The sequence below is a fragment of the Chenopodium quinoa genome, unplaced genomic scaffold (genome assembly GCF_001683475.1).
Source record: "Chenopodium quinoa cultivar QQ74 unplaced genomic scaffold, ASM168347v1, whole genome shotgun sequence".
Classification (NCBI taxonomy): Eukaryota; Viridiplantae; Streptophyta; class Magnoliopsida; order Caryophyllales; family Amaranthaceae; genus Chenopodium; species Chenopodium quinoa.
The window spans coordinates 642,877-714,965 of record NW_018745080.1 but is presented as its reverse complement, the minus strand read 5'-3'; the positions used below and the strand labels follow the sequence as shown (position 1 = coordinate 714,965).

General features: G+C 34.8%; 5 protein-coding genes and 1 non-coding gene across 8 annotated transcripts; 5 read left to right on the top strand and 1 right to left on the bottom strand.

The window, feature by feature from the left end:
* Positions 1-12,935: 12,935 nt before the first annotated feature.
* On the top strand, positions 12,936-15,345 carry LOC110709558. Its single transcript, XM_021887776.1, has 3 exons — positions 12,936-13,121; positions 13,765-14,280; positions 14,551-15,345. Exons 1-3 carry the CDS (start codon positions 12,936-12,938, stop codon positions 15,343-15,345), a joined length of 1,497 nt encoding a protein of 498 aa, XP_021743468.1.
* Positions 15,346-22,195: 6,850 nt separating this feature from the next.
* LOC110709652 (RNA-binding protein 38-like) lies at positions 22,196-29,511 on the bottom strand. The gene is made up of 6 exons (XM_021887868.1): positions 28,803-29,511; positions 28,479-28,602; positions 28,044-28,155; positions 25,664-25,691; positions 24,820-25,201; positions 22,196-22,524 (listed from the first exon to the last, which is right to left on the bottom strand). Exons 1-6 carry the CDS (start codon positions 28,995-28,997, stop codon positions 22,448-22,450), a joined length of 918 nt encoding a protein of 305 aa, XP_021743560.1. The 5' UTR covers positions 28,998-29,511; the 3' UTR covers positions 22,196-22,447.
* Positions 29,512-40,796: 11,285 nt separating this feature from the next.
* On the top strand, positions 40,797-49,410 carry LOC110709650 (putative pentatricopeptide repeat-containing protein At3g15200). Of its 3 annotated transcripts, none has more exons than XM_021887865.1 (2): positions 40,797-40,970; positions 47,314-49,410. In XM_021887865.1, exon 2 carries the CDS (start codon positions 47,530-47,532, stop codon positions 49,147-49,149), a length of 1,620 nt encoding a protein of 539 aa, XP_021743557.1. In that variant the 5' UTR covers positions 40,797-40,970; positions 47,314-47,529; the 3' UTR covers positions 49,150-49,410. The 3 variants fall into 3 exon arrangements, with proteins under 3 accessions (XP_021743557.1, XP_021743558.1, XP_021743556.1); XM_021887866.1 differs by lacking the exon at positions 40,797-40,970 and adding an exon at positions 41,922-43,896 and having other exon boundaries at positions 47,429-49,410; XM_021887864.1 differs by lacking the exon at positions 40,797-40,970 and adding an exon at positions 41,922-43,896.
* A 10,252-nt stretch (positions 49,411-59,662) lies between these two features.
* On the top strand, positions 59,663-65,637 carry LOC110709649 (dnaJ homolog subfamily C member 2-like). The gene is made up of 2 exons (XM_021887863.1): positions 59,663-59,964; positions 63,222-65,637. The coding sequence occupies exon 2, from the start codon at positions 63,318-63,320 to the stop codon at positions 65,325-65,327; it is 2,010 nt and encodes a 669-aa protein (XP_021743555.1). The 5' UTR covers positions 59,663-59,964; positions 63,222-63,317; the 3' UTR covers positions 65,328-65,637.
* Positions 65,638-67,497: 1,860 nt separating this feature from the next.
* TRNAT-AGU lies at positions 67,498-67,571 on the top strand. The gene has a single exon. It is a non-coding gene; the product is annotated as a tRNA-Thr (tRNA).
* A 2,011-nt stretch (positions 67,572-69,582) lies between these two features.
* LOC110709556 lies at positions 69,583-70,890 on the top strand. The gene is made up of 2 exons (XM_021887775.1): positions 69,583-69,791; positions 69,843-70,890. The coding sequence occupies exons 1-2, from the start codon at positions 69,583-69,585 to the stop codon at positions 70,888-70,890; spliced, it is 1,257 nt and encodes a 418-aa protein (XP_021743467.1).
* The last annotated feature ends 1,199 nt before the right edge of the window (positions 70,891-72,089 follow it).

Genomic DNA, 72,089 nt, shown 5'->3' with positions numbered 1-72,089 from the left:
GGGATTTAGTTTTGAGGAATGCTGCAGCTGTTCAAAAAAGTCGCATTCATGGCAAACTCTCAGCATCTTGGGAGGGACCTTATGAAATTTATCAAGAGCTTCAGCCCGGTACCTTCAGACTCAAACAAATGGATGGCACCGAGCTGAAAAACCATTGGAATGCCGATGTGCTCAAAAAATACTATGTGTAAATCCTTCGGATAGTACAATCTATGTAAGTACACTGATTTTGTTTATAAAAAGGCCATCGAGCCAGTATTCATTCAGATTGCGTGTGTTCTTTAAGTCTTTATGCTTTCTACGGTTTTTCAAAAATTCAAGGTTTCATTCGGCGCTGTCCGGGGTATTGCATAATGATGCCTTGTACCTCGGCAAGCCGTAAAACCTGCCAAAAAAAAGATACAAGCCCGAAGTATTGCATAGTGATGCCTTGTACTTCGGAGAATCTGTTCCTTTGGGCAAAAAGGCCATAGACTTATCCGAAACATAGCCTAAAAAATAGGAACTGATAAAGCCCCGAAGTATTGCATAGTGATGCCTTGTACTTCGGATGAATCAGTTCCGGGTGGTAGTTGCAACTCTGAAGTATTGCATGATGATGCCTCGTACTTCAGATAAACTGCTGCCCCGGCATGGTGTTTCGGATAGTTGTTCCCTTGGATGAATTGAAGAAAGTGTCACAAGAGTACCATCTCTAGAGTGAAAACTCTCAGGTAGAAAATAAATCAAAGTGTTCAAAGATCCTCGGCTTAGCCGAGAAAAATTATCAGCCATTCCAGAATTCAGAAGACCTCATCTTCAGATTTCTGGGGGGGCAGAGGGAAATAGAGAAATGGCACAACTGATCTAATACCCTTCAGCTCAGCCGAAGTTTGATACTTATGTCAGTTTTTTCACAAGTTGAAAACATCCGAGTACAAACGGCAAAAAGAAGTCTCAGCAGAAATGATTCTCGCTAGCCGAAGTTCTGCACTTAGCAAATATTTGAAAGATCATTCGAAGAAAGCAGTAAAGTGCGAAGACTGGTAAAGCGAAGAGAAAAAAAAAAATAATACACAAGAAAGCTGAGAAAGTGAACTTCTTTGAAATAAAAATGTTGAATTACAAAAATAGTCGGCAGCCGCCCACAAGCGGAAAGTAACAGCTGCCGAAATACGTACAGGCAAAATAAAAATATAATAAGCTGTTGTACGATAAGGCAAGCTGAAGCAAAAAAAAACAAAAGGCAAAAATTCAGAAAGCGGCAAGTCTAAAGTTGAGCGCATGATGAACCGCAAGATTCTGAAGACGACTGCCCGAGTTCCTATGCTTCAGCCTGAGGATCAGACTGATCAGCTTCATTGGGCCCAATGGTGGTCTCAGCTCCAGCAGCAGAAGAAGCAGGCTTTGCACTCTGCCGAGCCTCCCTTTCCCTCTGCTCAGCCTCCAACTCCATCCTCTCAGCTTCTTCCTCGGCTTCCTCAGCCTTAAGGATTTCAGCTTCGATTGGAGTGGCATACTTCATGTGAGGGTCTTCGGGATCTTGGACCCATTCAGCACATTTGGACCAGTCCAGCTTCGGCTCAGCATGAAGGCAGACCCTTCGGCACACTCTGAACCCGTTTCTAAAACCCATTTCATACTCTTCTTGGGTATAGATACGGACTTTGAGTAGAGCCTCAGCATCGGCCAACTTCTTCTTCGTCTCCTCCAAGTCTTCCTCGGATCTCTTCAGCTCATCGACGAGCTTGGAGGAGGAGCCTTTCAGCTCGGTAAACTCTTGCTGAACCCGGGAAGCCTCGGCCTGAACTTGGACCATTTCTTCCTTCTTGGCAGTGAGCTGATCCTCAGCCTCTTGTAGCTTAGCTCTTTGAGCTTCAGCAGCAGCAGCAGCCCTTGAGAGTTGGACATCCCTAGCTTGGAGCATCTCTTCAGCAGCCATTCTGCTGGCTTCAAGAGATTCTAGCTGATGCTGCACTTCAGCTTGTGCAGCAGCTCCTTCTTGGATTCGGCTCTCGATAGCAGCCTTGAACTTGGAGATGTCCACCCCCAGGTGCTCTTGGAGGAATTTTTCCCCTTCCATCAGTGGGGGAAAAACTTCCTTCTCCATAGCGTCGCAGAAGGTCTGGAGGGCTTCAGCAGCCTTTTTCTCGTACTCCTCAGCCTTCTGCTGCTTCTCTTCAGCTGCTGCCTGCTTCAGCTTAGCAAGCTTTAGCTCTTCCTCGGCTACCCTTTGATCGTGCTCGGCAGCGTCCACCCTATCTTGTAGGGAATCTATCAGCTCTACAGTGAGAGTCTGATTGTGCACGAACTGAAAACAGGGGCACAAGTTAAAAAAGTAAAAAATAATAGCTGAAAGGTTGAGTTCAGAAAGAAATCGAGGCAAGGAGAATTACCTGCATCATCAGCAGTTGGTTGGACCTGGCAGGGTCAGGAACTGATCTGCTGGATTCGCCCATCCCAGCAGTGGCCTTCAGCGACCAAATCCTTGCCCTATCTACTTCGGACAGGCCAGCAAAATCGCCGAAGTAGGCTGCAGCACCTTCTCGGTTCTGACCCCATATGAGGTCCCAGATGTGGTCTGGGACTGGAATTCGGGGGGCCGAGAAACCCATTTCTCCAGACTGCAGCGTCTGGAAGGAAGGGAAGGATGACGATGGAGCCTCTTTAGCTTTGGGTGGCTCAACGTCCTCCTCCTCAGAAGAGTCAATTATTGTGACCTCTTCTTCTTCAGGTGTGAGGACGAAGGCCCCAACCTCTCTGGCAATGTCCGCCGTGAAACCCTCAGCACTGGGCGTCACGGCGTCTCCATCCTTGTCCTCGGCGGCACTCTCTCGAGCTTCTTCCAGAACCTCTCCCTTAGGTTTGGGAGTTCTCTGATCCACCTCCATCTCGGGGGGTGGCGGAGAGGCCCTTGGGGGTGATTGAGGCGGTGGCCGGGGAACCCTCGGCGATCCATTGCCTTCCTCGGGTTCCCTTATTTCAACGCCGATGGTCATCGGCCTCCGCTGAAAGTCATGCGGGCCGATGATGGCCATTCTTCGGCGCCTCTTCTGAAGCGGCTGCTCGTCCATACCCGAGTCTGAAGACTCTTCTTGTACTTGGTCTTCGGGACGAACAGGGGCTTTCCCTTCCCTGTGTCTGCTGCTCTCTTCAGACTGTAAAGGGCAGGCAGGGGGAAGAATGTGAAAAAAAAAAAAAAAAAAAGAAGAAAGACAAAGTTAAGTCTAAAGGCTCACCGAGGTCTTCAGCAAAGCCTCGTCTTCTTCAGCTGCCCTAGCCGCAGCTTCTTCAGCAACTCTGGAGGACCCTTCTCCACCTTCACAAGCTTCAATAACCCGTGCAACCTCTTCGGCTGTACGGGCAGCTTCAGCTTCTTCTTCCAGCAGCTGAAACAAGGGATCTCTCTTCTTCCACCAAGGCTTCTGCCTCTGATACAGAGCAACAGCCTCAATTTGGAAGTGGGAAGAGTCTAGGTGAACCTCTCGGCGCCTTGGTTCAGTGATAGGGGGAGCCCGATCAGTTACGACTCGTTCTCGGTTGACGCCAAGGCGAGCGTAATCAATGCCGACGTTGGTCTCGTCCCGTTCTGAAAAAGAAAAGGGGAGAAGTCAATTCAGTTAGTTCGGCACATCACAAGAAAGCAAAATGAAAGAAGAAAAGAGATAATTAAAAGGCCTCGGCCCCAGCCGAAGAAGATTACCATCCCTAAACTTTCGGCTGAGGCCGACAGCTGCCAGCATATTCTCTTGGAAAACATAGTGCGTATCGGGGAGCCAAGTCTCCGGGATATGCTGCATTCGGCCGCTGCCTCCCCGGTTCGGCAGCTTGCCGAAGATGTTCTGCTGATTAAGGTTCGGGTCTGGCCCGCTATCTTCGGGAGGACCTAAACTTCCCATATCAGGATCCGGCTCGGCAAGATACCGGGGAGCGCTGAAAACGTAAGGGTGGCTCGGCTCCGTGGGTGCCCTAACCCAAATCCATTGACCTCTCCAGTCCTTGTCTGAAGAGTCGTTCGGCCACATGGTTAGGAACGGGGGCCGAGACTCAATCCGATACCACCCAGAGCCATGGCATCCGTGCCCACTTTGAATGTTTGGCACTAGCCGATGGAGCCTTTTGAAGCAATGCAGGTTCGGCACGTACCTGAAGAATTTGCAGACCCATAAGTACGTCATTACCCTTCGGATGCTGGTGGGGGTCAGCTGGCACAGGGAAATGTTGTAATGGATCAGCAAGTCTCGGACGAATACGTCCAAAGGGAACCTCAGCCCGTACTGGAGTTGTCTTGTGTACACCCCCACATACCCCGGGGGTGGACGGTGGATTCTATCGGAGGCCGTGGGCATTCGGCACCAATACCCATCGGCTTCAAGGATGCCGTAATGCAACTCAATTTGCTCGGCAAACCGGTACTGATCAGCATTCTCCACCCACCATGAGTAGGGGCGGTTCTTTATCATGGCCGAAGCTACTTCGGCATCCTCCCACTCTGAAAACCCTGGGAGGATATCCCAAAGGACAGCGGGAACTTCATCATCCCGTCCTGAAGCGCTCACCCCCTCAGCCCTCTGAGGAGGAGCCGAAGAAATGGGAGTCGCCCTAACCCCTTCAGCAGGGTCAGACTCTGTCCTTCGTCCATTCCAGGTCCCAATCCTGTCCCTGGGATCGGGGATTAGCCTTGCTCTTCTTGGAGCACGGGCTCCACCTCTAACTCCCCTCACCATTGACGAATTTCGAAGGAAAAAGTCGAAAAAGGGGAAAGAGTGCAAAGTCGAAGAAAAATGAAATAAAATCAAAGGAATTTACCTTGATCTGAAGCAAAAGCCGCCGATTTACGAATTGGTAGTGACAAGTCTCAGCTTCTAAGCTTAATGCTCGGGGAATTTGCGAAGTTCTGATGCGGGCTCTTGAGCGTTCTTGAGAATTCTGGGTTTGTGTTGATGAATGAGTGGGGAGAGAAGACGCGCCTCTATTTATATCTCCAGAAATGGGAATTCAAGGAGTCTGCGTTTCAATTTCTCTCAAGCACCCCACTAAGTAACCGTTAAACACACGACCTTGCAGTTAAATCGCCCACTACCCGTCCAACTTCCGCAATTATCCACATTAACTGTTGTTATCTCATTAATCATGGGTTAATTATGGTTTAAATTCACATTTTTGGATTAACAAATCATTCACTTCCCTCCTTTTCTGATTAAATCAAACCCGACCCGTCATCCTTCCAAATCGGGTCTGGGGGGCAAGTTGTTTGGGTCCAATTTAGTCCAATTGGGCCTGGTCACTGAATGATCCAATTAAAAGCCCAAGGTTAAGGTTCAACTCTCCAAATGTGCTAAAGTCAAAAATCAACATCCTCAAAGCCATGTCAAGGTCAGTCAACGGCCCAATCAGCTTGGCCCAGCCCAACTGACTTCCGGGCCCAATCCGCCTCCTTCATTAGCCAAGGTATAAAAGCCAACAATTTGGTCAATTCTTGGTAAGACAATAAAGCCTCAAGCAACTAAACTCTTGCACAGCTTTCTCTCTCTAATATACTGACTTAAGCATCGGAGGGGCCTTCCTCGGCGTCCCCCCCGAGGCTAGTTTACGTGTATTTGTTGTGCAGGAAACCCTCGGCTCCTGCGTCGTTCGGACCGAGACCAAGTTCCCTCAAGATAAAAGGATCTTCCGAGATTCGATTGTTTTCATCCGAAACACAATATATAGGGTTTTTGTGCACTATACCTAGTAAAATTTGGTGAAAGAAAAGGAGTGCAGTCCAAATTTTTATTTTATTTTTTTGTTTTTTCATCTTGTAATGATTTTATTTTATTTTTATACATGATCAAAAGAATGTTATTGATTTTTGTATATTTGAGTTGTTGTTGGACCTACCTTATTGATGTGTATGTTAGAGGTAATAAATTGAATTAGATGCATGAAGTAAATTCCTTCAATTCCTTGATGAATCCACAAGCAACTGCAGCATATGATAACACACGCAAATGCAGATTATGGCCTCTTTTTTTTGGGTTACTGCAATGCTGCAGGAATAAATCTGGCATTCAACGCCCTTTTTATTTTATTTTCCACTCATACTTTTGTATATTATTACAAGTACTATGTATTTAAATTGGTACATTTTCTGTAAGTTAAGAGAGTCATAATGGGTAAATGATTTATGAGAAGCTATTGCGTGCGTATGTCTGCACGCAAATTTCCGTGCGAATAGCTTGGCTGATATGTTTTACTTGTTAGCTTATATATTTCATGTGTTAGCTGATATGTTTCATTTGTTGCCTAATATGATTTTTGTGTTGGCTAATATATCTTTTTTGTTGGCTGATATTATTTTGTTGGTTGATATCAGACATCAATTGACTTATATGTTTCTTTAGTTGGCTGATAATCTGATATGTATATTTTAATTGTTGGATTATATGTTTTATTCTGTTGGCTGATATGTTTATTTTGTTGGCTTACCTGTTGCTTTTGTTTGCTGATTTCATCCTTTTTTTGGCTGATACGCTTTATTTGTTGCTGATATGTTCCTTCTGTTGGCTGATATATTCCTCTTGTTGGATGATATGTATCTTTTGTTAGCTGATATATTCCTTTTGTTGGCTTATACGTTTTTACTGATGTCTAATATGTCCCTAATGTTGACTGATATCAGACATTAATTGGCTGACATATTACTTTTATTAGCTTATATGCATAATTTGTTATCTAATATGATTAACTATTTTTATTTCCTTCTCTCTCCTCTTTTCCTCTTCCTCTCTCTTTCACATGAGCATGGGAACAAATCCTCATACATATCAGCCAACAAATCCACAAATCCTCACGCCACCCTCATTCCTCCTTCATTCCTCACTTCCTCGAGTTCCCCCTAATTTCCTCCTCCACCGCACCCACCAACCACAGCAACACCAGTCGTCGTTCACCGAACCCACCGTAACCACCAAGCACCGCACCACCAACCACAACATCACTAGTCGCCGTTCACCGAACTCACCCGCCTAACCCACCCACCGAACCCACCCACCACCACCTCTACCTTAAGACGAACCCACCGCAAATCACCAACCACCGAACCCACCAAAGCATCCCCAGCCACCCTCACCCAGCCACCAGCACCGAAAACAACAACCTACTCCCCAAAAACAACCACAGCTCCCAACAGGTGATAAGTCGTATATTGTACATGTTTTTAGGGTCTTTTTAGGTAGTTTTCGACTCTAGATTTGTTGTTCACAACTCTTTTTGGCTTAATTTGGTTTGGTTGTGATCATATGATGCTTTTATGGGTAGATTCGGTTTTTTTTATGTATTTCAGGATATAACGAAGCTATTTGAAGGTTTTACGAAGTTGCGGATCTTGATCATAGCTTGCAATTCACTTAGAAGGCCAATGTTTGAAGTTGAAGTCATTTAAAGCTAATCTCCAGACATGCCCATGTCACACAGAGACATGGGTGTGTCAATGTTTTGAAGAAGTAGAAAGTTGAATTTTAAGTTTTATTTGAGGCATGCCCATGTCTATTTGAGGCACGCCCATGTCGAGTCAAGTGCTTCGAGCTAGAAGCTACGTGCTAAGGGAAGCATGGAACACCCCCAATTTCCAACTCTTTTAAGAGCATTAGTAGAGACATAAAAATATAGGAGATTAGGGGTGCTACTGCCTCACTTAGACTAAAAACCTAAGTGATAAGGCCAAATTAAACAACCACTTAGCTAGATTTATTCCAAAACTAAATAATTGTCATATTTAAGTCATAACCTTTAAAGGAGATACAATAATGTCTCAAGCTAATCATTAAATAAACTATCTCAATTCTATTACATTATTACCAATATGACCCATATGATCTCGGCAGATCGATCTCTCACGTTGAACCACATAAACCTGAAATTCAAGGTACATATACAAGAAAGAAATAACAAAGTCAATGACAACTGAGTAAGTACTTGTAATACCCCGTATTTTTATACGTACTTTTAACTTAAATAAGTATTTCTTAAAGTATTTGAATAATTCGAAATGAATTATTTATGGTGTTTCATTAATTTAAAAAGAATTATTTTAATTAAAAGTTTATTTTTAATTATTTAACAATCTTGAAAATATTTTATTTCATGATTTGGAAACTTTGGGGCATATTATTTTATAAAAGGAAATTTTAAAGCCAATGGTATTTAAGGAAAGTCAAAATACTAGTTTGAATAGGAGAAAGGATTATTAAGGGTACAAAGGGGAATTTAAGTAGGAGGGTTTAGAGAGGGGGTATAAATACCCATCACATAGGCAAATTAAACCTTGCCCAAGGTGGAGAATCCCCAAAGGTAACTCTCTCTCTCTCTCTCTCTCCCTCTCTCTCTCTCTCTCTCTCTCTCTCTCTCTCTCTCTCTCTCTCTCTCTCTCTCTCTCTCTCTCTCTCTTCTTATTTTCTCTGTCGCCGGCCACCGCCGCAGCCACCAGCGAACGTCGACGACAGCAACGACACCACCAACGGACGCGTGTCAGCAGCCCTGCTGTGGTGTCGTGGCTGTTGGTGTTCGAACAAAAAAAAATCTCTTTTGTTTTTAATCCTAATCTAGCCTTGATTTAATTATTGATTTTGTGTTTTGTGATGATTTTTATGATGTTTGATTTAAAGTATGATGTACATAAATTTTCAGATTTGGTTTTGAATTAAAAAGCTCCAAATTATAAACCCTAGGTTTCTAAGTTTATGTATATTGATGGAAATTGTTTATGGGTGATTTAAATTATTGAAATAAGTGTTGTAAAACACAATTACAGCAATTTTTTATGATTTAATAAAGCTGAAATTTTTATATATAAGCTATAATTATGTTTCTTGAAAAGAATTTTAATTACCCATTAATTGGGAATAAAAGTAAGGGTTTTAAATTAAATTTTAGCTTGTTTTAAAGGATTTATGAGTGATTTAAGGAGTGTATATATTGCTGGAAATTTATATTGAATAGGTAATAATGCCTCTATGTAATTTTGGTTTGTATGAGTTTTCCAAGTGAGTGATTTTATTTAGTCGTGGCGATTTTGAAATCATATTCAAGGTACGTTTGCGCACTTGGTAATTATTTGAATATGTAGAAGTATGCTAGGCTTTGTTTAATTAATTCCAAGTAGTATCATGATAGGTGTTGGTTGAAATTTGTTATATGATTGATGTTGGTGAATGATTTATGATGTATGAATTATTTATGATGAATTGGTGATTGGAATTAATTATGTTGGCATGTTGATTATGAACCACACTTTTATTATTGGCATGATAGTGAACATGTTTAATTAAACTAAATGTTTAATTGAGTTTGGAATATTGAAAGAAATTTTATTATGGTTCATATAATTTTTATTGATGCTATAAGCATGAGGAAGGAGCTATTTAAGTGTCTATGTACACGAGGATTAAATTATATTTTGGTGTCTAAGTGCACTTAAGGTGTTCTAAACACTGAGGGATAGGATTTGTGGTGCTTTATGCGCTTAAGGTGTTATTTAACACCGAGGTAGTTTATAAAGGATTCAACTTTAAATTTATGTGGTCACTAATTATTCAAGAATTAAATTGGTATGTTTGATTGCTTGAATGAGTTATAATGTTTGATTGTGTTATTATGGTTTGAAAGTCATCACCAAGTATAATAATATGTAAAGCAACGTAAAGTGGAAGAGATTACGCACCAAAACTCTTGGAACGTATATACCTTGAGTATGAACATATGGGGGGAGTTATGCGACTTTATATTTAACCATAACTTCCACTGGGAGTACAGGACGCTGTATATTCCTTTTTACTATGCGCAGGAATTCCACCACTTACGAGTGGTTCTTCTATAATGGCACTGTTAACTCCCATGTTAGTACCCCTTTATTGGGGCGGGTTAGGGGGAAACTCATTCGATGCGTAATCAAATTAAATGGACATTGGTATTTGTCTATTTAAGTGTTGAATGTCTTGTATGATTGTTTACAGATGCAACAAGGTAAGTTGTGTGATGATAGAATGAAAACATGATAATGTGTTTTATTACGCTTATGTACTCAGCATTGCTGATTGTATGTTGTATGTTTGTTTGGCCTTATCTTTACCTTGACCCTACGACGACCTATTTCTAATGGCGAGTAGTGGGGATAAGAAGAGAGAAGTTTTTTAGGTGATGAAGCGTTTTCATGATGGGCATGAGTAAAAAGCGAATCATGCTTAGTTTCCGTAGGAATATAATGTGTTTTATTTGCTTTGAATATTATTTATTTTATTATGCTCATGAGACTAACTTAAATGTTTCAGCATTATTAGGTTTTTAGGGCCTACAATGGTTCCAAATTGTAGGTTGACTTTGTTTGACTTTACTTTCTTTTGGTTTGACTTTTTAAGTTGACTTGTTTTGGATAGTTTTAAAAGATAGTCTTCCGCTGTGTGTCTTTGATTGCCTTTGCCGTTTTCACGGTGGCGGTAATATCTTAGATTTTCCCATTTCGTGTTTTAAAAAGGGCAAAAAAGGTATTTTAAAGGAAAGGAATTTCTAGGGTGTTACAAAGTGGTATCTGGGAGCTTAGGCAAGGGTGAGCACGGATCGGATATCCGATCCGAAATCCAATTTCGAATCGGATATCCGTATCCGAAAATCCTAATATTTGATATCCGATATCCGATCCAAAAATTTCAATCGGATATCCGAAATTTTCGGATAGGATAACTCGGATATCCAATATCCGACCCTTTTTATAAATTGCTTCTATATTTCATAAAAAAAAAAAATTTGCTTCTACAATCAATATATGTCTACTCTATAAAATGATCAATTATCTAAAATTATGAACTAAACTTAATATAATCTAAAATTACAATTATATAAAAAAAAATACAAGTAATTAAAATCTGAAATTTGAAAAAAAAAAAAAAAAAAAAAAAAAAAAAAAAAAAAAAACTACATCCAAATTCTAACCTAAATTAAATTAGATATGAAATTAGTAAATTACGGCCTCGTCGGTGTCGGTGTTGCTGTTGGCCACAATTTAATTTGTTGTTGGTCGTTGTTGGGAATCGCCAGTGTCGCTCGGTGTTGCTGTTGGTCGTTGTTGGCAATCGTCGGTGTTACTCGGTGTTGTTGTGGAGTTAAAAGTTGAGAGAAGAAAGAATAGAGTATGGACATGAAGAGGATAGAGAAGGAAAAAATGCTGAAATGTAATATGGAGTTAAGAGGAGAAAGAAAAAAAGGGAGGAGAGAGAAAAGAGAGGCATGCGTGAGGTGTGACAGAGAAAAAGAAAGGGAGGAGAAAACTCAGAAAAGGGAGGAGAGAGAAAAAGAAAGGGAGGAGAGAGAAAGAGAAAAAGAAAAAGAAAGGGAGCATAGGAGAAAGGGGGGGACATGCGTGACAGTAGAGGAGAAAAGGGATGAGTGAGAAAAAAATGGGTGGCTGCATTTTATTAGGGTTTTTTTTTTAATAGAGGTATTTTTATGTTTGCTACTTAGAATCATTTCAGATATTCGGATATCCGAAATCCGAAATTTCGATATCTGATCCGAAAATATTTTCGAATCGGTTATCCTAAATTTTCGGATCGGATGCGGATCGGATTTTCGGATTTTCGGATAATCAGATAGTTTTGCTCAACCCTAAGCTTAGGTTGAGATTTTTATTACCACTAAAGCCAAAAACGCGTTTTAAAGTGTTTTGTTTTAAGCTTGGCCAAGTGCTTATTTAATTAAGTTATTTTAAAAGAGGGTTATTTTCACTTATTTTAATTTTTGAAAACCGGAAAATTTATTCATTATTTTTTTTAAAAGGTCCGAATTTTTTTTTTATTATTGTAGAAAATCTGAATTATGAAGGACATCCAAATTATTATTTATTTTGGGGTGTCCGAATTTTCTTTTATGTTGGCCGAATATTTCGTCCTTTTTCGGAGCTTATTTTCAAAAATAAATAAATTAATTAATTTTAAAAGAGAAGTCAAAAATATTTTTAGTTTGTTCATTTTGCAGGAAAGCGAGAATTGAGGTAAGTATTATGTGTTAAAAGCTTTTAAAAGCATATTGGTGAGCTTGGGTAGGAAAGAATTTGGGCATATAAGTTAGATTTAATTATGTTCTTGTATGCATTAAATTTTAGGTTGTGATGTTTGATCATGTGGATTGATTAATTGAAAGTTGGTGATTATATGATTAGAAATAGTGAAATTGTTTGATTGAACATTGAACCTAATTCATGCAAGAACTGTATTTTTTTTTTTTTTCTTTGGGAAGGGAATTCTTTTCTAAGCCTTTTCCTTTACAGGATGCCGATTCTTCCTAACAAACATTCTCAAATTGGTATTCTAGTTAAGAAAAACAATGAACATCCGTTTGATTATGTCAAGAAGATCAGATTCTATTGTTCCCATATGAGCGATGTCTTAGGAGACCAACACTATGACCTTCCTGATCGAGTTTCTGCTATGATTATTCATTATCTTCTAGATGAACCCCCATACCTTGCCGTCAAAGCAAAATTTAGGAGATCAGATTCTATTGTTCCCATATGAGCGATGTCTTAGGAGACCAACACTATGACCTTCCTGATCGAGTTTCTGCTATGATTATTCATTATCTTCTAGATGAACCCCCATACCTTGCTGTCAAAGCAAAATTTTCTTATTTCTATTTACCAGGGGATATCCCAAACTACTCTAAATACAGAGACTATTATGGCAGTGGTATCCAGATTATAGGTACCTAATTTCTTACCTCGTTATAGTTGAGAAATATCATTAAGAGCGCTGGCACATTCCATATTCCAATTACTACTATGATAGTCCAGCAGGGAATAATTCCCCTTCCACTAGTCATCAGTCAGGAAGTTCTTCTCCCATTCAGGGTAATCAAGCAAGGACAGATGGAAGGCAGGAAGAAGGAGAGATGATGGATGAGAGTAACAATACTGTTATAGTTCCATTATGAAAATTCCAAATCCAAATCCACCTCCAACTCCAATTATAATCGACATTTCATCTGACGATGAGGAAGATGAAGGGTTTGTCCAAGTAGAGCAAGAACCACAGTCACCTGAATCAATGGAGGAAGAAGATGACCCTGAATTCGATCCAGGAAGCTATAAACAATCTACCGACAAGAAGGATAATGTTCGAAAGGATTAGATTTTTGTAGTTTCATTTGTTTTAAGATTCTCAGATTCGTTTCCGCATTTTAATTATTCCAGTTTCAGTGAAGCAATAAGTGGCATGTCCACAGTGAGTCAGTAAACTTATGTAATTGCATAAGTTATTTAAACTCATTTTATTTTAGTATTCCATTCATTTCCTTACTCAGCAATAAAATTTCATTTATTTCCTTGTCCATTTAATTCATTTTATTGACAAATAATTCATTTCTTTCCCAAATCATTCATTTCGTATCACTACTCCAAAAAGCCATTTCTTACTCACAAATATTCCAATAATTCATTTCTAAACTCTGGGAATCCATGGAAATTATTTTTATTTATTAATGTGATGCTTTATTAAATGGGTGGTTGGTTAGCAATCAATATTTGGTTGACAAAGCTGCAAATTTTGGAAATTTTAACTTTTGTAATCCAAATTTGTTAGCTTAAAATTTGATGTGTATGCTTCAAGGGTGTTAACTAGTTAGATGGGTGTCTAATTTGAGAGCTAGCCAAGACCATATTTAATAAAGACCCCTTTGTTTTAATTCAAGCGTAGAAAGATGGTAGGAAGGAGTAATAACAACAACGATGAAGGATAGCTAGGTGAAGTTGTGAGGCAGTTGGCAGATGTTACCCAACAATTAGCAAGGAACTTAACCAATAATGTAGATGCTCAGGGAGATCTATTTAAGAAGGTGGCGCAGAGCAAGCCACCAACCTATCAAGGAGAGCCTGATCCAACTATACTGGAAAACTGGTTGAGGGAGTTTGAGAAACTGTTTAGGGCAGTATGGTGTCCGGAAACTTCAAAAGTAGGTTGTGCTACCTATTACCTCAGGGATGAAGCTGACCTTTGGTGGAAGCAAAATGAAGCTACCATTAAGGCACTACCTGGATTCAACTGGACTATGTTTCAGGAGAAGGTTAGGGACAAGTTTTACCCTAGCTTCTTACAGAAACAAAAGGCTGAGGAATTTTCTAACCTTGCAATGGGGAATATGTCGGTCACTGAATACTACACCAAGTTTATTGAGCTGTCACGATTTGCTAAAGAGTCAGTTTCTACAGAAAAGTCTAAGGCTAGGAAGTTTGAGAGTGGACTGACTGCTGATTTGCAGTTAAAGTTGTATGGGCAAGTATTTGAAACCTTGGATGAAGTGTATGGGAGAGATGCACACCTACATGCCTTAGAATTAAAGAAAAGGAAAGAGATAGCTGAAATGGAAGGAAAGGAAAAGAGAAAAGAGGTGGGACAGAACTCTGGAAACCCGCAAGGTAACCAGAACAATTTCAAGAAACAGAAGTACCACCATAATAACAACAACTCCCACAACAACAATAATTTTCAAGGCAACAATCGCCAAGGTGGTTGGAACTTTAATGGTGGAGCTAAGAACTCTACCTAGGGAAATAATAGGGGAGCAAGGCATTTTTACTGCAAGAAGTGTAAGAACGATCACCCTGGTAGGGATTGTGATGGAAATTTGGTTACCTGTCGTGCTTGCAACAAGTTAGGACACAGGGAGTATGAATGTTTCTCCAAGGATCCCAATCGAAACAAACAGGAAAATAATCAAGAAGGGGCTCAGAGAAACTTTCAGGGAAGCGACAACTATTCTGGGAACAAGGGGGCACAGCAGAATGCGGCGAAAACCAACAATAATAGTGGAAATAACCAACAGAAAGGTGGAGTTGCAGGAAAGTTGAATGTAATGAGTAAGCATGAGGCTGATTCCACGAGAGATGTCATCACCAGTAACTTTTATATTAACTCTATTTCTGTTAAAGTCTTGTTTGATTCTGGTGCAACTTTTTTCATTTCAAAGGCCATTGTTTCAAAACTATCAAACTGTTTGAAAACCGTAGATGAGGTAGATTTTCCTATAGTTATGCCTACGGGTGAGGTAGTAAAGTGTAACAAGACCTTTAAAGATGCACCTTTAGAAATCGAAGGAAAAGTGTTTCTATCAGATCTCATTGAGTTTGGGTTGAGTGACTTCGATGTTAATTTGGGAATGGATTGGTTAAGCAAGTACAGTGCGGAGATTAGTTGTCGATCACAGAAAGTAAAAATGACTACAGCTGATAATGATTTTGTGACATATTGGATGCCTGGTGAAACTAAGTGCCCAAGGATCATATCTGTGTTAAAATTGGCAAAGTATATTAAGAGGGGCATCCAGTGTATTTTTGTAGTGTGAGGAATATGGAACATGAAGAGTCAACTAAGCCTGAGGATATAGAAGTAGTAAATGAATTTCTGGATGTGTTTCCATAAGAGATTCCTGGAATGCCACCCAAAAGGGCAATTGATTTCACAATAGAGCTAGTTTCAGGAACAACACCAATTTCCAAGGCACCATATCGAATGGCAATAGCAGAGATGAGTGAGTTAAAGGAGCAATTGCAGGATTTATCAGAAAAGGAATACATAAGACCAAGTGCATCACCTTGGGGAGCGCCAGTATTATTTGTGAAGAAGAAAGATGGAAGTATGAGGTTATGTATTGACTATAGGGAGTTAAATAAGGTCACCATAAAGAACAAGTACCCATTATCAAGGATTGATGACCTATTTCACCAGTTGAGAGGCGCAACTATGTTTTCTAAGATTGATTTAAGGTCTGGTTACCATCAACTTAGGATTGCAGATGAAGATATTCCCAAGACTGCATTTAGAACAATATATGGACATTATGAGTTCACGGTAATGTCTTTTGGATTGACAAATGCTCTTGCAATATTTATGGACTTGATGAATAGGGTGTTTCATCCATTTATGGACAAGTTTGTGGTAGTGTTCATAGATGATATACTGGTGTATTCGAAGAGTAAAGAAGAACATGTAGAACATCTGTGGGCAATTCTGCAAACACTAAGAAAAACAAGCTTTACGCAAAATTCTCTAAGTGTGAGTTTTGGTTGGATAAAGTAGCATTTATAGGTCATTTTGTGTCCAAAGATGGGGTAGAAGTAGATCCAGCAAAGATCAAGGCAGTGAAAGGTTGGCCTACGCCAAAAACAGTGTCTGATGTTAGGAGTTTCTTAGGTTTAGCAGGGTATTATAGGCGTTTTATGAAAGATTTCTCGAAGATTGCTAAACCTATGACCTCTCTAATGAAGAAGGACAAAAAGTTTGAGTGGGATGACAAGTGTGAGGAAGAATTTAAACTCTTGAAACAAAAGCTAATCACAGCGCCAGTGCTTACACTGCCAGACGATAGTGGAATTTATGATGTATATGGTGACGCATCCAAGAATGGTCTAGGATGTGTACTTATGCAAAATGGAAAGGTGATTGTGTATGCATCAAGACAGTTAAAGACTCGTGAAGTACATTACCCTACTCATGACTTAGAACTAGCTGCAATCATTTTTGCGCTAAAGATTTGGAGGCACTACTTTATGGAGTGAAATGTAGGATTTATATAGACCATAAGAGTTTGAAATACATTTTCACTCAAAGGGATTTAAACTCACGCCAAAAGAGATGGTTAGAATATACGACAGATTATGACTTAGACATACAATATCATGAGGGGAAAGCAAATGTAGTCGCAGATGCTCTAAGTCGTAAAACCAGTCATGGACTAAATGCTTTGATAGTGGCTGATGAGTTATGTAGAGAAATGAGGAAAATGAATCTATAAGTGGTAGAATGGGGAGTGCCAGCAGGCATACTTGCAAACCTAAGAATTCAACAAACAATATTTGATGAGATGAGGGAAAATCAAGCAGGAGATGTAAAGTTAGATAGAATTCATGAGAAAATAAAGCAAGGAAAAGCTACGGGTTTCAAAATTCATGAAAATGGGAGTTTAAGGTACAAGGGTTGTTGGTGTGTACCACAAAAATGTGAGGAGGTAAAAAGAAAGTTGATGGAAGAGGGTCACAATCACCATACTCAATACACCCAAGAGGGGACAAGCTGTATAAAGACTTGAAAAAGATGTATTGGTGGCCCAAAATGAAGAATGAGGTTGCGGAATTTGTGGCAAAGTGTCTAACTTGTCAGAAAGTGAAGATAGAACACAAAAGACCGTAAGGAACTATGCAATCGTTAGAAATTCTTGGATGGAAATGGGATTGTATGTCAATGGACTTTGTGACTTGCCTCCCAAAGTCAAAGAGTGGAAATGACACCATTTGGGTAGTGGTGGATAGACTTACAAAATCTGCAGTGTTCATACCAATGAAGGATACTTGGAAGATGGAGCAACTTGCAAAGGCTTACATAAAAAATGTGGTGAGATTACATTGAGTTACAAAAGATATTGTGTCTGACAGAGATTCTAGGTTTCTTTCAAGGTTCTAGAAGAGTGTGCAGGAAAACTTTGGTACAACACTTAAGATGAGTACAACATTTCACCCTGCCACAAATGGGCAAACTAATATAACTATTCAAACCCTGGAAGACATGTTAAGGGCTTGTGTTATAGATTTCCAAGGGGGATGGGAAGATAGCTTGGACTTAATTGAATTTTCCTATAATAATAGCTACCATGCAAGCATCAGCATGGCTCCATTTGAGGCATTATATGGAAGGAAGTGTCGTAGTCCGATCTGTTGGAATGACATAAGTGAAACAATGATTTTAGGGCCTCAAATGATCGAGGATACAATTAATCAAGTAAAGGGGATTCAAGCGGTGCAAGATCGCCAAAAGAGCTACGTGGACTTGAAGCGTAGAGGGGAGGAATTTGAGGTCGGTGACAAAGTATTGTTAAAGGTGTCACCAATGAAAGTTGTAATGAGATTTGGAAAGAAAGGAAAGCTTAGCCCAAAGTATATTGGTCCATATGAAGTATTGCAAAGGATAGGCAAAGTAGCTTATAGGTTGGCCTTACCTATGGAGCTAAGTAAAGTGCATGATGTATTTCATGTATCTTAGTTAAGAAGGTATATCCCTGATAAGTCACATGTGCTACAACCCGAAACCATTGAGTTAGATCAAAGCTTAACTTATGAGGAAAAACCAGTCAAGATCCTTGACAGTAAAGTGCGTAGTACACGCAATAAGGAAGTTAAGATTGTTAAAGTGCTATGGTATAACCAAGAGTATGAAGAAGCAACTTGGGAGCTGAGGATGAGATGAAAAAGAAATATCCCGAGTTGTTTAAGGTATGGTGAGTTACGGGGACGTAATTCGTTTTCTGTAAGGGGGGTAGAATGCGGTAGAATTTCGCGCTTTTTCCCTGTATTTTCAGATATTTTTGTGCTTGTTGCACATTTTTAACTGTTATTTCGAGTAATTTTGATTTCAAATAGACATTAAAGGAAAAAGTATGACAAAAGAGCACAACAATATAATACAAAGTTAGGAAAATTTTTGAATATTGTTACCCAAGTTTCGGGATGAAATTTTTTTTTTAAGGGGGGTAGCCTGTAATACCCCGTATTTTTATACGTATTTTTAACTTAAATAAGTATTTCTTAAAGTATTTGAATAATTCGAAATGAATTATTTATGGTGTTTCATTAATTTAAAAAGAATTATTTTAATTAAAAGTTTATTTTTAATTATTTTACAATCTTGAAAATATTTTATTTCATGATTTGGAAACTTTGGGGCATATTATTTTATAAAAGGAAATTTTAAAACCAATGGTATTTAAGGAAAGTCAAAATACTAGTTTGAATAGGAGAAGGGATCATTAAGGGTAGAAAGGGGAATTTAAGTAGGAGGGTTTAGAGAAAGGGTATAAATACACATCACATGGGCAAATTAAACCTTGCCCAAGGTGGGAATACCCAAAGGTAACTCTCTCTCTCTCTCTCTCTCTCTTCTTATTTTCTCTTATTTTCCCCCTTCCCCTTATTATCTTCACACCACACGTCGATCACCACCATAAGTCGCCGGCCACCGCCGCAGCCACCAGCGAACGCCGGCGACAGTAGCGACACCACCAACGAACGCGCGTCAGCAGCCCTGCTGTGGAGTCGTGGCTGTTGGTGTTCGTTCGAACAAAAAAAAAATCTCTTTTGTTTTTAATCCTAATCTAGCCTTGATTTAATTATTGATTTTTAGTTTTATGATGATTTTTATGATGTTTGATTTTAAGTATGATGTATATAAATTTTCGGATTTGGTTTTGAATTAAAAAAACCCCAAATATAAACCTTAGGTTTCTAAGTTTATGTATATTGATGGAAATTGTTTATGGGTGATTTAAATTATTGAAATAAGTGTTTTAAAACACAATTACAACAATTTTAGATGATTTAATAAAGCTGGAATTTTTATATATAAGCTATAATTATGTTTCTTGAAAGGATTTTAATTACCCATTAATTGGGAATAAAAGTAAGGGTTGTTAATTAAACTTTAGCTTGTTTTAAAGGATTTATGAGTGATTTATGGAGTGTATATATTGCTGAAAATTTATATTGAATAGGTAATAATGTCTCTTTGTAATTTTGGTAATAACCCCGTTTTTATGCTTTTGTTGCGGAATTGTTTGAGAATTTTGCCGAAAATTGCACATAAAAACCCCAAAAATCGATTTGGGGGTTTTCAAATTACTTGCTCTTTGTGTAAATTTCTTACATGAATTTGTTTGTATGTTGTACCAATCATTCTCATGGAAGGAATGTGAGAGAAATCATCCTCATGGAAGGTAGGAGACAGAAATCATCTTCATGGAAGGTAGGAAAGAGAAAAGCATGAGAAAAGGAATACAATGAGTAGTGAGAAGTGGGAAAGCCAAAAAAAATAAAAATTGTGGCTAACCACGCGGTGTGGCCAACCACATATAAAAATTTGGCTAAGAAATTCACATCAAAATAACCTGAGTTTTATAAACCTGGAGTACCATATGCAAATTTGACTAAGAAGTTCACATAAAAATAACCTGAATTTTATAAACCTGGAGTACCATGTGCATGGACGGTACTCCAGGAGTACAAAAGAAATTGCGCCATAGATACTAAAGGTATATTCATTAAATAATATCTTAACATAAATATTCCAAAATAAATTATTATAGTATGAAAAAAATAATTAAACATATAATAATACCTTTTAAGACTCTTACCCTTCTCTGCCATTTAATAAGTCAAACCAAACGAAGGATGAATTTCTCAATTGTTAAATTATTTCTAAGCTGAAAAATACGGTAATTAATTTTCTCCCCAAATTAATCACTAGTAAAATTATTAGCACTTATGGTTTTCCCATCAAATCACTATATTTCTGCTAAACCAATATTATCAGTCAACAATTTGATCTAGAAAGGTAAAAGATTAAGATTAATTAACCTCTTCCATTGCTTGTGGATTCCTCACGAGGTATGCTAAATCTAGTAATTCTATGTGTAATTTACTAATTTTATATCTGATTTTTCAATTTTATAGAGTTTTAGTAGTTACTTTTCAATTTAAACTAGGATTTTAGATTTTTTTTTTTTTTTTTTTTAAAGTTGGGTTAAATGTTTAATTGTTATGAAGATTTTTTTTTTAAAATTCTTAATTCTCAAGCACAAATGTAAAATGTTTTCGTTTTCAACAATTTGTAATTGAATAATTGGATTGCAAGATTAATATGTTCCTTGACAGACTTTTTTTTTTACTACACCTATGAGAGTTAGGAATATATGAATTATCCCCTTAAAAGAAAATAAAATTGATTAAAAAATAAAAAGCTAAAAAAAATTGAGTTTATTTTTCATTTATTATAATTGCATTTTTTTTTTTTGTAAGGGCCTTATTTTTAAGGGTCTTATTTTTAAGATTAGAACAGGGCCCCGAAAATATTTAAGACGACCTTGATAATATGACTAACCTCAATTATTTATGAGGTCGGGTAACTTGATTTCAATTAAGCAAAGAAGTAATAGCTTCACTTGTTTATAAGAGTAATAATATATTTTTTATTATTGTAAGTTTGTAACCCCTCACCCGTCTAGATAATTTCATTTGATCATCATTATAACTCTCATTACTCAATTAATTGTTTATATGTAAAGTGATCACACCATCAACTAATAGCACGGCTAACCATAGAGTTTGTATTCTTCCTAAAAGAAATTCAACACGTTTATGATTGTAGCAATTCAACATATGAATACATGATCACATGCATAACGGATAAGTTTTTCGTTGCATGAAGAGGTATATAGGCAATAATTTCACATGGGAATAGTAGTTCTTGTTCTTCCTATAATAAAAAAAAAAGTCGAGCTATAAAATATAATTATCCAAGACTTCTCTAAACAGACAACTTTACTCTGGCCAATAAGTTTGAAGATAATGTAACTCGTCTGTTACTAAGTAGAGTAAGGGACAAGGTTCTAATTTCATGGACCAAATAAAAGAATCCAATTCATCATGTCTTTAAAATATCTTATATCAAGTTATATTATTTCAATATAATCTAAGCTATCACTTTCATAATTAATCTAATTAAATAAACTATACTTTTATCTTGTTCATATTATTTGTAATAATAAATCTCTAATTTCACAAAAACTATAAAAGGAAAAAAAAATATATTCTACCATACATCTATCGTAATGAAAGGTAAACATTAAAAATTTTATTACACAATTAGAAAATTACAATTAACTATATATTTCAATTCAATTATCTAAAATGACCTATTATTTGGGACGAAAAGATCACACATATGCTCTCAATTTTCTAAATCATCAAGACTCAAGAAGATCACAAGCACATATGCTCTCACTTTTATCATCAAGACTCAAGAGAATCACACATATGCTCTAGAATATAATTTAATTCCACAAACATAGAATATAAGAAGTCTCAAGAGCCAATTACATACTTGACATTTAAAAAATTAGTTGAGCGTATATTATCCAAGAATTGAATAAATTGAAATTGATGTATTAACATAAATTGATTATTCAAAAGGGTCCTTTTTCTCATACATTAGTAAATTGTTAAGCTTTTGCGCTTAGTAGTCAACAACATAGTAAATTGACAAGATATGAGAAAAAGAGGTAAAAAAGAAAAGAATAATTCACAAAGAATTATTTTCAAGGGGAAAAAAAAAAAGAATAAGTGAGTTTAATTTGCATGAAGTAATAAATATAGTAATAATAGTAGTAGTAATAATTATAATTTTATTGGTCAGTCCATAACTTGCGCCATTGCCATGAGATACGTCTCTCTTTCTTTGTTGATAATTCATTTGTTGACCCGAATGTAGCAGCTTAGGACCCGGAAAAATTATACTTATAAATTTGTTTGTTATGGAGGATAAAAAAATAAAAATGAGAAAATTTTCAGGAGCATGAATTTTTTTTTGTTAAAAGATTATACAATTGTGAACATGGATCCTTCTCAATTGCTTGGACCCTCAGAATGGATCACTGCAGTATCCGTCTCTACAGAGCTGCTTTGTTGAGCCTGTGTTTCCTCTGTTGATTATAAAAGAGTTGCATTTAATAGGCAAACTTAGACACAAACATCTAAAAAGCATGCAAATTTACAATTATAATAACAATACAATCACAATAATTATGACAAAGTTATACTTCGTATGTTTATATCAATAATCAAAATTTACATGATACAAAATATAATCGATTCTTAGCTTAACTGATAAGACAAAATATATAGTAATTACTCTATATATAACATAATCTGACAAATTAACATATAATATGTATATTTAGAGATACTTATATAAGAGGCGCTTTCTCAATATTACAAGTTAAGGGGAGATATTTCGAACTCGGGACATTTAATTAGGGAATGGAAGGAGCTTTCAAGTTAGCTACCATATCAATGCTTAGCTTGAATTGGAATGTAATGTTACAAAGACACAAGTTACCCTTATTTCAATATTTACTAGCCATCATTTGGACCCCAAATGGTGCTACCTCCACTTTGAAGATAATAGCCCACATGTTTCTTTTTTGGACATTGAAAAAACCCACTTTTCAATCATCATAAATCATCTTAAGATCCTTGTCAAGTTTTGTTACAAATGGCTCCTCCAATATTTTATTTGATGTTACTCTCTATTGTAAAAGATATAATTTTTTATATTAGACTAATGGACTACTTATTATTCAATCATACAACTATTACCTCGAGTAAATCTTTCCGTGAAATTATTGTAACTTTGCAAACTTTAAAGCAAAATTTCGAATATCTAAATTCTAGAATCCTTAATTATATTCTCACTTTAAAATTATTATCTAATTACTACATGACTTAGTATAATTGTCTTCGACTAGTTATAGCCTTAATGATTTGAAGGTGATACACAAGTTATGAGATCAAATTCCGTCTATTTTATGAGAAAACCTGAAACAAAGTGGGCCAAGGGTGGGCAAAGAAGAAGTAAAAGCAAAATCTGAAAGACTTTAAAAGAGTAACCTGGAAATCTGACAGAAGAAATAGACATTACCCTAGGTGAATCTAGTTTTTTCACCCACGGTTTGCAGAGAAATATGCAAACCAGTAAAGCAGCATCAATCTATCTATCTTCGACGAAGTTGGCCATTTGGCCCACTGGGCCTATTTATGTACACTAACGTACATATACTGCAATTTTTGCAGACAAGCATTACAAAAGAGAGAAAAATAAGGCCTTAAAAAGTTGTCATTGTTACTAGTGAAATTGGAACCACACATGTACAGTATTATTTTCTATCTCATTTGTTGTCAAAAAATAATTTTTCCATTTTTTAAACAAAACATTTAATTTTTCATGTTTATTAATGCATATAAATTGAAATAAATCTAATTAGATTTTACATATCTGTTTTCAGTCCGAAAATTCTACCAAAGGTAAACAATGTCCATATAATTGGTGTAAAATTAAAATTGAATCATCTAAAAAAACCAAGGAAGCAATAATAAAAATAAAAGATTATTGGGTGTTTTTAAAAAAAAGGGAAAAACAGCTATTTTTGGTATCAATTCATGGCGTCCAATATCCCAAAAGTGGGATCTCTTTCTGTCACTATCAATTGGGTTCTTAGGCTCCCCCCTCTAAAGTTAGTCATACCTTGTTGGAGATGGGAAGGACTAATGGAAGATAGAGAAACTTTTGTTCTTTGTTCAACAACATACACCTCCTTCTCTACAATATACTGTAGTAGAAGATATTCTAGATACGAACGTACATCGTATCGATCCATCGATATTTCTTTTCTAGAGCAAATCACGGAAATTAATCAACCACTCTAAAAATTGATTTTGGCACAACTTTAATTTGACACTGTAGTTATCTATGTCCGCTAATATAAGTTTTTATGTTTTTACTGGCTTCCTTAATCCTTATATAGTGTAACATGCACAAGAATGATTACAGTCAAAGATTAATAAGACTTTGCACATTATAAAAAGGTCCACATGCAAAGGTATAACATATGAGATGATGGTTATTGGCCTGGTTAGTGGTTACTATGGCCACTTGACAATAATTATCTCTCAAACTCAATCTCGATCACTTTCCAGATAGAATCACTTACAAAAGCATTCATTATTTAATAGTTATGTCACGTATAATATAGCATACACATAATGTGTAAAGAGTGAAGTAGAAACTTAATGTACGTACGTTCTAGTTGTAAACTTTTGTCACATCATTTCAAACAGATATTCTCTAGTTAGTATGTTCTCTTTATAGTAGTTGAATCATTTCAAATTATATATACTCATACTTCATATAAAAAGAAGTATCGGAAATAGAAAAATACCTGTAGAGGACGCAGGGACTTGTAGGGTTGTAGTGTTATTCGACGAAGGAAGTTGTGAGCCTGAAGGAGGAAGAGTCGTAGAAGGAGCAGAAGTAAAAGCAGGAGCAGCATAAGGACTAAAGGGAGCAGCAGCAGCAGCAGCGCCTTCGAGCTGCGGCGTAGGGTAGTAAAGATAAGAGGGAGCAGCAATACGATGCGCCACCGGAGTGGAGGAAGAGAAGGCAGCAGTTCTAGGAGTCGGAGTAGTAGGCAAAGAATAACCACCATAATAAAAGGGAGGGCCTAAGGATGAATTAGAAGGGGACCCACCAGCAGCAGCACCATAGAATTGTGCATAGTACTGCTGTGATTGTTGCTGCATTTGTTGTGGGTTGTATACACCCTGCATGTTTCCAATTACCTCATATCAATATTATTGTTTTACAACCACTGTTTTTGTCTCTTCAATTATTTTTTTCTAATTACATATAGGTAATTTTTGTATAACTTATTAAATTAACTAGACTAGCTTAATATTCGATATGATGAACAAACATTTTTCTCATTTCTGTTACAACGTAAAAGTTGATAGATACAGTTGTACAAACAGTTTTAGGTATACTAAATCAACAATCAAATAAAAGCATAATAAAAACTTATGCTCTAAGATGAGATTATGTATATTGATTAAGATGAGCTTCATTCTTTCCACACATTAATTTTCTAATCTAAACTTATTGACCCGTGTATGTATATATATAGTTTTATTCATTGATCCTAATGCGACAATTAAGAAAAGTTTACTTCCTTTGTTCTTAATTATAAAGTGGTAAATAAAGGACGACAAAATTAAAGAAAGGCTTACTTGGTAACTATAGGCTGTATAAGGGTACCTGCATGATAAAAAGAGCATTTAGTTTGACATTATTATGTAGGTGAATGCACACATTAACTACCCAAATTATTAATTTCTTCTCCTTCAGAAGAAATTACCCAAAACTAGAAAACTTACCCTCCTGAGTAATTACTTGTATATGTTAAAATTATAAAATACAAATATATTTTAGTGGTCCCCACTAGCATTTACTCAATTAGCACCAGAAAAAGGTTTGACTAACCCATTATTAAGTTTTGACACACTGTATTTCAAGTGCACATATTATGGAATTTATTGTAGTATTACTATATGAAATACATTGGTTATCATCATATCATTCTGGAGAATAAGTATCAACTTCACATGATTATATGTCTTAGGACACTGTGTCATCTAATAAGTCAAACATTATTCTTATAGCTAGTTCAATATGTAAACCAAACTCGCCTAATGTCATATGTGACACTTTTAACTCGCAGAATTAAAAAATCGATTTGAACATGCAACCATCTAAACCAATACTAATTATATAATCAGCTATCAGTATTTTGACGACTTCAAATAACTGGTCACCCGTTGTCACACAATAAGCGATATGACCACTATATCATCGGTCGCTATATGGTAAATTTTGAAGTGGATAGGAAGTACTAAAAGCAAATCAAATAAGTATATACAATAAGATCAAAAAATGAGGTGAGAATAAGAGAGTTCCTGTAGTAGATAAAAATAGGACCACTATACTAATATATGCATTGAGAAGTCACTATAATCGATTCTTCAAATGCAGAAGTAATGTACACCCTTGGATGGGGTAGACAACAAGTGTAGGTCGGCCATACTTGGTTGCACGCACTAGATAAAAATATGTGGTAAATGGTCACATTTTTTAGGACATTATATATGAGAATATATACTCATATATACATGACCATATTTACACATATAAAATCGTAGAGTACCAGTAAAAATCTTCATTTTTGGCTCAAGAAATGAAACACTGTACTTCTTTTCCAGATGCATCAATCATAGTACAATTCACATCTTTTACATAGGTTTTTTTGAAAGGTGAATCCTTGATCATATCATGCACAATAACCACACGTAACTTTTTTTTTTCTTTTTTATGTCACTTCAAATGTATGTACGTATACTACTAGGTTAACGGTGTGTGTGGATAATGGCCGGGGGATGGATTATTAATGGGGTAATAGGAGTTAGATAAAGAGGTTGTGAATAAATGAAGGTGGTCGTGGTTGTAAGTATATGATGGATCGAAGAGTGAAGAGGAAATAAAAGGCTAGTAAAATGCTCCGTGTGAATGATATATCATTCCTTAGATAATACGGAGTATAGTAATAATTTTCTTATTGTTTGCTCTTCCTACAAACAGCGTGTTACCTCAATCAAGATCTATCTATCACCTGTTTGTTTTGACCTTATTACTCTATCAAATAGGTTTGCTCATTTCAAATTAGATCTACACCAAATTTTGGATTACCTTAATGGAAAGCCTCACTCATAGAGCTAGAAATGATAACATAGAATAATCTAAAAACCAACTTGTCAGAGATGTTAAAACTTAATTAATTATATGACATACTTAAAAGTTGAACAATCTCTAAAATAATTTTGAAATACTACTGGCTAAAAAAGTCATTGCAAGTGTTGAGTTGACTTTTTATAAGAAAAATTTGGCCTAATTTTGAGCTGACCTTCTCAAATAGGGAAGACTTTCCCTTAATTTACTCCAATAAAAATGCCTCATGAAATTGAAAAGGACCAACATATACAGATCTTCCATTAATTAGCCGTTTCTTCTAATATTTATACTTATGAAGGTAGAAACTAAGGTACGTGATGCCATGCTGGCAACACAATAATAAAATCAAATCAAATAATGTATGAAGAAGAGGGTGGCATGTAGTATAAAGAGGGTGGCATGTATCATTATTGATCATATGCCAATGCCATCTATATATCAAACATAAGAGAAATTAAGTTGGCATCAAATGCATCATTTATGTATGCTGCTACTATCTTCCTATATTTGTTAACTGTTGTATGGACCATTTTCTTTTATTGCAAAACCCCCTATTTGCTTCTTGTACACATTTATCTCATTTTTTTTTTAATGTAAATTTTTTAAGCCTATGATTTTTGGTTGATTTAAACTTTCTGATTAACAATATAGGGGCAAGCTAACTAAGGTAATTAATAAGATCATATATCTCACATTAACAAACCAAAACCTATGGAGGGGGATCGATCCCTCGATCGATAAGTGGGGAGAACGAAAATGAAGGGAAGAATAGAAGATTATTGGATGGAGAAGTAAGTACCACTAGTAAATGTAAAGTGTCCTCACCCATAAGGATAAAAATATGGTGTTGGCAATGTTTGTTGTGGCGTTGGCATTCCACTATACGACGACGATGATGCCTGTCCTTGTACTGCTACTCCTCCTTGATTACTTCTACCTACATACAATACATTCATCATATCAATATTGTCACACATTAAGCAACCAAATATGTATGTATGTTGTATGTTTCTTTCAAATTTCCTAAGAATGATTTTCATATAGATATTAGTAAGCGTAAACCAATTGATTAAGACGCTCATAATGTATACAAAAAGATACCGCATATGCTTGTTGTACAAAAACATGAGATAACGGCTCAATTGTTCCAGGAGCCATGGAGTACGCGCAAAATATACAAAATTACATTTATATCCTTTTTACAAAAGTCATAATTAGAAAAGTTGATGATGGTGGTTAAGAAAGAAATTAAATTAAAACCTCTTGGTGGTGAAGGCCTAGGGCGACCAAATGAAGCAATGTTGCAATTAGCTCGTCGTCCATCAATCATTGGATTAGCATCTAAACACGCCCTTGCAGCAGCTGCTGGCTCTCGGAATGTTACCTGTATGTTTTACATTTTTCATAATGTGAAAAATAATTAATCATTTTGCGACTAAAGCTCTGTTGTTATTATGAAAAAATAATTAATCAGTTGATTATTAATCATCAAACTAACCAATTTGAACATTGTGATCAACGTTATTTTTAGAAAAAACAAAGAAATTATAACAAATATGAAAATCCGTAAACAAAAAAACTTACAAAGCCATAGCCTTTGGACTTGCCAGTGTTCTTATCAGTAATGATGACGGCTTCAAGGATCTCACCGAACTGCTCGAAATAAGCGCGCATTTTTTCGGTAGGAGTCTCCCATGCTAAGCCTCCGACGAAGACTTTTGTGTACGTGGTGTCGCCGAAGGGTGATCGGTATTGATGATGCCCATGGTAATGAGCCATAGTAACAGCTTATAATATATGGTTGATCAAACTATATATTATAACAAAAAAAATAAAAAAAATTAATAATAAATATAACGACTCCTCCTCCTTTAAATTTGCATATGATGGAATTGAATTTATAAGTTGCTCATAAACTTAATTGAAAACGACAGGAATTGAATCCTTTGATTGTCGTCATCATCATGATCTTATAGCTAGCTTTCGAAGGCGGTATCGAGGTTTCGACTTCAAGCTAGGCCCCTTCTTCTAAGCTCAAACTCTATGACTCAAAGATCATAGAGAGAGAAAGAGAAGGATGGGGTGTAGAGAGAGAAAGAGGGAAAGGGGAGAAGGGTGGTTAGGTTAAGAGGGAAAGAAGAGAGGAGAGAGAAAGAAAGAAAATTAGGGACAGTTGCAAACTCTAATTTGCTGTCAAGTAAGAGAGAAAAAGAGGAAAGGGTTTGAAGGAGGGATTTTGTACATCCAGAAAGAAAAATGACAGCTGCTTGACTATGTAATTGACTAGGTCTTTTTTGTCAATTGATCATTACTTATTAATAGTTATTATTATATATTCTACTTTATTACAAATGGCACTAGTAGTCCTACCCCTCAATCAATTTTCTTATTCCTCTCTTATCAATCTCTATTTGCCAGCCTATATGACTGTAAAGCTATGTGTTCTGTGCCACCAACTCAACTTCCATCTCTAGCCGAGGTTCGATTAGACTCTCTGAACTGACTCGACCTAAATTGATCTGTTTCGTTCCAAAAAGCGGATGGTCAAAAGTGAATCAGGACTGAAATTGACTTGTTTCGATCTGAATTGATTATGACTATAATAAACTTATAAGTAATAGACAAGAAATTTACTACCTTATCGGGACCCAAACCGAATTACTACATACTTACTAACTCAAATATTACTTAAATATAAAATAGGTGTTTAATGACCAAATATCATGATCAGATTATATCTCCAAAATATAACTTATTATGAAGTTGAGATTAATAATGGACTTAATAATGAATTTTATTTCAACAATTAATCAATTTCATATGTGTGTCTAATTAAACAATGTTTATGTAAATTTTAATCATACCTCGTTCATATTATAAGAATTAATAAAGTTAAATTTATTATTCTTATAGCATTGTCTTGTGTATATGCAAGATAAAGAATTGAGTGAATGAACTTTGTGTGAAAACTGAGAAGTTTAATTATGGTAAAGGTTAAATATATTGGATAAATTATCAAGTAATTATACAAGAGATTCTAGCTAATTTCGGTTATTAGGAAGCATTATTTTTTTATGTAATATTAGGAAGCATTATAAGTTACAATAATAATAATATAATATTGAATTATCCTAAAGATGTAACTAATCTATATACCTATCATTTTCCTGATATCACATATATATATTTTTCAACTTTGATTATGTTTGAACTCATACCTTTAATTCCCTTCTACAATCGATCGTAATGACAATAAACAAATTCATTAACGTATACGAGTACTACCTAAGATCTAATCTACCCTTGATATCATGTAAATTAGGTTTTTCACAATCTCCTTGATGGAAAAATCACCATATAACACAACAATTCTAGTGCCCTTAGAACTTAGAAGGCTAGGATTATAACATTTGGGATATTAAGAATCTATACTAAACTATATATATATATTATGAAAGCTCAAACTCTGTTATCTTAAACCAACTTGTCAAAAATAAGAGGGCATATAACTCAATCGAGTCACACCAGCCTTTAAATATCAATGCTTGATCGATCTGAACTCTTGTTAACGAACTACTCACAGTGTGCTTGACTCGCTTCTCAATAATGAGGCGTTATTATAGTTCACTACCGGGAAATTCAATACTCCATAATTTTCGTTAACACATCCAAAAGTTTCTTGATTGTGAGCTAATTCCTATTTTTCAAATAAACTTTGGAAATATTTCAATACACACAATCTTTTATTTTAACAACAGTGGCTAATGCGTGCGATGCGCGTATCATAGTTAGTCATGTCCGAAAAGCTTTTTCAGTTACTGCCAACATTAATTAAGAAAAATATATAAACAAATATTTTACGGTATAAATATCTGCACACTATTTTCAAGAGTTTTTTTTTTAAAAAAAAAAAAGGGAATAAAAAGAAAATAAGTAAATAAAAAATTTAAAGGATATAATTGTCCAAACACTATTATAAGAATTATCTCAAACTTTTTAAAAGGTAGGAAACTATTAGAAGTTGGTTATGTTAAGATTATATATATGTATAGTTATCTTTGGTAATTATACTTTTAGGAGTATTAAGTTTCCTTCTCCATATATAATTATATATTGGTTTGTAAATATCGATGTAACCCGTTTTCTTAAATTCTTCTCTAGTTTAACAAGAAGCATCGCCGATATGTGTCTTAAAATTAAATAGTGCAAAATTTTCATCCTACAATTTCAGGAATTTTATCAACAAATTTAACATCATAATTTTTCAAAAATGTCAGACGTTTACAAACCAACATTTTGTAGCTTGTTTTAAATCATATAATAATTTTAAAACGAGCGTAATTTTATTAAAATTCTACTCTAAATCTTCATATAAGAACGAACACATTATTAACCTACATTATTTTGGTGTTAGTTACTGTCAAATTTAACTAATATGACATCGATATATCTTTCAAATGTAACTATGATGACTTATAAATATGGTTGGACTGTCCGATTTTGTAGTAACATAAATAATGGACCCGTCGAGCTTTTCCTTGTATTGGGATCACGAAAGACCGATATATTAAATAATTTGTATTAACATCAAATTGAGAGCACTTATTTAATTTCATTATTTATAATTTATTATTATTTTTTTAATTTTATAGTTTATATTTTATAGCTCAAATAAATTTATTGAAATTCACAGAAAATTCGGTGTATATCGTTCCGACCACACACTAGTTAGTTAATTAAAATTTTTACCTATTCACCTTTTCAAAAGGTTGTTTAAGACCTTTGAATCTTTAATATCTACTTAGGTTTATTTCATCATTTATATTTAGTTTATATGGTAAATTTAAATTTGTAACCATTATTGTAAACTTTTATTTGAATCACTCATCTCTGAAAATCACATATAATATCATAACCAGTTAACCACTAATAATACAAATAATTCAAGTAAGACAAGACACCAACTAAGAATGTTGGCAATGTAAGTTACCCACAAATTGTAATGCGGAAGAGACCAAATTACTCGTTCTCCCGCATGTAACCCTTTCAACGGGGTCCATGTGACGTGCGAGTTTATTACACAAAAGGTTGATTAATTGATTATCATCCACATAACGACTATGAGATTCATCAAATCACTTTCTTCTACTTTTTTTTAATCTTCTTTCTTTTGGCCGGGCTGCGTACCGTTATTAAGGATTGCATAGATTGATTATAAATTCACTATTAATCTATTATACCTTGGGATTCTATCTAAGAAATATATAATACAGTAAATACACCCTCTCTCCGTTCATTTGTATACATATGAATTATCTCATTTTGAAAATTGAAGTAATTGTCGATAAAAAAAAATATTTGAAAAAAAAAAAAAAAAAAAAAACCAACATACTCATGTGGAATTTAATTAAATTCATCATAATGCATAATTTTCACAATATTATATTTTTCATAAGTTTTAATAATATGTTAACGGGTTGGTTGTAACATAGCTGATGACTGAGTTGCATGGTTTCCAAGGCTTTGATTACGATTAGAAATTGAAAATAATACTTTGTTCATATATATCATGTGGACAATGATTAACTTTTACTACCTGTTTATTATGCAATAAGAATAATGAATTAAAAGACATTTTTATAGGGAAAGTGTCATGTCAATTAGGGGTGAGCAAGACCGGGTACCCGGTCATATTTGTAATACCCGGATCCGGAACCGGTTATAACCGGGTCCCAAGAATTGGAACTGGTCCCGGAACCGGTTAATACCGGATCCAAATTTTTTGGAACTGGTCCCGGACCCGGTAGGAACCGGTTCCAAAACCGGGTACCCGGTATTATTCAACGTAGTAAAATACTGTTTTTTTCTTTATAATTGTTATATAATATATTATTATATATAATGGAATTTTGCAGGCTAGTTATATTAACATAATAATATCCCTAAATTAGTTTTGGAGGCTAGCAAAATACAAATATTTCAAAATACAAATATTACAAACTAATAAGCCAAAAAGTACCAATTCAACAACCTAAAATATCAGTACAACAAACTTCAACAATGCTGCAAAGTCCAAACATCCAAACATAACCAAAACAACTACTTAAATAAAAGTTCAGAAAAAAAAAGGGAAGAAAAGGAAGGGCAGCAACAGGCAGCAGCTGAGCACACCATCAGCAGGCAGCAGCTGAGCACACCATCAGCCAGCAACAAGACCAGCAGCAAGTCAGCAACCATCTAAGCAACGGAGAAAGACAGCATACAGCAGACAACAAAGCAAAGAGGCAGCAGCCAACAAGGAAGCACAAATTCCCTATAAACAAAAGCCAAAATGTCCTTAGAATATTTGTCATTTGATATCTTTTCATACAATATAATTAAGAATACAATTATACAAACCTTTGTCACATCAATTATTTCCAACAAATTCATTAACTTGTGTGATGCCAGTGTCACTACCATCCAATTCTAAAAAAAACAGTAAACAATATAAGTAATAAACTTAGAGAAATAAAATAGATAAATATACAAAATAATAGAAGTATTAGTGTATTACCTTCTTCATATTTTTGAACATCCTCAAGGAAGCGCTCAATATCAATGCATACATTTGACGCCCTTAACCAATCTTGAGTACAAACTAAAGCTTCCACCATATTTGGCCCCAAACTACTACGAAATTGATCAAGTATGCGACCCGATGTACTAAATGCGGATTCACTAGAAACCGTAGAAATTGGTATAGCCAAAATGTCCTTAGCCAATGTTGACAATACTTTGTATTTGTCACTTTTTTCTTTCCACCAACCCAAAATATCAAACATTTCCCCTTCAACCCTTCTCTCCCGAGCTTCTTCAAGATAATAATCCAATTCACTTTTTTCAACAATAAAATCACTTTCTTCCTCATCAAAATCATCATAAAACTTTTTCATTTGCTCACTATTTGAAGAGCTCAAGTTTTCAGAACCATTATCCACATTGGCAACATTAATATTACGATTATTCTTGGAAGAGGAAGAAGCAATAATAGCATCATAATGGTTAAATAACTTCTGAACATTGTCATACAAATTGTCACAAATAACATCGACTTTGGCAAAGTCGTTAGGATAAAGTTTTTTAAAAGAATACTTCAAAAACCTAAGCTTATATCGAGGATCTAAAACAACCGCAACTAACATCATGATATTAGTTTTACCGAGATCCCCATAATACTTATCAAACTTTTCCCTCATTTGTCTACCCATAATACGAATATCCATATTTGTAGAGTTTTCCCATTCTATCAAACAACTTAACACCTCCAAAACCTCGTGAAAATACAAGTTTGTAGTAACATATAAACTACCCGACATTTTCTTTGTAGACTCATAAAATAATTTCAAACACAAAGACAACACTTTAGCATTTACCCAATCTTCTTGTGTAGGTACTCCATCCTTGAGTTCCCTACTAAAATCAGGATCATCTTCCGCAAACCTATTAAAAGCTTTTTCAAATTTCAATGCGGTTTCAAGCATGAGAAAGGTAGAATTCCATCTAGTTGCCACATCAAGACAAACTGAACCTTTACAAGAAACTTTAACCAACATAGAAGAGTGTGCAAACAATTTAGCTCTAGAAGGTGAACTCCTCACATATCTAACAGCAGCACGAATTCGAGCAATCGAAGACTTCACACTAGATAAACCATCTTTCACAATCAAATTTAGAACATGACAAGCACATCTCATATGAAAAAATTAACCCTCCAAAACAAGTTTATCATGAAAATGTGTTTTCAAATATCCAACCGCCACATCATTTGAACTAGCATTATCAACAGTTAAAGAAAACAATCGATCCTCAATCTCCCATTTAAGAATACATGCCTCCACAACTTTTCCAATTTCCTTACCTTTATGACTATCCATTAATTGAAAATTTAAAATTCTTTTATGCAACTTCCAATTATCATCAATAAAATGAGCAGTCAAACAAAGATAATTAAAATTTTGAATGGAGGTCCAACAATCAGTTGTTAGTGACACTCTCGATTTCAAACACCCAATTAATTTCTTTAATTTTCCACTTTCACAAACAAATATATTCTTCACATCTCTTGCAACTGTAAAACGTGAAGGTATATGAAATTGAGGTACAGCAACACTACAAAAATACCTAAAACCTTCACGCTCAACAATAGAAAATGGTTGTTCATCAACAATAACCATTCTTGCCAAACCAAGTCTACAAGCAGTTTCATCAAATTTCCAATTAGAGACTATAGTAGCATCAGATTCAGGAGACTTGTAAACAGAAATGAGTTTTTGCTTTTTGTCTACATTTGGAGGGTATTTTGAACATGCACCAAGGTGTTTCTTTAATGAAGAAGTTCCATTATTAGTATTACCTGTTAGCATTTTCTCACAATATTTGCATTTGACTTGAACAATTTTTTTGGTTACTGGATCTCTAAAATCCCAAAAATGGTTCCAGTATTCAGACTTCCTCTTGTCACCAACCTTGGTTGATTTGGTTGTTGCATTCTCGTTTCCAACCTCACTTTCATCATCCATAGGGACTGACGAATTGTCGGTATTGCTCATAGTTCTGAAATAGGAACAAATTAAACTTTAATAAGACATAAACATTACACAAAGTACTATTCTCATTAATCTGCAAATTGGGCCTCATTAATCAACACACTAAGTCACTATTCTCACTAACACAGCAAGCAGTGCAAATTAACAAATATAACAGCAAACAAATTTAGTCCAATTCATACAAAGTACAAAGTCTACAAACCAATCCAAATCATACAAACTTAATTTTTCAGTTTAAATAACAAACTAACAAAGTATCAAATCAAACCAATCAATCCATACAAACTCAAATTAAACAAGTTTTAACAGAACTACTTAAGTTAAACATAACATGATCAACATTCAGCAACATTACAGCCAGCAGAACAGCAGAACAATAGCAGCAGCCAGCAGAATAGATCAATCCAGCAGGCAGCAAAGCAGTAGCAACAGAACAGCAGAACAGTAGCAACAGAACAGCAGAACAGTAGCAGCAGCCAGCAGAACATCAACACAGTAGGCCAGTAGCAGCAGATCAACACAGCAGTAGCAGCACAGAGCAATCACTCAAGTATTTCGACCACTTCATCAATTTTAGCATCACCAATTGCCATATTCTTCACAAATTAAAATGTAGCAAGTAAAATCGCAAGTTAAAATCGCAAATTAAAATCGCAATTCACAATTGAACATGCAGTAGCAACGATTAGTATTTAGTACTTTAGTAGGAGAAGACAGGAGAGAGCAAGTAAGTAGAGAAACGATTAAAATCGCAAATTGAATTCGCAAATTGCATATTTCATACCTTAATTAGTAGGAGAAGACAGGAGAGAGAGAAGCAGGTGGACCGTTGACGGTGGTCGCCTGGTGTCCTGGTGTACTGGACGGTGGTCGGAGACTCAGAGGAGACAGTCAGACAGGAGGGAGGACGAAAGAGTGGAGAAAGGCTGAGAGCGTGAGAGGATTAGAGGAATTAGGGTTTTTTTATTTTTTCATTATATACCTAGGGTATTTAGTTTTGGGCCAGGCAGGGGTTTTGTAGGATTGGGCTTATAATTCAGTTGGGTTTTTTAAAAAAAAATAATTTTTTATAACTAAATCAGTACCGGTTCCGGGTACCCGGATTGTCTGGATCCGGGACCGGGTACCCGGAACTGGAATTGGTTTAAACCGGGTACCCAGTGGGTACCGGGTCCGAAATTTTAGGACCCGGTCCCGGAACCGGTTACAACCGGGTCCGACATTTTGGACCCGGTCCCGGAACCGGTGGGACCAGTTCCGGGTCCGGACCCGGCGGATCCTAACCGGTTCCGGGTCCGGTACCGGGTACCCTGGGTCTTTGCTCACCCCTAATGTCAATGTCTCTGATATTTACATAACTTTAATTGTCGTAATTGATCAATTAATTAACAACATTATAAAATATGCGGAGTAATTAATAACATTGTAAAATATGCGGAGTACCTCATATTTTTGCGTTGTAACTTTTGTGTATTATCATCTCTCAATCTCTCTCTCAAATTATTACAATATGACACTTTTCAACCTATACTACTTATGATATTTGTCGATTTTAGAATCAACCAATTATTTTTACCTTACTCTCCTCCTTTAAGTTACTTTTACAATAAAACCAAAGCGCATACTTCCGAGTGCATTTAATAACTCAACAACATTGTCTTCAAGCTTATATCTACACCAATCTTGACCCATTTACCAAATCAACAAGTTTATTATGATAAAGCTTCAACTCATACTAGTTTCACATGATTACATGCTTCTAGAAAATTCTAATTATATAGATCATTATAAAGACTAAAAGAAGCCCCAAATATGAGTTTAATGAAAAGAAATGACAACATAACAGATTAACATTTGGGGTTTTGTAATTGTTAAATCCCACCATATCCAACAAAACATGTACTACATTATCATTGGACGGCGGAATGAAGTAGTTTGAGGTACCAAAAATGTTTTATAATAAACTCCTTTGTACAATTCATTAATAAATAATATCCATATACTAATTCTAACTCATTCCTTAATTAGTTTATTATCACAGCCAAGTTGGCTCTATTCTTCTGCTAGCTAAGCTAATAATCTTAATGGAGGCCATGAATAATAATACTAGACTTCCTGGCTTTAGGGTGTTAACAGTACAATATAATTATTGTGACTTCAGAAGAATTCTAATCAACCAATACGTTGTAGTATAAACAAATCTTTCCCCAAATAAGCTACGAGTGCGAACTACCACTAGATACAATCAAGTTAGCTTTTAGCTTAGCCTTGTATGATGACACATACAAGTTAGACCGATCTATGGGCGTATTGCACGCACGCTTCTTATAAGTTGTATAACTGTTAGACAATTAACGACTTAGCATGGCGGTTAAGGACTTGTATAGTTTTATTAGTGTAAAGTGTAATATGGATATAATGCAAGCCATGGTAGTTAGATAGTTATAAATTTAATTTAACTTAAAAAAAAAAAAAAAAAAAAAAAAAAAAAAAAAGCTAAGGAAAAAGGGGAATAAAATGTTTAAGTTGATGTGGATATTAAAGGAGAGAGAAAAAGGTAGTGGGGGGAAGGAAATCCAGCTCATAGTGCTGAAGGAGTTGATACTGACCCCACGTGGAGAGGTGCTACCAGTTCATGGAGTACAAACACAATTGTAAAGATTTCTCAATTATAAATTATAATTACTATTACGAATTTTTTAGGAGACCTTCAGAGCTGTCTCACAGCTCAGTTATATACTTATATGGACTCCCTCTAACTATAAACTATACCCTACATGCACCCTGCCCTTGTAAAAGTATTTGGGTGCGGTTTTATTTTTTAATTTAAAAAAAAAATCTTTCGATTTCTAAATAAATGTCTTACTATAGTTGATTTTAGATAGTGGAGTTCGATTGATTAATACGAAGCAGTATTTATAGAAAACTGGATACAAAAATTTGGTGGATTAAAAGTTACTCCGTAATAAAATAAGTTGATTTGTATGAAATAAAGCTTTTATCTAAGAACAAGTTTTTTGGGTGAAATGAAATTTTTATTTAGAGAGCATATAAAATATGAGGGATTTATATAATGTTAGTTGGATATTTGGAGCGTTAGTCACAGAGCAAGTATATATGCAAGTGCTTTTCTTTTAAACATTCTCTCTTTTTCATGAGAGCTAAGTGTAGCTCCCTTTCAATCTAAAAGGACACCCTTTTGCTTTGACTTGGGTACGTAGAAAAGGACTTTAAAAGAAGCATGGTTTCTAACTTTAGAAGGGTTATCCATGTAATATATATATATATATATATATATAACATGAGCTTTTAAATTAGTTCAACTTGCTTGAGAATGATCATTAATAAAGTGGCCTTTAGTCTCTACTATATTACGGAGTACTTGATTACTTTGTTTGTGGAAGTTATTTGAGGGTATCTCACTTATAAATTCGGAGCTTATAAGATTTTAATTAATCTAAACTCAAGTCAGGTTAGGCTTCTGATAGGGAAAAGATTTCTTAAAAACATACATATAGTTATGCATTCTAAATAATCAAACCTAAAACCTCTTATTAAGTTGGAATAAGTCTTTCATCAACCGATCCAAGCTCAAGTTGAAGAGAAAATGATACTTCAAATTCCAACCCCATAACACCATGATTTATTTCATAATTACAAACTCATCATATCACTTTGCAAAGTAATTCAAATTCCAAAAGGCTAAATTTAATACTAATGCGCCTCTTCAACTTATTATTTCGATTTATTTAAAATTTTAAACTTAACTTATCTAAAATTAAATTATCTAAATAGATGTAGAGTTATATAAACATATTTGAATTGAATTTTGTCTATAATAAATACTTGCAGATGTGTCTAAATTATATAATACATAACTTGCTTGAAATAACATTATATGTATATGAAACAAACTAATTTTGTCTAAACTACTTATCATATATGTGTAAACTTACTTCGTAATGAAATTTAACTCGTTCAAGACAATTAAGTGATACTCATAGTCTTTCAAACTAAAGAGTAACATGATTAAGACAAGAGGTCAAGAGGTTACTAAGCTAATGGGTCACTTACTTTGGGTTTGGGTTATGTCATATTTGGGTAAGGATAATGATTTTAATTCAAAAATAGGTCATGTGGACTCATGTCAGTCTATCAAGTAAGGAGATCTTTAATTCAAGAACAAGTCACGGTGGATGGGTCGGAGTGCATCTCAGCTATGTACATTTACAAAGCATATAGGAGGGCAAAAATGTAAATTCGGCAAGCTTTAGAATTAAAAATGAAAAAAGCTGACTTTACGGTGGTACATTATAATGTACTATTAAACTATAAGTTGTCTTAATAGTACTTTCGTGAACTATTATGCATGTGGTGGTACCTTTTGCATTCTATAAGTTGAACATTTTCCCCCAAAATACTAACCACCTATCACCTATTATGCATGTAGTGATACATTTTTCCATCCTATATGTTTGCTAACAAATAGCAACTATGCGCTAAGGGTTAACCTATGGGTAGATCCACTTAGATAGAGTCTCTCATATGATGAATTACCACATAGGTAACCTAGTTGGGTGAGGCATCAATTTGGGTAATTGGGTTGGATGTGATAAGTTCGAGTTGAGCCGAGTCAATTCAAAGTTAAGTCATACTTCCTCCGTTTCTTTTTAGCTGACACGTTTCTTTAGTCACGTTTGTCAATGCACAACTTTAACCATTTATATCTTTAATTACCAATAAGCAAAATTTGAAAATTTGATATTTTGAAATATATATATCGTGACGAATCTAACAAGATCCCACATGATTATATTTTTTCATTACGCATAAAGCACAAAATATGGACAAAGGCGAGTGTGTGAATAATGCTAAAGTCAAATCGTGTCAACTAAAAAAAAAAGGTAATATTAATTATTGTATTTGTAGTTTTGTACGAGTTGAAATCTAAATTGAGTTTCTTTAGATCATATCGGGTTGATTGAGCCAGGACACCTCTCGATTGGCAAAGTTAAGTCGATATTTTTTGTTTAGTAGGTTCCATATTACACCATTTCAAGTGAAAAATTAGAGTAATAATTTTACTTCGTGAGAACTCACAATTATTCGCGGAATCGCAGTACACTCACTTCCGTCTCTCTTCTCGTCTCTCTGCTTTATCAAGGTATTTTTTGTCAAATTTTTTGGTTAATTTTTGTGCTTTAGAAAGTCCGAAAAAACCTGATTCTCTGAACAATTAATAGTATATGTTAATTTTTCGCTAATTTCATTTAATTTGCATATTTTTTGATGCCATTATTAATGTCATGAGTTTAATAAGCTTGTTTTCAGAGAAATTTGTTCAATAGCTGGGTTAATTTGGGCTAAAAGTCTAATATCTACTGATTTTCTGGGAATTAGGGTTTTTCGTTTATTCTTCATAGCTAATTTGCTTGTAATTTGTTATTGTTGTGTATCCTTTCACTTTATCTGATGACCTTGAGCGATATTAGGTGCAATTGAGGTGTATGGTGGATGAAATATTGGATAAATGTTAGTTCTTCAAGATGAATGTGCTATTTGTAATATAGTATTGCGCTTTATGTTTTGTTAAATTTGGAAGTTGTATAAGAAGATTACTTGATTTTGGGCTTTGGCATGTGGCGGTTGCTCTACCTTAGTTTAAATTTCTGTAGTTGGTTGAATATGTTTTTTTTGGTGTTAAGAAAGTCACGGGGGCAAGTGATGAGAATCGATTCTAGGATGACTTGGAACCTTGAATATGTTCTATATCAATATTTTTGAAACAAGAGTTGTGGTTTAGGCAAGTTGGCAACATTAGGCATGGTGCGCTAGAAATTGAGGTTTGTTTTGTGCGTGGGTAATTGTAGATGACATGGGTAATTGAAGATGTTTAGACTCATCTAATATATGATACGAAGTATATATGAGTAGCAAGACTTACACTTTGTTTGGATATAAGGAAATGGAAGGAAAAGAAGGGAAGAGAAAAGGAGGGGGACAAACTCTCTTGTTTGGGAAAATGATTGGGGGAAGGAAGGGAAAGGAGAGGGAGGGATCCATTTTTTCTCTCTCTTTAATAAGCATAATACCTCTCTCTCTCCCCCCCCCCCTTTTTTTCCCTTCCCTTACTCCTCTTTCCCTCCCCTTCCTTTTCTTCCTTATTTGCTATCCAAACAAAGCGTTAGTGTGGTAAATTGCGGATTGGGAAAATGAAGGTTTTGTCCCTTTAGTGAATCTTATAAACATAGATATTTGTAGTTTAGTTGTTCTTGCAACAGGCTACACAATTTCAAGCTACTATATAAACTAAGTGTCTGCGGGTTATCTTTCTCTGTTTTGTATACCGTAAATCTTGGATGTGGCAAATTGTGAAAGTACTTCTGAAGTAACAAGGCAACTTACTTTCTAAAATTTGAAGTTGGAAACATGTCTGTTAGAATTTTATTTTGGTCTCACAAGGATAGTGGTTTGGTTTTGGTTCTTAGGCATATTGTAATAAACATGGAAGAGCTCCTAATCATAAATTAGGCTCTATGAAGCCCTCTTTCTATGTGAAACTCTAGTAGCCACCCTTTCTCCTTTCTCTTCGTGCCTCATTGTAATAGAGACTAAATTCTCAACTCCCTCCGAATCATATCAACCTCATTCTATTTCGTAATAGAGACTAATATTTATATAAAAAAAATTATACTTCTTCCGTTCTTTTAATATTATAGCACTAGTCTATTAAAGAAATTTCACAAATATTGCACAGGTTTTATTTTAGGACAAAAAATATCGTTTACATCACATGGACAATTTTGTATTATTACTTTCTCTTTCTTCCTATTTCCTACTACCAAAATTATTGTGCTCAACCTATATGGTGCAATAATAAAAAAAAAAAAATAGAGGAAATATACAATCGGGTGTAAGGTGTACCCAAGGGTAGTTTTCTAGCTCATTAAGTGCACCTACATATATGTGCACGCGAATGTATATAAAAGGTGCCTAAATTTTCATGTTATAAGGGTGTAGTGGCTAGGGCACATAAACTAGCGACTACAACTAGGAGATTAGGAGATACCCCTAACCATTGTGTTTGTTCTAGAACTACCCAAAAACAAAACAACTCCCTCCTTTTCTTTGTCGTCTTGTTAAAGCCTTCTTCACTTCACTTTCAAAAAAAAAAAAAAATTAGTAAAAAAAAAAAAATTAGTTCGGTAAAAATAAGTTCAATTTAGTAAAAATAAGTTTAGAAAAAAATTTGTAACTTCAAATATATTATAGAAATAAAGCAACCAATTCGAGGAAAAAAAAGATACTATAGTGTTTTTCTTCCTACTTTTGCTTTATTCCTTTATTGTGTTTGTATTCGAAGGAGAAGATCTTCGATTTGAACACTTATGCTCAGCCAATTTCGAATCGATAAGGTGAGCTTCGACTCATTGGCTGTTTGGTTTAGGTTAGGCTAGTTTGAAGTTAAATAAGATCTTTGATTATCTTATAATAGGTAAATTTCATATTTGGGTCGAGCTCGTTAGGTTAGATTCGAATACAATTTTATAGAAACTTGATACTCAATGCACACAAGATAATCTCTTTTAGGCTGCCTATGATGTACAACTATAACCATAATACAAACACAACGCCTTTCATATTTTTTTGTAATTATGTACCGTACTTGTATACTTCATATAAATTGTATTTTTTTTAGCAAAAATATATAATGTCATTTTTTATTTTGTTTTTACAATTTTAACCTAATCATTAAAGAGTAAACGTTGCAACTAAAAAATAACAGCGAAAAACTAAATTTTGACACGCAAACGCTAGGTTGCGATAGAAGAAGTTATAGGCAACTCGGTAGTAAACTTCGAAAACATGAGCAATAGAACACTTGCTACTTAAACAAAACCCTAGCAGACCTCACAAACCAGTAAGGAGAAAACGCCTCTTTCTCCTCTCACAAACTCTCGCAACCAATCGCAGCTTCATACTTCTTCTTCACCAAAGCTTCAACTTCTTAGCTTTCACGCTTCCTTCTATACCTACTTTCTCTTCCTTCTCTCTCCACTTTTGCTGCGATCTCTCTGCTTTCAATCAAGGTATTTTTCTCTCAATTTTTTGTTAATTTGTTATTGTTATTATGTTTTATGCTATGAACGATTTATATTTTTGTTTTTTTGATGATTTAAGTTCAATTTCTTATGTTTTGATGACTTTAAGGTCGATTTCGGAGATTTTTTGGATATTTTGTGTTTAATATGGCTAAAATCTGGTATTGATTTTGCGATTAGGGTTTTTCATGTACCAATCAAGCAAATTTGTTTGTAATCAAATTGATTTATGCATCTTCTTACCATAGTTGCCGACATAGCGCAAAACTATTGGAAGAATTATTGTTTTTCGAGATGAATATATTTATACAGTATACTATATGTTTTATTGCGCTGATTTTTGTAGTTGGTTGTGTTTGTTCTGTTTCTATATTATGGCGGTTAAATCTTCGAAGTGAGATTTGCTGGGTTGACATCATTAGGTTTGATGTGTTAGATATTGTGCTTTGTTTTGCGCGGTGGTAATTGTTGCTGGTGATTGTAATCAGGTTGATTATCGACATTTCTGAAAAATTGAAGATGTTTGGACTAAAAATACTTGGTGTGGTAAATTACATATTGTGATAATTAAGGATTTTGTTCTTTAAGTGAATCTTCTTTGGTTGGTGAGAGTAATTGTATATATTCGTAGTTTAGTAGGTCTTCTAACAGGCTAAACGGTATCAAGCTTTTAAATCAGCTGGGACTCTGATGTTGCCTTTCGTAAGGAAAAAAAGTCTCCCCAAGATGATTTGAAAGCAGGGTGAGGCAGATTCAATATTACCTTTATCTGCCCAAAAAATTTCTAGTAGTGAGAGATAAGCAGTGAAGACAAACATACTTTCTGATTCCTCATATCTGTCATAATTAAAGCAAATTTTTTATGTTAAAGAAGTATTTACTAACACTGAATCGACCTATTTAACCCATGCTATTCCCCATTTAAAAACAATAAAAGCAAAAAAATGGAACTTATTAAATTTGCTGCTATTTTCTTTCTAATCTTTAAGAATGCAAATATTTTAGAAAAAATGATAAAAAGAGGGCTTCATAGAGCTTAATTTATGATTAGGAGCTCTTCAATGTATATTACAATATGCCTAAGAACCAAAACCAAACCACTATCATTGTGAGACCAAAATAAAATTCAAAAGGACATGTTTCCAACTTTAAATTTTAGAAAGTAAGCTAGTACTTTCACAATTTGCCACATCCAAGACAAATTCTTAAAGGAAAACACATTTTTACGGTATACAAAATAGAGAAAGATAACCCACAGTAGCTTGAAATTGTGTAGCCTGTTACAAGAACAACTAAACTACAAATATCTATATTTACAAGATTTGCTAAAGGGACAAAACTTTCATTATCCCAATCTGCAATTTACGACACTAACGCTTTGTTTTGATAGCTAATAAGGAAGAAAAGGAAGGGGAAGGAAAGAGGAGTAAGGGAAGTGAAAAGAAAGGGAGGGGAGAGGGGAGCTCCATTTTTCCTTTAAATCTCTCCAAATTTAGAGGTATTATGCTTATTAAAGAGAGAGGGAAAATGGATCTCTCCCTCTACTTTCCCTTCCTTCCCCCAATCATTTACCCAAACAAGAGAGTTTTTGTTTAGAAAATTCCATATTACACCATTCCAAGTGAAAAAATTAGAGTAATAATTTTACTTCGTGAGAACTCACAATTATTCGCAGAATCGCACTACACTCACTTCCGTCTCTCTTCTCGTTCACTCTACTTTATCAAGGTATTTTTTTTGTCAAATTTTTTGGTTAATTTTTGTGCTTTAGACAATCCGAAAAAACCTGATTCTCTGAACAATAAACAGTTTATGTTAATTTTCGCTAATTTCATTTAATTTGCATATTTTTTATGCCATTTTTAATCTCATGAGTTTAATAAACTTGTTTTTTTAGAATATTTGTTCAATAGCTTGGTTAATTTGGGCTAAAAGCCTAATATCTACTGATTTTCTGCGATTTAGGGTTTTGTTTACTCTTCATAGCTAATTTGCTTGTAATTTGATATTGTTGTGTATCCTTTCACTTTATATGATGACCTTGAGCGATATTAGGTGCAATTGGGTGTATAGTGGATGAAACATTGGATTAATGTTAGTTCTTCAAGATGAATGTGCTATTTGTAATATAGTATTGCGCTTTATGTTTTGTTAAATTTGGAAGTTGTATAAGAAGATTACTTGATTTTGGGCTTCGGCATGTGGCGGTTGCTCCACATTAGTTTAAATTTCTGTAGTTGGTTGAATATATTTTTTTTTGGTGTTAAGAGAGCCACAAGGGCGAGTGATGAGAATCGATCCTAGGATCACCTGGACCCGAGAGGAGAACTCTAACCACTTTTTTATCCCTCACTCTCATAGGTGCTTGAATATGTTCTGTATCGATATTTTTGAAACAAGAGTTGTGGTTTAGGCAAGTTGGCAACATTAGGCATGGTGTGCTAGAAATTGTGGTTTGTTTTGTGCGTGGGTAATTGTAGATGACATGGGTAATTGAAGATGTTTAGACTCATCTGATATATGATACGAAGTATATATGAGTAGCAAGACTTACCCTTTGTTTGGATATAAGGAAATGGAAGAAAAAGAAGGGAAGAGAAAAGGAGGGGGACAAACTCTCTTGTTTGGGTAAATGATTGGGGGAAGGAAGGGAAAGGAGAGGGAGGGATCCATTTTCCCTCTCTCTTTAATAATCATAATACCTCCAAATTAGGAGAGATTTGAAGGGGAATGGAGCTCACCTCCCCCCCCCCCCCCTTCTTTTCCCTTCCCTTACTCCTCTTTCCCTCCCCTTCCTTTTCTTCCTTATTTGCTATCCAAACAAAGCGTTAGTGTGGTAAATTGCGGATTGGGAAAATGAAGGTTTTGTCCCTTTAGCAAATCTTGTAAACATAGATACTTTTAGTTTAGTTGTTCTTGTAACAGGCTACACAATTTCAAGCTACTGTATAAGCTAAGCTAAGTGTCTGCTGGTTATCTTTCTCTATTTTGTATACCGTAAAAATGTGTTTTCGTGTAAGAATTTGTCTTGGATGTGGCAAATTGTGAAAGTACTTCTGAAATAACAAGGCAGCTTACTTTCTAAAATTTGAAGTTGGAAACATGTCTGTTAGAATTTTTTGGTCTCACAAGGATAGTGGTTTGGTTTTGGTTTTGGTTCTTAGCATATTGTAATAAACATGGAAGAGCTCCTAATCATAAATTAAGCTCTATGAAGCCCTCTTTTTATTATTTTTTTTAAAATATTTGCATTCTTGAAGATTAGAAAGAAAATGGCAGCAAATTTAATAAGTTCCATATTTTTGCTTTTATTGTTTTTAAATGGGGAATAACATGGGTTAAATAGGTCGATTAAGTGCTAATAAATACTTCTTTAACATAAGAAATTTGCTTTAATTTTGACAGATATATGTATTGAGGAATCAGACAAGTATGTTTGTCTTTACTGCTTATCTCTCACTACTAGAAATTTTTTGGGCTGATAAAAGGTAATATTGAATCTGCCTCACCCTGCTTTCAGATCATTTTGGGATACTTTTTTTACTTTAGGTGAATAAGAAGATATTAGCACTGCTTTTTTGGAACTTCAATTAGCCTCCTTGGGATTCAAAGGAGACTACCATGCTTCGTCAACTTGGATATTTACTTACAATTTGCAGAGTTATTCAACAAGATCTCAAATATAAGCTAGGGGCAGTACCCAATTATCATTTTCTCTATTCTCTTCACATTTGTCCTCCATGTTTTCCCTCCAACCTGGCCAAGTTTCGTGCTTTTCACCTTGAAGAAGACTCATATTTATGTAATAAAAGAATAGAGCTTCATGAGCTTCAAAAGAATTCTGAAGAGCTACCAATGAACTTTGATATGACTGCTCTCAAGGTTCAAAATTTGCTTAAAGAATTCTCAAATAAATCAAATGAAGAGCTTGTTCAAGCTCTTGATAATTGTGTACTGACTTTAAGTGAGGATTTGGTGCTTAATGTGTTTAAACGATTTCATTCAGATTGGAAATTGGCATTTCTGTTCTTTAGATGGGTATCTAATAATCCAAGTGGGTATTTGCCAGAATCTAGGGTTTACAATGAACTCCTTGGGATATTGGGAAAGGCCAAGCGGTTTCAGGAACTCATTCAAGTGTTTGATGAAATGTCGAAGAGAGGAACCATAAATGAGAGGTCGTATGGGATTGTGGTTCATAGGTATGCTGCTGCTCATAGGATTGATGATGCAATTGAATTTTTCAATAAGAGGAAGCAGTATGGCCTTCAGAATGATTTAATTGCTTTCCAAACACTTTTGATGTCTTTGTGTCGGTACAAACATGTTGAGGCTGCTGAATTTTTGTTCCATTCAAAGAAATGTGAGTTTCAGTATGATACTAAGACCTGGAATATTATCCTTAATGGTTGGTGTGTGCTAGGCAGTCTACGCGAAACAAAGAGATTTTGGAATGAGATTATCTGCTCTAGATGTAAACCTGACAAAATTACATATGGGATTTTCATAAATGCACTATGCAAGTCAGGGAAAATTAGTACGGCAGTGAAGTTGTTACATGCTATGTGGGAGAAGGGTTGCACTCCAGACGTGGTAATTTGCAACAGTATCATTGACGGGCTGTGTTTTAAGAAGAGAATTCCTGAAGCCATCAAAATATTGAGGGAGATGAATGAGAAAGACTGTGAGCCTGATGTGGTGACTTACAACTGCCTTATTAAGCACATGTGTAAGATTCAGAGGACGGAGGCAGTCTTCCAATTATTGGATGAAATGGAGCAGAAGGGTGGTAATTGTTCCCCAAATTCTAGGACTTATTGTCACTTATTGACATCTACAAAAAGACCAGAGGAAGTTCAGACTTTGCTTGAAAGAATGAAATCAAATGGATGCGAGATCACAGGAGACTTGTATAACTTGCTGCTGAAGTTGTATATGAATTGGAATTGTGAAGAAAATGTTCAATCAACTTGGGCTGAAATGTTGAGAGATGGCATGGGACTTGATCAGCGATCTTACACGGTTATGATCCATGGGAGGTATGACCAAGGAAGAATAGAAGATGCTTTGGATTATGTCGAAGAAATGACATCGAAGGGAATGGTGTTAGAGCCCAGGACGAAATTGTTGGTTGACGCCATGAACATCAAGATGAAAGAGAAAGGTATAGAAAAAATCAACGATACTAAACTGTCTAGCTATGCGCATAAGAGAGCAGATACATTGCTCTCTCATCAATGAAGCTTTGGCAATGCTGAACTTTTCTTTGGTTGCGTATATCATCCTCCGATATACTACTATGTAGGAATTTCTCTGTATTAACACGAACCTTAGGTGCAATTTTGTTCTACTTCTACATGTATTGTATTTTTTTTTACCTTCATCCTTTTTTTTTTTTTTTTTTTGCTGTATATAATGACACGAAAAATTATTACTGCTGCAGAAGTTATTATTTAGAGAATAACATAAATTCAGGGAATAAATGTTCTCTGTTTTAATTCATTGGTCATGTTTGGTCACCTTTTTTTTTTGGTAGTCCGGAAAAGGAGCAGGGTTTATATGGGCAATGATTATTGCTAGGAAATGCTAGGGTCACTTGCTCAATTGTTTGTCCAAATGGATGATTTGCAATATCCTTGGATTCTAGAACTCCCACCGCTCCGCGTTAAATGGGAAGGTATTAAGGATTCTTGATCTCAACCAAAGTTAATACTACGTACAAATTATGGATCAAATAGAGTAGTATTTTTCTATGTGAAACTCTAGTAGCCACCCTTTCTCCTTTCTCTTCGTGCCTCATTGCTCATTGTAATAGAAACTAAATCCTCAACTCCCTTCGAATCTTACCAACCTTATTCTATTTCGTAATAGAGACTAATATTTATATAAAAAAAAATTTATACTTCCTCCGTTCTTTTAATATTATAGCACTTTTCTATTAAAGAAATTTCACAAATATTGCACAGTTTTTATTTTAGGACAAAAAATATCTTATTCTTTAGTTTATGTTTACATCATATAGACAATTTTGTATTTTTACTTTCTCTTTCTTCCTTTTTCCTACTACCAAATTTATTGTGCTCAACCTATATGGTGCAATAATTAAAAAAAAAAAATAGAGGAAATATACAATCGGGTGCAAGGTGTACCCAAGGGTAGTTTTCTAGCTCATTAGGTGCACCTACATATATGTGCACGCGAATGTATATAAAAGGTGCCCAAATTTTCATGTCATAAGGGTGTGGTGGCTAGGGCACATAAACTAACTAGGGCTGAGCAAAATTATTTGAAGATTCGAAAAAAATCCGATCCGATAATTATGGATATCTGATCCGAATTTGATTCCGGATCGGATATCTGATCCGGATTTTTCGGATATCCAAATTTTGGATTTCGGATATCCGATATCCAAAAAAAAGTCGGATATCGGATATCCGAACCGATATGCGAAAAAGTCGGATATCGGATATCCGAAAAAAGTCGGATATCGGATATCCGAAAAAAGTCGGATATCGAATCACTTGTTTTTCCTTTTTCATTTTTCGAATATTCTCTATTTCTCAACCTTCTCAAAAAAAAAGGGGGGGGGGGGGTTGGAGAGTTGGAGACTGAACCTTAATTCCCTAAACATTCAAACAGAAACTACTCACGCTTCTCTCTCTCTCTCTCTCCTCTCTCCTCTCAAAGTCTTAAGGCTCTCAAATCTCAGCCATCTCACTCCCAAATCGAGTGCGCTCCTCTCAGATCTCAATCATCTCATTCCCAAATCGACGGCGGCTTCTCCATTTCTTGGGTTCTTCAGTTCTTCCTCACGACTTCTTCCTCTTCAGTAAGTTTCTTCCTCTTTTTGCTCCCTTGTTCATTTTCTCCTCTTTTCGCTCCCTTAGGTCATTTGATGTTGATTTTTATTTTGATTTTGATTTCGCTAATTATATCAATTTTACATTATCTGATTAATTTTCTTTATTTTAGCGTGAATTTATTTTAAATTCAAATTAATTTCTTCATATTATTGTTTTTTAGCTATAATGTTATTTTGCGGTTCTATTATTTATGTTTAATTTTGTATTTTCTAAGATTTTTTTTGAAATCAAACTAATTTTCCGATTCGAATTTTTTGAGTTTCAATTTTAATTTCAGTTTGTGGCTTGTTCCATTTGAATTTCACGATTAAAATTTTGTATTTGTTGCCATTATTGTTATGATCTTAAGCGACGAAGAGAAAACGAAGGTTTTGTTGAGGTTGTGGCTTGTTGGATATGAATTCCAGTGTATATTGCATGTTGTTTGGGTTTGTGTTAACTGTTGAGTATAGGAGGAGGAGAGAGATAAGCAAGCCTAGGTTTGGGTAATTATGTTGAAATTTAACTTAATTTCTTCGTATTTTGAGATTCATATGTGTAATTTATCGTATTTTGTGTAAATTAGGTTTTTAATTAGATTTTAGCTTGATTTTAGTTTGAGATCTTGCTACTATGATGTGTTGCTTTTGCTTTAGGCTGTAATGGCCAGAAAAATTTCTTCAGAGGATGATGCATTTTAGACTCCATCATGCATACACTAGTAGAAAATCATAAATCAGCAGCGAGAAATGCGCACCGGTTTTTAAAAACCGGTGGGGAAAAAAAATAGGCGGGACTTGAGGAAAGAGAATTCGCACCGTTTCAAACCGATGCGAAATGCTTAAAAAAACAAAAAAAAAACCCCGCCCTTATCTTATTCTTCCTTTTGTTTTTCTTTCTTCGTTTTCCCACTTCACTTTAGTCTTTCAGTCTTTCTCTTTCTCGTTCCCTCCTCTTTGCCGCCACCTACACCAGAACCCCCTCCATCACTGTCGCCACTTGCCGCGGAACTCCCTCCACCACAGCCGCCTCCTCCACCGCGAGCAATATACGCCGGTGGAGGTTCCTTTCCCTCTTTATTCTCCTCTAAGCAGCGACATAGGAGAAGCCCCGAGGCTCCCCATAGCCGTCGCGCCACAGCCCCAAGGTTCGCCACAGCTGCCGTGCCACAGCCCCGAGGTTCGCCACATCCCGAAGGTTCTCCACTGCCGCCGCGCCACAGCCGCCACTCCTTAGCCGCGAGGTTCCTCCTCCATCGGCCGCCATCCTCTGCCCTCCATCTCTCCTTCCCTTCCACCTCCAATTATGGTAGTTATTCTCACCTCTTCCACCTAGGGTTAATATTAATTTTTTGGGCATTTTGAATAATTATTTTCAATTCTCTACCTATATTTTCTTTTGCATTTTGAACAATTGTTGGGCATATGAACAAACTAAAGTTAGGGTTTCAATATAATTCAACCCCTTGTGAATTTTAGGAGGTTTTAATGGGTAATTTTGAAAAATTAGAGATTAGTAACCATGTTAGTAAGTTGAATTTTGGTATGTAAAATATAACTTGGTTGAATTGTGAATGTAGCTACAAAAAAAAAAATACTATTTCCCAAATTTCTAATTTTGTATGAATTAATGATTAGCAATTGTGTTCTAAATTAGTGAATAAATAGTTTATCAATTGTTAGTTTGATGAATGATGTGTTATAGTTTACCAATATATGTAGGTACTAATTAATTACTAACTTTTGTTTCTTTTTGTTTTTTTTATAGATTCATATGTGAAACATAAGTTTAGCTTGAAGACTACATATTTAGCTCAAGTGGGAAGTTAGAAAGAGTACATCCATTGTACTTGCTATATTAGTATGAATTATAAACTTTACTAAGCTATATTTCTTTCTCTTTACCCATTTAATAAAAGTTTTTTCATGCTATTACAACTTGTGTATTGTTTAATGACAAATAAATACAAGAATATATAAAATGCTTGCATCATCATATGCCTAAATACCCGTTCAAGGCTTTCTCATTAGGAGAAAGTCTTGAATAGTCCCCGATTGGGGCTGTTCTTGAACGTTTACTCTCACTTAGGTGGTGAATGTATGTCTTTTTTTTTCGATTTTCAGGAACATCTTGGCTTACCATTTCCTCTGGGTACATATGTGGGTGAGTAATTATCTACATCGTGTACTTGGAGAACTGGGGGGAATTGCTGCCGGATTTTCCTTAAAATTGGAAAGTCGACATACATTCACTAGTAATTGCTCTTTTCATTTGATTTCAAGCCTTAGCCGCCTAAAACTAAGTAATGTTGACATGTTACGAGAAAGAATGAGTTCATTTGATAAGAAATGCAGAAAATAGGCAAAGTAGAAGTCAAATAGGCCTTATTTGGGCCATTTTGGATGAAAATGCATCCTAGAACCCTTAAATTGCTCTTTTCATGTGATTTCAAGCCTTAGCCGCCTAAAACTAAGTAATATTGACATGTTATGATAAAGAATGAGTTCATTTGATAAGAAATACAGAAAATAGGCAAAGTAGAAGTCATATAGGCCTTATTTGGGCCAATTTGGATGACAATGCATCCTAAAACCATGTGATTTCAAGCCTTAGCCGCCTAAAACTGAGTAATATTGACATGTTATGAAAAAGAATGAGTTCATTTGATAAGAAATGTAGAAAATAGGCAAAGTAGAAATAATATAGGCCTTATTTGGACCATTTTGGATGAAAATGCGTCCTAAAACCTAGTAAATTGCTCTTTTCATGTGATTTCAAGCCTTAGCCGCCTAAAACTAAGTAATATTGACATGTTATGAGAAAGAATGAGTTCATTTGATAAGAAATGCAGAAAATAGGCAAAGTAGAAGTTAAATAGGCCTAGGTAATAAATTTTTGCCCAAGTGAACTTGTAAGTGCATGAATTTGACTATTACTTGCTTGTTTATACTTACAAATAATAGAATCATTCTATATATTTGAGCCACTTATAATAAATCAAGTTTGGTATTTAATTTTTTAAAAATGCATTTATACATGCATAACCTAAGTAATTAATTCTAACATAATTTTTAGTTTATTCCAAGTTTTGCAAGGTACAAAGGGAAGATCCGTTGACAAGTAAGGAACTTAATGAAGTTCGAGACATGTTGGCGTCTTTCATCACCTTTAATTTGTAAATGTCACTTCTATTTGAATTTAGATTTTGTTAACTTTTTAACTACATTATTAATTAGTAATGTTTGTAAATATGACACTTTTTTTTTTGAGGAATTGTAAATATGACACTTCATTGTATTGCATTTGGGATTAGTAATATCTATGTATTGTTATTATTTCAATTTAGAAATTATTATTATTATTTTTATTATGTTAATAATAATAATTATAATTATTATTGTTATTATAATATATTATAATAATGGTAGAATTTATGCAGGATGTACAAGTTTTATTATTATTATTATTATTATTATTATTATTATTATTATTATTATTATTATTATATTATTATTATTATTATTATTATTATTATTATTATTATTGCCAAAAAAACAAAAAAAAATATATATATTGTTAATGGCACCGGTTAACCGGTGCCAATTGTATTTAAAACCAAAAAAACAAAAAGCGCGCCAATTAATTTTAGCACTGGTTAACCGGTGCCAAAAAAATTAATTCGCACCGGTTGCTAAGAATTGGCACCGGTTTTGAACCGATGCGAATGTTTTTTTGTTGGCATCCCTCAAATTCGGTCCGGTTCAAAACCGGTGTGATAGGGGGGGTTCTGAACCGGTACTCTTTTATATATTTCTACTAGTGATAGTACTAACTCTGCATCTGATTTTACAAGGCCTCGATTAGTCGATTACCACCAATTAGGCTCATGATTACCATATTGTCATAGTAGTTTCTTTTTTTTTTTTTGTGTTTGAAGTATATTAATATATGATGATGGAAGATGATTTAAAAGCCAGTAACTTCTTTCGATTACTGCTATAGGCTGATTTGTGTTCAATTAGTGACTTAGTGGCATTAGTGTTCAATTTTGTGGGTTGATATTTGATTGTTCATTATAATTAGTATGCTTTAATATTTACTTCTGAAGTGGTCAAATGTTAATGTTGTGTTGTAGATAATGGATGATCATGATATTACTGCTGAAAGTGTTGCCCCAACTAACCCGTCAAGTGAGGATCCCTTGGCTTCAAGTGTTTCTGCTGCCGAGCCTGTTGGAGATCAAAATCCACCACCAATAGTTTCAACAAAAAGACCTTCAACTGGGACTAGTGAGGATGTAGGAGCTAAAAATAAAGGTAAGGAATAAAGGTCTTGGCTTTGGGATCATTTTGAGTTGATAAATAAAGGTGGGGATAAAAGATCAAATGTTTGTATTGTCATGTTGATGTTTGTGGTGACTCTAAAAGTGGTACAAGTGTTATGAAAAATCATCTTTCAAGGTGTAAGGATTATCTCCCTAATATTGAGCAATCACAAAGGCTTCTTGCTTTTTCTAGTGAGCAAAGTCAACAAACTTTAGTAGATAGTATAGGTGATAATAAAAAATGTGAAAAAAAGGAAAATTAGAATTTTGGAAGTTTAGGCAGGAGGATGGTAGAAAAGCTTTTGCTAAAATGATAATAATGGATGAATTGCCATTTAGGTTTTCTGAGCGTAAGGGTTTTCGCCATTTTATGTCTGTTGTTCAACCAAATTTCATTATTCCCTCTCGTTTCACAGTTGCTAGAGATTGTTATCGTGTGTTTTTGGATGAAAAAAAAACTGAAGAGCTAATTTAGCAAGTTTTCTTGTCAAAATTTGTCTTACATGTGTTTAACAGTCTATTTTATTGATCATAATTGGAACTTGCACAAAAAAAATTTAAATTTTTGTCCTATTACTGGCCATTCAGGTGAGGCTATTGGTAAATCGATTGAAAAGTGTTTGCTTGAGTGGGGTATTACCAAGGTAATGACCATTATCGTAGACAATGCAAGTTCAAATGATGTAGGGGTTCAATATTTGAGGAGGAGGTTGCAAAGATGGGACTATTTTAGATGGTAAATTTGTGCATATGCGATGCGCAGCCCACCTTCTTAATTTAACAGTGAGGGAAGGTTTGAAAGAATGTGATGAATCAATAAAAAGAATACGTAATGCTATGAGATTTGTTAGATCTTTCCCTGCTAGATTGCAAAAGTTTCGAAATTGTGTTAATCAAGAACAAATTGAATCAAAACGTCAACTTTGTTTGGATGTTGAAACTAAGTGGAACTCCACTTATTTGATGTTAGAATATGCTATGGTTTATCAAAAAGCTTTTGATTTGTTGGAGAATTCTGATGGTGGTAAATTTCTTGCTGAACAAACAAAACTTTCTGGTGTTCCTGCCGATAACAATTGGGATCGTGTTGCTTCTTTGCTTCCCTTTCTTAAGATAATTTATGATGCCACTTTGAGACTTTATGGATCTTTGTTTGCTAATAATAATGTGTATTTGCTTGAACTTGTGACAATTTGGAAGATAATTAAAAAAAAGTGTGAAAGTGTTGATAGTGGTGAGATGTTAAAGGCCTATGGGATGAAGAAAAATCATGAAAAATATTGGGAAAATGTGGATAACATTAACTTGATGTTGTATGTTGCTGTTGTGCTTGATCCTAGACGCAAAATGCATTATGTGATGTGTGCTATTAATTATCAATATGACTCTATGAAGGCTGCAAAGTTGAATGATATGGTCATGAATACTTTGACTTCGTTGTATGAACATTATGCTTCTTTACAAAGTCAAAATGTGCCAAATGTTTCTGAAAATATTTATTTGAGTTCAAGAGACTTGGAAACTTGTAATGATTGGCATGATGTGGCTGATTATGAGTTTGAAAGGGATATTGGTGGACAAATGATTTTTGATAAAAAAAAAAAGTGATTTGGACAAGTACTTAATGGATGATAGAAAGCCTATCACGGGTAAGAATTTTGATGCTTTGGGATGGTGGAAAAAAGGGGTGGAGAGATATCCTATTGTTGGTCTATTAGCCATTCCAGTTTCTACGGTTGCATCCGAGTCTGCGTTTAGCACCAGTGGGAGAGTACTTGATGTGTTTCGTAGTTCGCTTTCTTCACATATGGTTGAAGCTTTGATATGTGCACAAGATTGGATGCGTAGTACACGTGGTACACTTATGATTGAAGAAAGTATTGATGATATTCAACAAATTGAAGAGGGTAATACTTTTTTTAATATCTATTATTATTTATTTAAGCTGGAATTTACAAAATGTTTCTGTTTTTTTTTTTTTTTTCTATTTTATGTTCTACAATTATTTGTATGTATTTATTGTATAACTTACTATTTTTTTTAATGTAGAGTTGTCTTCTCTTGTTGATTTTCCCTCGGTTTCCGTCGTCGATGATTATTTTTAGAATTAGAGGTAATACTATTTTATTGGTTTGTATTTTTTTTAATGTTATAGTTTCTGCATTTTTTTAACAATAACTTTGACCTACTTTAAGTACAACAAATGCTACAATAACTTGTATAAATTTGCATCAGTGCTAATAATCATGTGAACTTAATTTAGATAACGTACTGTCCATTTTTTATTGCTGAACATTGTTTGGTTTATTTTAAAACTGATCCCTCCATCCATAAAAAAATATTCCTGTTAGGCTTTAACACGCATATTTAGGAATTTAATAAGCCGTGGGGTGAGAGTGAGAGGGACTTGGTGGAAGTGGTTTACTGTACATGGGTTAAGTAAGAAAATTTTCCATTTAAATTAGTGGATTTATATATATATATATATATATATATATATATATATATATATATTTATTTTATTTTATTTTATTTTATTTTTTTTTTTTTTTTTTTTTGTGGACATCCTAAGATGAAATATAGGATGATTGTTTGTGGATGAAGGGAGTATATTTATATTTTTTGGACGTGGACATCAAATGTTGGCGATGCTCGACAAACTTTATATGCACATATGTTCTAACCATTGCCAAGTTGGACTAAGGTTCTGATTGTTGTGTCCGACAAGAATGATACACTTGATTATGTGTCTGATGTGTCTGATTCTGTGGAATGTGCTGTGGACATGGTACGTCTTGATTCAGAAGATAGAAATGCAAGATAGAGATGCAAGTCCTGTTTACTGGGACACAAACACATCAGAGATTCACCCCCTTGCAGAAGCCAGTGGTAGTGAAATTAACTATATATCAACGGTGCAGAATGGAGTAGCAGATAAGAGGAGCTCATCTATAATGGATGATAGTTCCTCCACTTAATCTACAGATTCTGCTTCTTCCATTGTGATAAATGGATCATACAAATGTGCCTACTGTACCTGTATCTTCGTCTACATTTGGCTTCATTTTTGCTAATCAATTCGTATTTATGTCTTTATAATGTGTTATATCTCATGCAAATGTGCCTGCTTTTAATACAACATCATCTGATTCTTTATTTGAATGTTCCTGTGTTTTCTAGGTACAATCACTGGAATCAGATGGTGTGCTTCATTACCTAACTGGTGGATCATGGGATCCTCATGATGTGAATTCTGTTACATTAACTAGTGAATCAGCAATCCAGCTCTGGGATTTACGGAAATTGAACATTTCTTTGTTTTGTAATGTGACAATTAGTATGCAAGTTCTCTAAAATTTCTTTATATTGTAATATGTTATAATTAGTTGGACTTCAGATTTTTTCTAGTCACTTTGTGAGTTTGTTCACAAGTTATTCAATCAGTCACTTTGGTTTGTTCAGGTTATTTGATTACTTAAGTTATTTAGTTTATTTAATTATTCAATTTGTTCAGGTTGTAATTTGCCTCTAAAGACTAAAACAGCAAAATAACTCAAATATACATATGAATTTGCCTTTTAAAAAAATAATTTTGCCTTTATAAAATGATTAATATTAAATATTTAATAAAAAGAATCGGATACTGGATATCCAAATTATCCGATCCAAAATTTCGGATAACCGAATATCGGATATCTGAAGCTTTCAGATTGGATATCGGATATCAGATATCCTAATTTTCGGATACAAACATTTGATCCGAAAGTGAATTTCGGATCGGATATCCGATCCGTGCTCACCCCTAAAACTAACGACTGCAACTAAGAGTGTAGGAGATACCCCTAACCATTGTGTTTGTTTTACAACTACCCAAAAACAAAACAACTCCCTCCTTTTCTTTGTCGTCTTGTTAAAGCCTTCTTCACTTTACTTTCAAAAAAAAAAAAAAAAAAATTAGTAAAAATAAATAAATTAGTTCAATAAAAATAATTTCAATTCAGTAAAAATAAGTTCAATTTAGTAAAAATAAGTTCAGTTTAGAAAAAAATTTATAACTTCAAATATATTATAGAAATAAAGCAACCAATTCGAGGAAAAAAAAGATACTATAGTGTTTTTCTTCCTACTTTTGCTTTATTCCTTTATTGTGTTTGTATTCGAAGGAGAAGATCTTCGATTTGAACACTTATGCTCAGCCAATTTCGAATCGATAAGGTGAGCTTCGACTCATTGGCTGTTTGGTTTAGGTTAGGCTAGTTTGAAGTTAAATAAGATCTTTGATTATCTTATAATAGGTAAATTTCATATTTGGGTCGAGCTCGTTAGGTCAGATTCGAATACAATTTTATAGAAACTTGATACTCAATGCACACAAGATAATCTCTTTTAGGCTGCCTATGATGTACAACTATAACCATAATACAAACACAACGCCTTTCATATTTTTTTGTAATTATGTACCGTACTTGTATACTTCATATAAATTGTATTTTTTTTAGCAAAAATATATAATGTCATTTTTTATTTTGTTTTTACAATTTTAACCTAATCATTAAAGAGTAAACGTTGCAACTAAAAAATAACAGCGAAAAACTAAATTTTGACACGCAAACGCTAGGTTGCGATAGAAGAAGTTATAGGCAACTCGGTAGTAAACTTCGAAAACATGAGCAATAGAACACTTGCTACTTAAACAAAACCCTAGCAGACCTCACAAACCAGTAAGGAGAAAACGCCTCTTTCTCCTCTCACAAACTCTCGCAACCAATCGCAGCTTCATACTTCTTCTTCACCAAAGCTTCAACTTCTTAGCTTTCACGCTTCCTTCTATACCTACTTTCTCTTCCTTCTCTCTCCACTTTTGCTGCGATCTCTCTGCTTTCAATCAAGGTATTTTTCTCTCAATTTTTTGTTAATTTGTTATTGTTATTATGTTTTATGCTATGAACGATTTATATTTTTGTTTTTTTGATGATTTAAGTTCAATTTCTTATGTTTTGATGACTTTAAGGTCGATTTCGGAGATTTTTTGGATATTTTGTGTTTAATATGGCTAAAATCTGGTATTGATTTTGCGATTAGGGTTTTTCATGTACCAATCAAGCAAATTTGTTTGTAATCAAATTGATTTATGCATCTTCTTACCATAGTTGCCGACATAGCGCAAAACTATTGGAAGAATTATTGTTTTTCGAGATGAATATATTTATACAGTATACTATATGTTTTATTGCGCTGATTTTTGTAGTTGGTTGTGTTTGTTCTGTTTCTATATTATGGCGGTTAAATCTTCGAAGTGAGATTTGCTGGGTTGACATCATTAGGTTTGATGTGTTAGATATTGTGCTTTGTTTTGCGCGGTGGTAATTGTTGCTGGTGATTGTAATCAGGTTGATTATCGACATTTCTGAAAAATTGAAGATGTTTGGACTAAAAATACTTGGTGTGGTAAATTACATATTGTGATAATTAAGGATTTTGTTCTTTAAGTGAATCTTCTTTGGTTGGTGAGAGAAATTGTATATATTCGTAGTTTAGTAGATCTTGTAACATGCTAAACGGTATCAAGCTTTTAAATCAGTGTCTGAGACTCTGATGTTTCCTTTCGTAATGTTAGAGAAACATGTGTTTTTCTATAAGAATTCATCATGGGTGTGCCAAACTGTGAAACATACTCTAAATAACAAGGTAGCTTACCTTTTAAATTTTGAAGCAGGAAACATTTCAGCTAGAATTTTATTTTAGTCTCAGATGGGATAGTGATTAGGCTCTTAGGCATATTGTAATTGACCGGGAAGAGCTCTTATTTTTAAACAGAGTTTATGAACCCTCTTGCTATTTTTTTAAACCTGGAATCCTGAAGGTAGGAAGAAGATGGCAGAAAATGTCTTTCTTCTCAGTTTCTCCTTTAAACTGTTAGGTAAGCTTGGCAAAGGTGTGAAGTGAAGATGGCAATGAATTGTCAGCAAGCCAATGCCTTTTAGGTTGTTCTGCGCAACAATGGATGGATAATATTACTAACAAGTTGTCATAATGATAATCAAAGTCATTAACTCTCTCTGATGATCATAATGTGTGATTCTATGACAATACTGCCATGAGGAATGAATGAGAAATTGAGAAAATTCATTAAATAAGTATCAGGAAATATGATAGTTAATAATCTGATCCTAATCCACCTAATCACCTTCTTATCCCACTTTCATGATTCCAGATGAAAGTATAGTGTGAATCTTTGCAGGAAAAATTTTTGACGGGCATTTGTTGATACTGCAATTTTTTTTAATTATTTTCTTTCAAGTAATTTGGTTAGTTGGGTATTATCTACTATCCCCTGATAAATCATTCTTCCACGAATCTTGGTGAGCTTGTATTTAAAATCATAAAACATGGGATTATTTATGTACACTTACGTGGCAAAAAGGTTACTCTATATGCATGTCTTTTTTTCCTATTTTTATTTACTAAATATTACAAATAATATACTAGAACCAAGTAGTATATAATGATTGATAACAAATCATTTTGGGACTAAGGCTTTGTTGTTGTTGTTGTTGTTGTTGTTGTTGTTGTTGTATTAGATGCTTAGTTGTATCACTGGATTTTAGCTTCCCACTGTGTATCATAGCATTTTACCTTCCCGAGAGCCCAAGTTTTTTTCTTGCATATACTGGCTTCAGAATCAAAATATGCTCATTTAGCTGAAAAAAATATGCATATTCAATGAAAATGTTGCATATCAATCCTCATTTTAAGAATCTTCTCGTTGGATCCCAATTTATGTTCATGGTTTAGTTGGCTTTTAAGGAGTTTTTGACATTATGTGTTTAACAGATGGACAGCTAAATTTTCTCTAGAGAAGGAGCTTTGGGATAGATGACTATAAACTTAATGTTTTAAATGGGAATCCAAGTGAACTGCAGCACTGTTGATTGTGTGCTTGTATTCATACTTTAAACTCCAAAAGGGATTTTACATAAGAAAGTAGTTAGATCGTTTTTAACATTTTTTCTGATTCTGTAGTTCCAATAACTTCAATTAGACTTTTACTGCATCAGTGTCAATTTGTGCCGTATAAGGTTATCTCATTGAGCAAAAGCATTTTACTCAAATATTATGTTTAATGGATAATCCAAGTCTTGCCCCTGTCTTGTTTATTGGATGATTTATAAAGTGGCTCTTCAAGTTTTCAGTGAAAGTGCCTTAAAAAGTATACAGCATAACATTTTGTTTTTGTTTTTTTGGTGGGGGGGGGGGGGTTTGGACAAGGGTAAAAGATTAAATTCCTTTTTTGCAGCTTAGGCATGGGTAGTCCTGACTGCCTGATACTCTCAACAGAAGGTGAAATTTGGGTTATTGGTTTGATCATGGATCACTATGCATTCACATAGGGACTGTAGCTTATGTACTAGGTTGATAATTCCTAATTTCCTTCCATTGAAAATAAATTATGTTCAGTGCTGAACTCAGTGATCGAAAAAAAAATGAATAATGTGTTTAGAAATAAAATGATTTACTACTAACATTGTGTAGTTAATATGGATTTTTACAAGGATTGAAATTGTTCGATGCTCAGTGATAGAAGAGATTGTGCATCAATTAGTGCTTTGGAATCTTACTTGAAACATTTTGAGATAGAATATTGGAAAATTATTTTGCCTGTCTTTGTGCACTCTGAAACCCCTCTTCATTATTCAATGTAGCCAGCTTTGCCACAGTTTTCTTCCTGTTACCCCCTATGCTCTGTAACCGGTTACTTTGTGTTCCTGCTACCCTTTCTTCTGGACTTTGTTCATTTTAACATTTTTTGGTTGGCTGATAGTATTTCTTTTTATCTGCCTTTTTGTTCCAATTTTATACTTGATTGATTTTAGTGATATTATCTGAGAATTTTATCAGGGAGGAGATTTGAGTGTTATGCATTTGTGTGCAGCTAAGATTTGTACCTTACCTTGGCTAGGAAAGATATACTAGTAAATATATTTTTTTCCAGGTTGTGCTAACTGGAAACGTGCCCTTGCTCTTTGGAATTCTTTGTTAATCAATGTGACTTTCTTTATATCTTTAGCTTAAACATTATTTGAAGTCTTTTCATAGACATTTTTGGCTATCAGAAACTTAAAATCTATCTTCATGAATAATTGCAGTTTCAAGTTTGGTGGTTTTGCTAGCTGAGTAGTCTTTGGACTTCCTTTTCCTTGGTGGTTTCCGTTCTTTGTTGATATTGGGGCCATTATTAAGAAATGATGGCCCAGCAAGTGAGTAATGTTCGACTTATATCCTACTTACAAGAGCTTGAAGATGGGAAGCCACTCTACGTTTCTTCAAATTGTCTCCCTTTAAAGGTGTCAAAGTATGAACCTGCTGGCCATTCTTTTCACGCTGTTGCACTTAGACTTTCTGGCCATTGTGTAGAAGTTTCAGACAAGGATGATGATCAGAGTGCATCAAACGATAAAGAGCAAACTTTTACTCCTTCTTTTGAGTCATACAGTGGTAAGAGTAAGAAGAAATCTGGAGGTGATGGTAAACAACAACAAGACCATTATGCGTTGTTGGGGTTGGCACATTTGAGATACCTTGCAACTGAGGAGCAGATAAGAAAGAGTTATCGGGATGTTGCTTTGAAATATCATCCTGACAAACAAGCTGCACTCCTTCTGCAAGAAGAAACTGAAGCTTCAAAGCTAGCAAAGAAGGATGAAATTGAAAACCATTTTAAGGCCATTCAAGAAGCTTATGAGTTGTTAATAGACCCTCAAAAAAGAAGGATGTATGACTCAACTGATGAATTTGATGATGAAATCCCCACTGATTGTGCACCTCAAGATTTCTTCAAAGTTTTTGGTCCAGCTTTTATGAGGAATAGCCGGTGGTCTGTTCACCAGCCTGCCCCTTCACTGGGAGATGAAAATTCTTCATTTGACGAGGTTGATAAATTCTACAATTTTTGGTATTCCTTTAAAAGCTGGAGAGAATTTCCACATGCAGATGAATTTGACCTTGAGCAAGCAGAATCTCGGGATCATAAAAGATGGATGGAAAGACAAAATGCAAAGCTAAGTGAGAAAGCCAGGAAAGAAGAATATACTCGGGTACGCTCTCTTGTTGACAATGCCTATAAAAGAGATCCCAGGATAGCCAAGAGGAAAGAATTTGAGAAAGCGGAGAAGAAGCGGAAGAAGGAAGCCAAGTTCTTAGCCAAGAAGTTAGAAGAGGAAGAAGCTGCACGAATTGCTGAAGAGGAGAAGCGTAAGAAAGAGGAGGAAGATAAAAAAGCTGCTGAAGCTGCTTTGCTTAATAAGAAAGCAAAAGAGAAGGAAAAGAAACTCTTGCGCAAAGAACGGACCCGTCTTCGGTCACTTACTGCTGAAGTTGCATCTGATCGTGTATTTGATATTTCTGGGGATGATGTAGAAACTCTATGTATGTCACTTGACATGTTGCGACTCAGGGGCCTATGTGATAAGATAGAGGGGAAGGAAAAAGAGGAACAGGTTAAATTTATTAAAAACTCTCTTAATGGTCAAGTTGACGATGAGAAGAGTCCCAGTTCTAGTCCAAATCCGAAACCAAAACAAACTGGTGCAGTGGAAGCTAATGGAAGCATGAATTCATCAAGTAGCCATGAAAAGAAAGAGAAAGAGAAAGAGAAAGAGAAAGAGAAAGAGAAAGAAAAGGAGAAGCCTTGGGCCAAGGAAGAAATAGATCTCTTAAGAAAAGGTATGCAAAAATTTCCAAAAGGGACATCAAGGAGATGGGAGGTTATTTCCGAGTATATTGGTACTGGTAGATCAGTGGAAGAGATTCTGAAGGCTACAAAATCAGTTCTTCTCCAGAAGCCAGACTCTTCCAAGGCATTTGATTCGTTCCTTGAGAAAAGGAAACCAGCGGCAACTATTTCATCACCACTTAGTACTAGAGAAGAAGTCCAAGGTGTTCCAATTGTGAATGGGACTAATACTGGGTCTGCTCCTGGGGCTGATGCTAGTAGTTCAACAACCCCTACAGATACTCCAAATGCACCATCATCGACAGATAGCCCAGCTGCTTCTTCGGGATTATCTGACCCAGATGTTTGGTCTTCTGTTCAAGAGAGAGCTCTTGTTCAGGCCTTGAAAACGTTTCCCAAGGAAACACCTCAGCGTTGGGAGCGGGTTGCAACTGCTGTCCCTGGGAAAACTATGAATCAATGCAAGAAGAAATTTGCTTCACTCAAGGAGACTTTCCGAAGCAAGAAAACTACTGGTTAGAACTTACCAAGTTGTTTGGTATCTATCTGATGCATCATCATCAACATAATTTTGGTCCAATATTTTTAGTTTTGCTGAGGGAAGCTACTTACGCTAGAGTGAGGATTCATCACTTGGCAGATAGCGGTATTGGTACAAGCTGTAGTACGTATTTTTTTGACTGATTAAGCGATTCTTTTTTGTAAGGTCTATCCATCCATTAACTTACAGGTGACGCTAATCATATATTTATGCTTTCATTTTAAAAGTAACCATCAGAATAGTTATGTTTTCCAGTTGAGCTAAATTTGTCATTTTCTTTTTATTATTATTATTATATTTAATCCATCATATGAAAAAGGTGGCATTTGCGCAAATTGCTTCGAGTTTGATCTTTGAATGTGTAATTAACAACCTGATCGTGCTAGGAGCGAACGACAAAAGTTGAGGTATGGCATTAATATGCAGTATTGCAGCAAGTAAGACTGCCCCAGCCTCCAGTGTTCATTGTTGGTGCCTAAGCCTAACCAACCGAAGAAACAAAACGAACGTACTCTTCTACATTTTCCATGGTACATAAAACAGTAAGAGGGAAAAAAAGGGAGATGAACAGAAGGATTACTGTATTACGAGGTTCTGAAACTAAAGCAATAGCTAGCTCAGCAATAGTAGCAATACCCTGCCTAAAGTATAACATGAATGCAGAGCACTTCTAGTATAGTCTGAAGTTGAGCATGACTATCAAGAACACCTCCTTTCTCAATTGATTCATCGTTTTGTGCCTCATGTCATAATTGGAAGGATCGTGAATGTATATCTTCCACTCCTTTATTTTCTTTCCTACAATCCTAATGATTCTTCGTCGTCAATCCCTTTCCTAGTGATGTTTCGTGAAACTTAGGTTATGTGGTATTTTGTACCGAGACATGATTATGGCCAAAGCATGTCATACAGACCGATACGGTCGTATCCTAACCCCCTCCCCCCCTCCCCAGGCCCAAGCGCCCCAATGGAAAAAAAACAAGAGTTAAAATTATTTAGCGTTTCTTTTTGGTTCGCCCTTTCTTACCCACTAGCTATAATCTTCTGGCCTCCAAAAACAATAAAATCTGGCTTTACCCCAAGACTTTGGTTGGTGTTTTTGTGTGAAATGAACAATTATTATTGGATAATCGATTAATTTTGTAAAGGATTCTGTGTTGGTGGAAATTTGGGCGTTTGATTGGTGAACTGTTTGTTGGTGGTGGTGAATTTGTGTTGGGACTTTAATTGAGTTGTAAATTGTGAAAATGTAATCAGCAATGGAACCGGAAGCAAAGCCCAAAATAAATGCTTCTTTTGTTCCTTATCCGACCAACCCAAACAACTCAAAGTTTAAGTCCCTCTGCACAAACTCCCATTAATATACTTGTATTACGTATCATCCACAACACACAATGGTTTAAGCAAATCATCAAAACGTAAGTATATGAAAAGTATCTTGGTCGAAATTTAGCTATCACATTATTAATTCAAATTACATATTCAATGAGACTTATTCGATTTAACTGTAACATTGTTAATGCAAATTACATTGTTAATGCAAATTACATTATTAATGCAAATTACATAACCAATTGGACTATTAATCATGGGCTCCTAAATCATGCATAGAAAGAGTAGTAGACTCTCTATTCCTATTTTTTTTGCCCCATTTGACTGCGCACGGTCTCTAAAACGCGTCTTAAAACGTATATAACTTTATTTCCATAAACGTAAAAATTATAAAAATGTGATATTAATAAAATATACAATGAGACGAATCTAAAAAGATCACTCATAACTATATTATCTTTTATATATTAACGGTAATTTATGGTCAAAGTTATTAAAATTTAACCCAAAAAATGGCAATGGGGCAAAAACAAAAGGACAGAGGAAGTGTTTTGTAGAAAAAAATTAATATTCAACCCAAATTCATTGAAAATCACAGTTATCCTTTTCTCATGTTCCCAATTCACTATATGTAACGTCATCTGTTTGACTTCAGGTGTTTACTTGTTAGAGGTTAAAATTGTCTTCAACTTTAGTTCGGGCTGGGTCGGGCTTTGTAACCCAGTTCTAGCCGCTTCGTTTTTTCTACATTGGAATTTGGAATTATAAGTTTTTAGTTTTATATTAATACGATTTCAGATTGATACTTCACCAATAAGCTCTCGTAGCTCAGTTGGTTAGAGCACCCGTTTAGTAAGCGGGAGGTCTTGAGTTCGACTCTCAACGAGAGCAATTCTTATGATGTTATGTTTTTCTAACTTTTGTAAATCAATATTTTTAAAATGTTCTCTAATATTAGTAACTCCCACACAATATTGCGTTAACACTAGCCATACACTCGGCAAAATTTAAGCAGAATACATCTTTTTATTATCGGATATATATATTATGAAATGTAAAACAAAAAGGGTTATTTCGTATGTATTTTGCATAATAATTGGTTTGGACAATGGTTTCACCATCTGGCCCTTCCTATCTGTCCACCCACAAATAATGTTGTTTGGATCATATAAGCAGTAGGACAATATTGATTTTCCAAGAGATAACCAATTGACCGCAGTAGAAACTAACGAAAGAAAACCTAGTCACAATTTAGTCAACTTATGTGGGTGACTCCATTTTTCTTCATTGCATAAGATACTGTATAATCATTATTGAATAAAAAAAATAACATTTTCTCTTTTTTGGAATAATCCACCAAACTATTCACACGTACTATCCTCGTTCCTTTTTTATTGCCACATAGAACAAAGTTTATGAAATATTTTTTAGCTAGAAAAAACTATGCATATGGGACTGTATAATAGGATTAACGAGAGATGAAACAAGTATAAAACTTTTGCATGTAAAATTTTATCAAATAAGATAATGGAGCAATCTTAAGGAAGACCTTATGAAAAAATACGAGGCAAATTAAAAGAGACAAAGGAAGTAATATTTAATTAAGGAGCAAAACATGCTTCCAAAACCATCACAATCATAGAAGGGATAATGGAAGTAGTAATTGGTTAGACTGCCCACTAATAAGCTAATGTTTTGATAAAAGGTCGGGTCATGGGTGGGGCCCAATGAACGAAACTTGGAAATTGGTCTCTATCTTTCATGAGTTGTTACAATTAAATGAAAGATGTGATCACATGAATCTATCGTTGTAATTTGTAATGTATATCATGCTATTTTCCCACACATGCATGCAGGGTTCTTCATGATAGTTACGATTTATTACTAACATTATTTTGTGGTTTGGTTTGTTGTTCTCTGCTGAGGCAATTCCACATGCTCATAATTCATTCATATTAATCATATGTTATTATTCACTTTATTATTTCAGTTATTACTCTTTGGTTGTATATACATATGGCTTTTATATATAGGCACGCACGTAAATAATATTTAAAAGATAGTTTGTTTTTATAGTAGAAACCGATAAGTATGGCTAAGATGATGTATTGCATATGGACCGATTGTTAAAAATTAATACGCCACTTGTATATAGTATATAAATTTTGGATGGTAATGAAACGAGTTTGGCTCAAGGCCCTATCACAACAAAATTTCCAATAAAATTTTGAAGACTAAACCATGAAAATTCAATAAAATTACAAAGTGAGCTAAACAATTTGTTAATGGAACCGATTATGAGCATCGAATCGAAGTCTGATACCAATTTTGACAAATCCAATTAGAAACTTGATGCATGAAATTGATTCAAGTTTTGGTTTCCAATTCACTTGGCCTAGGTGCCCAATTTTGGACTAAATCTTGTATTTTAATCCACAATCAAAACTAGTTTGGAACTCAAAATCCAATATCCAAGTATATATATTACTCACCCCTACGGTGCACCACCTAGCCACCCCCTCGGCACCCTTTCCCATCAAGCTGACAATCGAATGTTAATGAGAGTGAGTAAAATAGAAGTAACACTCAAGCTAGCTTTATTTAGTCACTAATTCTATATTATATCTTCTCCTTTCTTTCCTTTTTTTATCATTTTTTTTTTAATTTTTTTAAATTTTTATTTATTTTTTTATTTTTTTATTATTCCTCTCAAAAGGTCAATAACTTTTCTATATGAACTCAATATTATTCTATTTATCAAGCATGGGATACTGAAAGTCAAGTGCTAGTGGAAGAGAGTTTGTCAGTGGACTAATTCATAGTACAAGTATAATCAAGATATTCAAGTAATATAAAATTGGATGATTTTGTTTAATTCTTTAAATTTATTCCAATATATTATATGGAACACAATATAAATGCTATTCTCTTTGTATCAGCTCGTTTATTTGTCAATATATATCTTAGATCAGGTCAAACTCTGGGAGCCGCGGCTAACTGGAAAGTGAAGGATTTTATTAACAGGGAGGATAAAGCTTGGAATGCTGGAATGGTAAGGGAATATTTCGACTGGGATAGTGCAAAATCGATTCTGTCAATGGAACTACCACAGTCAACTGAGGAGGACGATTTTATTTACTGAAAATATCACCCATCGGGCAGGTACACCGTCAAAACTGGATACTACTACTTATCAAAGGATGGGGGTTTAGAGAGATCAAATTTTGCAGCAAGGGATCAAGAATTTGTAAAGGTGATTTGGAGGCTGGTCATCCAGCCTAAATGGAAGGTTTTCCTCTGGAAGCTCTTTCATGACGGTATTGCAGCCAAGGTTAATTTGGCTAAAAGGGGAATAAGAGTAGATGAAATCTATGATCATTGTGAGGTAAACTTAGAAGATAGCCCACACATCTTCAGGTTCTGTATTCCGGCAAAGGAAGTTTGGGAAAGTAGCTCCCTAACTATTTGCCCTGATTCTCCTGGGTTCAACTCTTTGAAAAGTTGGGTCCAGCACTTTATCCTGCTGCTTAATAGCGAGGATGGTAAGAACAGCACCCGTTGTGCTTTGTTCGTGGCAACTATGTGGGGTTTATGGAGGACTAGAAATGCTAGATGCTTCAATAATACTAAGGGGACTATAAGCCTAGTGAATGAAGCTATTCAACGAGCTATGGAAGACCATGAGACTTTTAAACATCAAACAAGACTAACAAATGTGGGGGATTTAAGTGGAAAAAATGACCCAACTCTTCTCCCGGGCTTTAATTGTGTGCAACTGGGAAAGGAAGACAAAGGTTTTGATGACTTCATGGTGGAAGCAGATGGCTCATGGGATAGGAAGACAACAAGATCAGGGATAGGGTGCGCAGTTAAGCCTAATCATCATGGGTTTGCTCTCGACAAAGGAGGTAAACATGGGGCAGCTGTGTCAGTTATTCAATGTGAGGCCTGGGCTTGCCTTGAAGCAATGAAGTGGGCTAGAGCAAAAGGGAGAATAGGAATCCTTCTCTTCACTGACTCGGCTGGCCTTTTGAACAATTTACAGGTGCACCCGAGCAAGGACATTTCGATTGCTTGGTTGCTGAAGGAAATCAGGGGAGTGGAGGCTACGTTTCAAAGATGCACGATTTTAAAGGTCCAGAGAGACCAGGTATATCAGGCTGATGATATTGCTAAGATTTGCCGGATAAATTGTTCTAATCTGCTATAGTTTTTAGTTTTTGTTTGTTCATTTGCTCTTGTCAAAAAAAAAATATCTTAGAAATTTTGACCATTATTACCCTTATTTATTACCTCATAGTTAAATTATTATAAAAAAAAAATATTAATACTTTTTTATATTACTCATTAAGATGAGTCAAATAAGACCTTAAATAGCTTTCAAAATAATTTAATGAACTTCTCAAATTGAAGAATAATGAGATTCTAAACGATAAACTTTTAGATACAAAAAAAAGTATTATATTGCTAATCTATGTATTCAAATTTCATGAAATAATTTAACGAACTTATTATTGTTAATGTACGAAGATATACACCTACATGGAATTATATTATTAATATGACAGTAATATAGAAATAATTGAAATAATGCACAAACATCTTAATGGTGCGCAAATTTATTGTAAACAGTTGATAAGGGGCACCAATAATTTCTCTAAATTATTGTAGTAACTTGCCAAGTTGCAAAAGTGAAACTAAAGTAGCGTAATCATGTTGAAAAGGCTTTCCATTAAGATTCGAACTATAATTGGTCGAAGATATTAATAAGACATTCATAATAATTAATTAGAACAAAATTAACTTTTAAGTACTCATATATATTTAATTAATTAATCTTCGTATAATCAATTCTAAAGTCCAAAGGGAGGATGACAAACGTAGCATGGCAATGCTATTTCTTTCTTTTATTTGTCTGTTTTCTCTTCTTTGTTACGCTAAACTAGTTGTAAAGTCTTGTCAGATACACACGCTTCATATAACACTGCTTTCTAGTTATGGCTACAAGTTATAACTTGGACATGCATACACGATTGTATTTACTCTGCTTCGATCGACTCAATTTTAGAGATATATATATAGTTGTAACTTGCGATAGAATGAGGGTTGTGAAAGCCAACATCAAAGGGATAGCATTAGTCCATTAGATTGGTAAAGTCGGATAGTAAAATCGTAACATATATCCTATTAAATAGATAAAACTTAAAGAATACTTTGTCCATTCTTTTTTAGTTGCAACTAGATTTAAGCCCGTGCGATACACGAGTTTCTATTAATAGTTAAATTTAACATTTAATATTCAATCGTAATAACAAAGTATTAGTACATAATATTGCTATTTTATTTTTTTTAATCTTATACAATTAAGGTTCACGCATATATAAACACGATATATTTTATAAATGGTTT

Excerpts from the sequence above, each read along its gene's own strand:
- LOC110709558 (XM_021887776.1), top strand. The coding sequence starts at position 12,936 with ATGAAAATTCCAAATCCAAATCCACCTCCAACTCCAATTATAATCGAC. Across the intron at positions 13,122-13,764 it reads CTACCGACAAGAAGGATAAT|TTGGCAGATGTTACCCAACA; the intron begins GTTCGAAAGGAT and ends GTTGTGAGGCAG. Across the intron at positions 14,281-14,550 it reads AGTTAAAGTTGTATGGGCAA|GGAAATAATAGGGGAGCAAG; the intron begins GTATTTGAAACC and ends AACTCTACCTAG.
- LOC110709652 (XM_021887868.1), bottom strand. The coding sequence starts at position 28,997 with ATGGCTCATTACCATGGGCATCATCAATACCGATCACCCTTCGGCGAC. Across the intron at positions 28,603-28,802 it reads AGTCCAAAGGCTATGGCTTT|GTAACATTCCGAGAGCCAGC; the intron begins GTAAGTTTTTTT and ends TAAAACATACAG. Across the intron at positions 25,202-25,663 it reads ATACAGCCTATAGTTACCAA|GGTGTATACAACCCACAACA; the intron begins GTAAGCCTTTCT and ends GGAAACATGCAG.
- LOC110709650 (XM_021887865.1), top strand. The coding sequence starts at position 47,530 with ATGCTTCGTCAACTTGGATATTTACTTACAATTTGCAGAGTTATTCAA.
- LOC110709649 (XM_021887863.1), top strand. The coding sequence starts at position 63,318 with ATGATGGCCCAGCAAGTGAGTAATGTTCGACTTATATCCTACTTACAA.
- LOC110709556 (XM_021887775.1), top strand. The coding sequence starts at position 69,583 with ATGGAACACAATATAAATGCTATTCTCTTTGTATCAGCTCGTTTATTT. Across the intron at positions 69,792-69,842 it reads CTGTCAATGGAACTACCACA|GTACACCGTCAAAACTGGAT; the intron begins GTCAACTGAGGA and ends CCCATCGGGCAG.